Raw genomic sequence first — 60,988 nt, 5'->3', positions numbered from 1 at the left:
TGAGCAAAGGCAGATGCTTAACCGCCGGAGCCAGTCAGCCGCCTCTTAAGATTTTATTTTTGAGTAATCTCTATAACGCGGGGCTCGAACTCCGGTGCGGCGCTGCTGGAGTTTGAATCCCAGCGCTGGCGCTTTCTAGCCATGTGATCTTTGTAAAATGAGTGCTTAACGTTGCCTACTTTTTAAGGTGTCTTAAAGATTAAATCCACAGAAAACACTTGGAACAGTACCCAGCATGAAATAAACGCAATATTATTAATATTTAAGTGCACGGAGGTTTTACCTGTGTTCTGTTGGCCACATGCTTAAATCATGAAACGTACCGGTGTCTGCCGGAGAAATGGCACCGTCTAGGAAGCATTTACTTCCCCGGTTTGTTTTTCTGGGTGTGTTGGGAGCGAGTGCCAAAAAGCTTCAAGTAACCAACCCCTCTATCTCCAGGGTTTGGAGGGTTCTGGAAGCAAACGTCACAGTTCAGTGTTGCCAGGCGCTGTTGGATCGATGCCTTGTTCTTATCTAGGGGTCTAGGTGGCTTTCCCGCATCCCCCCTAGCTCAGAGTAGTTGTGGAGGTGGGGGGGGGGGGGCAGGCAAACGGGCTTAGAGGTTTGGGCGATTCCGGCAAGGAACGGAGCTTGCTTATCCACGTTCTCACAAAGATGAAACTTGAGGAAGATTGAGCCCAGTTCTTCCCCGTCACCCAAAGTTAATTTGGGCATCGGCAAACTACAGAAACCGGCTCGGGGACCAGAGCTCTGCGTGAAATGGCGCTTTTCCGTGACAAGCAGCACCCGTTGAAGTGATAGACCTGACTCCGGAAGCACTGCGGCTGTGGGCGCCAAAGTTGAGTTCCTAGCCGCGAAGTTTAAATTTGCCCCGTGACCATCCTGTGATAGGTGGGTACGGGGAGCATGAGAACACGTCAGTTCCTATCTCCCCCCCCGCGGAGCCCGGGCTCTATAAAAGGTCTTCCGCCGGGCGTCCCCTCGCAGTTGCTCAGGAGCTCCCACACCGTCCACCACCTGCTGGAGGTGAGCAGCGATCGGCCACGCTAGAGGCGGCCGGAGCAGGTAGGCAGGCGCTGGTGGGGCTGAAGTGGGTACTGAAGCGGGAACGATCTTGAAGCTCAGCCTAGTCGAGCGGACTTAATTAAAATCAGGACCGCCACATGCCCTGACTGACCATGAACCTTGGGACTGAGATTATGGCAAAATATTTTGCCGGCTTCCACTTTTAAAAAAGGCTTTTGGAAGAAACAATTTTTTTTTTTTTTTTTTTAGCGATATTAACTCCGCTAAAGCAAAGATGAGGAATGGGGGTGTGGAGATCCCCGTGGGGGCATGAGGGAGAAGGGGCCTAGGGGAGGTGGCGTGCGGTTGGGGGGGGTCGTCTAGGCCTGAGCAGTGGAAGGAGAACTAGCTGAGATTGCGGCGTGGGGGTGTTAGATGCCTGATCCTGGAAGGCCGGCGGGCCGATTGAGGTCAGAATAGGGGGTGGTAATGTGGGCAAATGGAGGGTGGGTAGGAGTGCATGTGGGGGGTGGGGGGTGTCTGATCTGCTAGCTGCGGTGAGAGGGTTGTAAGGGCCCAGTGAGTGGAGGTTTTGAGGCCGGATTGGTTGTACGACTGTGGGGGGAGGGGGCAGGCTGGCTGGGGGAGCTGGGAGGGGGGTCTGGGCCTGCGGGTCTAAGACTTCTGGGATTGTGAGGGAGGAGGGGGAGTGGAGGAGGGGAGCTGGTGGTGAGTGGCGGTGTCGAGGCCTGATTGGTGCAACACTGGCTGGGGGCGGGGTCTGGGCCTGCTGGTCTGACTTCCTGGGGTTGGAGGGAGGGGGGGAGTGGGGGGGGTGAGTGGCGCTGTCGAGGCCAGATTGGTGCAAGACTGGCTGGGGGCAGGTTGGTCTAAGACCTCGTGGGGTTGGTGGCGGTGTGGAGACCTGACTGTGCAAGATTGGTTGGTGTCGGCATTGTTGGAGGTGGGGTCTGGGCCTGCTGGTCTAAGACCTCGTGGGTTGGGGGAGGTGCAGGCGGGAGGGCGGGGGTGGCTAGTGGTGTTGAGACCTGATTGGCGCAAGATTGGTTGGCAGCAGAAGTGTTGGGGGTGGGGTCTGGGCCTGGCGGTGTGAGGCCTGGTGGGGTTGGGGGAGGTGCAAGTGGGAGGGTGGGGGTGGCGAGTGGAGGTGTCCAGACCTGATTGGTGCAAGATTGGCGGGCGGCGGAAGTGTTGGGGGCGGGGTCTGGGCCTGTTGGCGTAAGGCCTCCTGGGTACCAGAAGGGGGCGCAGGGGGGTGGGGGCGGGGTGAGTGGAGGTTTTGAGGCCTGATTGGTGCAAGATTGGCGGGCTGTGGACTTGTTGGGGGCGGGGTCTGGGCCTGTTGGCGTAAGGCCTCCTGGGGACCAGAAGGGGGTGCAGGGGGGTGGGGGCGGGAGTGGGGGTTTCGAGGCCGTATTCGTGCAAGACAGGCTGAGGCAGAAAGCGAGCACAGGGAGATAAAGGCGTTGGGGGAGGGTGGAGAATGGTTGGAGGTGGGGGTGACCTGATTCCCTGTAAGACCAGCGGGAGGTGGGTACAGTAGGGGGATGGGGAGAGTAGAGGTTGGATAGCGGTATTTAGTGGCCTGGTCTGTGTAAGACTGCCTGGGAATAGGAGTAGAGAGGGGGAGGGGTGGCAGAGTAGAGGGGTCAAAGCCTGATAGGTGGAAGACTTCTGGGGCTTAAGGCAGGAGTAGGGAGAGTGCAGGCGTGGGGTGAGTGGCGGGCCAGCAGGGATGTGGGGAGTGGGAATCCGTTTTGAGAGAAGCTATCCCTGGGCCAGGGACTGAATAGGAGTTAGTGCATTATAAATCCTTACAATGGGGAGAAAATTTCTCTGGGGGTTAATAAATGAATGATTGGATTGTCCTTGCACATCTCTATACTGTGGCGGTTGAGGTGACCACCATGTGCTTTGGGCTTTCTGATTGATCTGCAAAGAACCTTTGCAGGGTGTGGTGGGAGAGGGTGTCTCTCTAGTTTTCTCCATCCAGGAAAAGCCTGCAACAAACATTTTAATATGTCTCGTTTCGCAGAGCAAAGCTTTGGCCTGAAATTAGGGTGAATAAGCTGCTCAAAAGATAAAATGGCAGATTGTAGAAATGTTGGTTCTGGGGGCACCTGGGTGCCTCAGTTGGTTAAGTGCTGGACTCTTGATCTCAGCCCAGATCTTGATATCAGGGTCGTGAGTTCAAACCCCCCTGCATTGGGCTCCGTGCTGGGCATGGGGCCTACTAAAAAAAGAAAATAGAAAAGAAATGTTGGTTCTGGGTTTTGGTTTTCTTTAAAGAGTATATTTTTGTCTTGACTATAGACACGGACATGTCGGAAGAAACAGCTGGCCAGTCTAAGATCCAGGATGATGATTGGTGAGACTTGAAAAATTCTGTTTTCTTTTAGTTTAGTTCTTCTTGTGTTGGCAAAATGACTTTCGGCAAAAAGCGTATGTTTCTTTCATTTTGAGTTTGCAGAGTTAGTCATAAAATGAGAACTGTAAAAGGGATCTTAGAATCATATAGGAGTCCAGCCTCTTAGTGCACGAATCCTCTATATAACGTCTCTCTCAGTGGCCAGGAGCATACAACTCCATGAAGCAACACAGTGCATTGTTGAATATGCGTAATTTCTAGAAAGTTCTTCATTCTAATGAACTTAAAACTTAGGTTACTTCCATCCCATTGTTCACAGTACTGCCCTCTAGAGGTACACAGATGAAGTGTTTTTCTTCTCCACGATAAGGGGGTATTTTAAGATAGCCGTCTCATCTCTTAAGTCTTCTCTCTCCTGGAACACTGCCCTGATTGCCTCCTTCACAGATAAGCGTGTAAGCATATAACATGGGAGAAAGTAGAAACCATAGAACAGAGAGTCTGGAAACAGACCCAAATACCCAAATGTGAAAACTGAGTTCATGATTTAAAAAAATGACATTTCAAATCAGTGGGGAAAAGATGGATTCATCAACAAATAATTTGAAGATAACTGGCTAACCATTTGGAAAAAAATAAGAATTGGATTCTTACCTCCCCTCTCCTTACAACAAAAGAAATGACACATGGATAAAATATTTAAAAATAAAAAACAAAATCATTTAAAAATGTTAGAAAACAGGTAGATTTTGTTTCTAATAATTTTGGGGTGGGGGAAGCCTCAGTTTGATATCAAACAAAAGTATATTCACATTACTCGTGATAAAAGGCTGTTTTTCTCAGTCTACAAAGAACTTTTACAGGTCAGCAATTAAAGGTGACCCACACACATGAAAACTGGGCAAAAGATATCAGAAGGTAGTTCTTAGGAAAAAAATACAGGTGACCCATAGACATTAAAATTTATCCAACTTTACATTACTTATATATGAAGAAATGAAAAAATTTTCATGAGATACCATTTTTCATATATCAGATTGGCAAAGATTAAAAAAACTGGTAATAACTGGAGTTGGCAAATTTGTAGGAGAACAGGCAATTTCCTATAGCCATCGTGGGAATATAAATTGGTGCAACCTTTTTGGAGGGCAATCTGGAAATATCCCAAATTGTCAATGCCCATGTCCTTTGACCCAGTAATTACTAGGACTTTTTCTTTCCCTGTTAGAACAATTTTATTTAATGTCTGTGTGTGTATATATATATTCACGTATACTGAAGTGCATAAATGTGCTTATGTCATACATTCTTTCTGCGTATTCACTCTTAGTTGTTCTTGACTCCTTTGCCCCTTCTCCCATGTCCCTTTTCCCTATAACTCATATTTATTTAATCACATAGGGACATATACAGGCTGATTTGGTCTTTGTTCACTTCTGGGGAAGAAGGATGAATGACTTAATTACTAGTCCACAGAGAAATAAGTACAAGGATGTTCGTTGCAGCATTGTTTGTAATAGCACAAATTTGGAAAGAGTTTAAGTGTCCTAAGGGTGTAGTTGAATGGATTATGGTTCCTCCAAAAAAGTGTGGTAAGACATGTATGTTCTGGTAACAGAAAGACTAAGATACATAAAGTTAAAAACTACCAGGGGCTGAACAATCCATGTAGCACAATACTATTTATTTTAAAAATAAAATGTGTGCACTTGACTTGTGCTGGTATGTGCTTATGTTTAAGAGCTCTCTAGAAGAATAAATAAGACACATTGTTTATTCCTGGTGAGTGGGACTCTTGGAGGAACAGGGACAAAGTGTTCCTCTCCCTCACTCCTCTTTTCAGTGTTCTTTATCACTCAGAAAGCTATCTGGTAAACATAACATTGATAGTCATTAAAATGGAAGGGGGGATTAGCAAAAGAATGCAGCAAACAAACATGGGAAAATACATATCTTAAGTAATAAAAAGAAATGCAAATTTCAGTGTTATTTACTTACTAAATTAGCAAATGAAAAAAAATTGTCCTATTATAGTAATGTCAAACTGTACACCGCTCTAATCCTTTGGAAACGATTAAGCAAATGTACCAAGAGCTATAAAATTGGTCAGACCTTTGATGAATTTGACTTTTGGGAATTAACTTTGGGGAGATCCACTTTATAAAAGTAATTAAACGCACAAAGATGCTTGTTGCAGCATTCAACTGAAAAATTAATGTGTGTTATCACAGATGCACAGGGTAAAATTCCAAGCTCTCTCCCTGACCCTCAGTCACTTGCCCCAAATAGTGCCCTGGGCGGATGGTTGGCATTAGTTCTCCTGAGAAGTAAACAGGCAGTCTGCTTTATTAGTCAGCCCCTTGCAAATCTGGTTAACAGGAGTCCTTCCTCTAGCATTTGACGAAGCATTGAGAGACCCCAGTTCCGGAAGCTACAGCTGCGAAGACCAGATCCTAGAGTTCTGGGTGGAAGATGGCTCTTGAGGCTGGATAGTGACCGGCCAGGCTCTCCACCCACCCTCGCTGCAAGTCGGGACCATTACGTTTCAAGATCTGGGCACTGTGTTTTCATCAGTGCAGATGATGCTGTTTTTTTGTGTGTTCGTTTTTACGAACAGAGGCTCACTCTGTACCTCACGTAACCTTCACATAAGGTTCGCATAAACTGGTCATGTGTAATTTTTTAAATGGAGAACATTTAAACAGATCTTAAATGGTGAGATCTCGTAGGCAAAGTCTTTTACAAACAAGGTTCTATGGGGGTGTGGGTGGGAGGGTGGAAAATAATAAAAGGGGTCCTCGGAACCACTTTTTGAGATTCGTTCATTCTTTTACTCAGGCAGATAGTCAAGTATTGACTTTGCACCGAACAGTGTGAAACAGGGTATACTTCCAAATCCTTGTATGGTTTACCGTCTGGGATGGGAGATAGAAACATGTAAGCAAGCAATTACGGTATAGTGTGATAAATGCTGTGATGTGGGAGAGGTACGTGATCCTGTAGGAGGGCAGACATTATCTTATTTTTCACAGTAGCCCTATGAGATAAGTGGTTCTTTTTTTTTAAAGATATATTTATTTTAGAGACAGAGGGGGGGGGAGGAGCAGAGGGAGAGGGAGAGAGAAAGAATCTTGAGCAGACGCCCCACTGAGCGCAGAGCCCGACAGGGACTCGATCTCACGACCCCAAGATCATGACCTGAGCCGAAATTAAGAGCTTAACTGACGGAGCCACCCAGGCTCAGACCCCAATTCTGAGACTTCTTTCCCACAGTTTCGAAATTGGGATCCATCACACATTTGATAGCATGTCAAAAAAACACTACCTTGCTAGTGGTTTTTTTTTTTTTTTCTTTCCTGGAAGTACATATGTCTTAGATGAGATGGAATGTATTCTAGAAGTAGAGCCGACAGATCTTGCTGATGGATTGGATGTGGGAGGTGAGTGAAAAAGAGTGGAATCAAGGATGACTCTTCTAAGTTTTTGGTTTGTGTTACTGTGTGGATGGTGGATGGTGGTGCCATTGACCGAGATTGGTAAGTCTCCTCTAGGTATGGAACAGGCTTGAGGGAGGAATTCTGTACTGGCTGTGTGACGTTTCACATGCTTAGTAAATGTCCAAGAGGTCACGCAGACAGTTGGAGCTCAGTGAAGAGTTTGAGGCTGGATTTAGAAAATTGGGGGATTTGGGGTCTTAGGAAAGTAGAATGAATGATCCAGGAGAGAGGGGACAATAGTGCAATACAGAATGGAAAATTGCAGGAATAAAATCCTTGAGAAGGTGGGAGGGGGATGAGATCCAAAGGGCAGGGGAGGGTTTGGCCAGAGACAGGAGTAGGAACATTGTGTTCATTGTTAACTGTAAAGAAATAAGAGAATTGGGTGTTGTTGCAGATAGGACAGTAGATTCGCTCGCTGGTGGGAGGATGAGGCAGTTCCTGTCTGATGGCTTTATTTTCCCAGTGACTTATGAGACAAGGCCGTTAACAGAATGAAGGAGGTTTCCACAGTTTGAAGGCAGAAGGACGGCTGAAATGCACAATGCAAGGGGGAGGAGACTGGTTTTCATGGATCAACCAAAGCCCAGTTAGTACGCTTTGGTGGCCTGGCCACTGACTAGTCTTTTTTCAGCCCAAGATGCTTTGTTTTGTTAATACTACAAGATGGATGAGCAGAAATAGCGTATTTTAAAAATCACCAGGGGCGCCTGAGTGTCTCAGTCAGTTGAGCCTCTGACTCTTGGTTTCAGCTCAGGTTATGATCTCAGGGTCCTGGGATCAAGCCCCACGTTGGGCTCTGTGCTCAGTGTGGAGTCTGCTTAAGATTCTCTTCTCCCTCTGCCCCTCTACCCCCCCCACCATGCGCACACACTCTTTCTCAAATAAATAGATAAATAAAATCTTTAAAGAAAGAGAACCAAGGTCACGTTTTGACCCATACCTGGGAAACCTTACACCCAGCAAGAGTTTTCTTTGCTGATTAAGAAAAAATTTTGATGCTGAAACCTATAATATATTATATGTTAACCAATTAAATTTAAATTTTAAGTAATTGGAAAAAATTTGAGGTCTACTCCTGAGTAACTCCAGTGTACAGTGACAGGTACATGAACAGGAAATTGAACCAGGGGGGTGAGTTAGCATGTATCTTGAAAAACTGAGAAATATTATCGATCCAGTATTATAATCTGATATAAAAATATTATCCAATATATTATCAGTCTAATAACCAACCTCAAGGTTAAAATGAATGCCCTGAAGAAGTGGTGAAAGCTAACTTGATATATGTAAGACCTTATACATAAACCCTTATAACTATTAGGTTCACCTTTAGCACTTCTGGTTTCCTCTCTGAGCTCTGTGTCACGCTAACTAATGCTAAGGTAACCTGTGATGAGGTCCTAGATTGTAGCCCGGTGCATTATTGGGGGGCAGAGAAGCAAGAGGTCCCGGCATCATGGTTCACTGCAGGGAGCAGCTGTAGCTGGGCAATCACCCTTCGTTTGCCTCCCAAGAAATGGATTTCAGCATTTGCCCATTTAGCCAGACAGCAGTCCCAATAAGTAGGCCCTCTTCAAGCCCAGTCAAGTCCTAAAAGGTGTCCTTGCTCTTTTGTCCTTCTGATTTTTAGCTGTTTTAGAGAACAGAGATTAGTTTAGAGAACTAATCTCTTCATCCTCGAGTCCTTTCACGTGTGGCCCCTTTCACTTTCATATCTTTCTTTTCCTCTTTTTCTTAAAGATTTATTTAGTTATTTTAGAGACAGAGTGGGGGTGGGGAGGAGCAGAGGGAGAGAGAGAGAGAATCTCCGGCAGACGCCCCACTGAGCGTGGCGCCCGACTCGGGCCGGATCTCACGACCCTGAGATTGTGACCTGAGCCGAAATCCAAGAGTTGGATGCTTTTTTTTTTTTTTTTAAGATTTTATTTATTTATTTGACAGAGACACAGCGAGAGAGAGAACACAGCGAGAGAGGGAGAGGGAGAAGCAGGCTCCCCGCGGAGCAGGGAGCCTGAGGCTGGACTCCATCCCAGGACCCTGGGATCATGACCTGAGCCGAAGGCAGATGCTTAACTACTGAGCCACCCAGGCTCCCCCTCACTTTCACGTCTTTAAGTAGAAATAAATCACTTGGCACAAAACAGGCTTCTCAACTAACATTCTGCGGTAAAGACTGAGCAGCCTGTTGCTCGCAATTTTTCTTCACCTCCCTACTGTGATCTTAATTTCATAACTCTCTCAAACTTTTTATGCATAGCAGAAAGTCTGACGGGTGGTTGTCTCCGTGCGAGATTCTGCCTGTGGGCTTGCATATGCTACGTTTAGTGGCCTTCCTTTATAACAGTGTGTATCTCATTTTTTGCAGTTGCATTGTTACTTTGGACTCAAGCAGTGATGAAGAATTTGAGTCCTGTAAGTAGCATCCCCGCAAAGCAGTAATTTCCGTTTCAAGGCATAACTTAACCCTGTCTTTGTGGAGATGACTGAAATGTGGTTTGGGACAGCTGGTGTGAGCCGGTCCTGGGTTTGTCTCCACTAGGGACTCTCTCCAGATTGATGAGGCAAAGACCGTTTCCCTGCTGTTAGAAGCAGAGACAGTTCTTTGGGCTTGTTTTGCAGTTTGCTACCTTGAGCTTTTTCATTCTAGGCCTCCTGACTTTTATTTCCTCTCTAGCTCACATGGGGTGGGGTGGGGGGTATATAAGTCTCCCGAGGATTTTAACCGGCCCTAACTTCTGGACTTGGGCTTGAGGGAATTACAGATGTGGGTAGCCAGGTTTTTTATCCTCCTTCAGACGCTTCCTGACACCCTCTTTCTTTGTCTGATTTAGTTGGAACCAAAAAGAAGGAGCAGAAAGGGAACATTAGGTGAGTAGGAAAATTAGCGAAATTTGACATTTGTTGAAGAATGATGTTGTGGGTAAGAAGTTTTACGAATGAACCTCACATTTCCTCTCCGAGCACTATGTTCAGGGTCATAGTGGGTATCTGATCTCACAGCCAGATTCAAAGTATTAGATCTTTATGCCAGGCCCATTATCTAATTGGTCAGTTTCTTCCTCAGAACGTCTTTGTGTTTGATTCGTCCTCTAATTTGCACTCTCCACTCTTCAGGCCCTTATAGGCCCACGTGCCAGACTGTAGGAGGTGCTAAGAAAATTGACTGGAATAAATCCAAAATAGGATGTTAGTTAACTGATGTTTCCACACTGAATCCTTGAATTACCGTAGTGGGTTTGTTGAGGTATGATTTACATAATGGCAAAATTCACCCTTTTAGGTGTACGGTTTGAAATTTGACAAAGCTATACGGTAGTATAAACGTTACCAATCAGAGAGGTGATGCAGGATATTTTCCTCACTGTCACTTACATTTTATTTTATTCTTTAATTTTCAAAGAAAAAATTTTTTCTTTTGTGTTTTGACAGTATTTTTATTTTTATCTCTATTTATCTTTGTGAGTAAAGCAATAGAAGTTTATTAAGTGAAGACAGAAAAAGCTCTGAAGAGTGAGAGGGCTCCCCACAGGGTTGCCCTATGTTTTTATTTTTTATTTTTATTTATATTTTATTTTTATCTTTTTTAAGACTATTTTTTTAAGTGATCTCTACACACAACGTGGGGCTTGAACTTACAACCCCGAGATCAAGAGTCGCTCGCTCCTCCGACTGAGCCAGCCAGGTGCCTCTACAGTACTTTTTGTTTGTAATTTTTTAATTTTTATTTTTAATTCCAACATAGTTAACATATGGTGTAATACTAGTTTTAGGGGTACAGTGTAGTGAGTCGGACTTCCATATGTCACCCGGTGCTCATCATGTTCGTCGTTTACATTTCAAATGCTTTATCGTGGTTTCTTAGTGGTTTCTAGTGTTATACATAATAAAGGCCTTATTTGATAATACATTTAAATATCCAATTTTTACATAGAAAAATTGGTTTCTTCCTGCCTCCACTAGATAGATGTTGAACAAATACGTTGAGAAAATCTGTTTTAATGGGCCTGCTGGGAATGCCCACAGGTCTTGGTCCAGTCCCTGGAAGCTACTATAGTGGGATATTGGAGGAAGGGTGGAACTGGAGAGGAAGGGGAAGAGTTCAGTTTTGGGCGTGTGGAAGTGGAGGGGCCCGTAGGCAGGGCCGATACTCAAGACATTTAACGACCAGTAGAGTACAGATGGGGACAGTCAGGATGACTGCCCGACCCGTCAGAACAGACCCCATCAATAAACAGCAGCTAACGCTATTCCTGGGCGTGCAGACTGCCAGTCAGCCCTACCCACAGGATATCCAGGTAGGAAGTTGGAACTGTGGAGCTGGAAGTCAGGCGCATGGTCGGGCTGGATATAATGGCTTGTGCTGGTGGATAGGTGATGGCCACGCGGTCCTTAGGAATTGATTAGCTTGGTGTGAAGGCACTGTGGAGAAAGCCTGGGAGTGAGCTGAGGAGGAGCGGTGAGTGAGAAGGAGTGGATGGAGGGCGGGAAGAGAACCGAAACGGAACAGTAACTTGGAAATCCAGAAAAGAGTTTTCAGGAGGGAATGACCAACAGGAGAGCCAAGGCCCCTCAACCTGGCAGCTTAAACGTGGTGAAGATGAAAAATGGCAAATCAGGAACAATGACTGAGTAGTTCCGAAGAAGGGGAACAGAGTTGCTGTGGGGAATAAGCCAACAGAACTTTGCCAGGTGCTCATGTTCATGGGGGAGGAGTCAGGAAAGGCTGTGAACACAAGACCGTGGTGCTGACGTTTCTCTTGTTTTTCCCTGTCTCCTCACTCAGCTATGTGGTGATTGACTCTGACTCTGAAGACGAATACTTCAGCAATAAAGTCAGAGCTCACAAACCTGACATAATCATCCAAGGCAAGTATACTAGTAACCGAGGGAAGTAGCTGAGCTTGCAGCCCCGGCACATGGTGGCGTCGGGTTACGCGTCAGCAAACGTTTGATTCCGGTGCCCACTTCATAGCGGGTGTCGCCATTTCTTCCCTCGTGGGTGCTGGGTGTGGATATGGAGGGATTCCCCCCACACACCCCCTCCCTGGTGAACTTCCAAAGACAGCAGCAACTGTTCTCGGCGCTTTAGACCTTGACCATCCCCCTCCACAGAGTTCTGACCTACCTATATTATAGGGTCCCCCCCCCCCCACCTATACATAGGGACCAGGGGGGAAGAAAGTCAGGAACTGATACTACGAAGGTATGAAGGCTACTCTGCTACTCCACGCCACCCCCCTCCGTCCCCGCCACTCTTTTCCTCCTTCTCTGTGTGTGGGAATGACAAAGAGAGGGAAGGTGAGAGGCGTGGGCTCATTCTTCCCAGCCTGGTGGAGACTTAGGTGGATGATGGTGCTGAGTCAGCCCACAGTGACTTCTCGGGGGAAACCCTTGCTTTCTCCAGCTAGCTGTGAGTCTTTGCCTTTCACCATTCTCCGCATATTTTCTAGAGATTTCTGTTCTTCTCAGAGCCCATTTTCCACAGCTGATCTTTGCACCTTTGGCCTCAGAGGCTCTTTTAAAAACCTTTCCAGAGGCATGGAGCTATACTCGTAGTTCAGAACCTATTCAGTGGGGGTGAAACGTAGGAAGACTAGGAGCTTCCTTTTTTTTTTTTTTTTAAGATTTTATTTAATTATTTGAGAGAGAGCGAGAGCAGGGGAGGAGCAGAGGGAGAAGGACAAGCAGACTCCTCGCTGAGTGTGGAGCCTGATGCGGGGCTCGATCTCACAACCCCTGAGGTCATGACCTGAGCTGAAATCAAGAGTCAGATGCTTCACCCACTGAGCCACCCAGGCGCCCGAAGTCTAGGAGCTTTTTAACCCTCAGGGATGGTACTTTTTTGATCCTTGTTCGCTTAGTACCAGGTATAGGGCATGATACATAGGCCTTCCATTAAGGTATCGGCACCCTTAAGGTACTGGCCACTTCTTTAGTAACTACCAAAGAGCTACCATTGGCCAGATTCCTGGCTAACCTGGGTCATCAGAGCAGGGAAAGGAGTGGTGGCTTGGAACCCTAGTCTACTGTTTCACTACCTGTCCCCTCTCATTGAGTTTTCCTCTCCTCTCTAGCTCGGAGTGGATGTGCCTGAGTAGGACAGAGGTCCGGGTGCAGAGTAGGGGGCATGACATGACGAGCCACTGTAAGGGGCCAGAGGGAGCCCTAAGAGAGGTAGCTTTAGAGTAGGGCATGAGACGGGACACCTGGGTGGCTCAGTCGGTAAAGCCCGCATCGGGCTCCCTGCTCAGCGGGGAGCCTCCTTCTTTCTCTGCCTGCCACTCCCCCTGCTTGTGCTCTGTCTCTCTCTCTGACAAATAAATAAAATCTTAAAAAAAATAGAGTGGGGCATGAGAGACAGCCAGAAAGCAGTTCATCACCATAGGTGACCACTTGCTGACTCGTTTCATCGGAAAATCCTTATTTTTGTTTTTGAGGAGGAACTTTGAACTAAGGCTGCTCTTACTTTCTGACTGGTGGACTCTTACCGGTGGGCATTCATCCCCGTAAAGGAGAGCTGGAGAATGCTCCAGTAGGACTGTCTTTGTAGGTCTCTCTACTGTTCTCCACATGCCACTTCTTTCCTTCTTGTCATGAGCTGAGGTGATGTTACAGAAAAAGGGCTTGAACACAACACTTCTGAGGTCACTTCTAACCTTTGTCAATGTATAGTCATTGTTCTTTTGTAGATTATAAGCAGTGTGCCCCTCCCCCTCCCCCTCTCTTCAAAATTTCAACTTCAGTTGAGAAATCTTTAAAATTTCTAGGAAGGCTGACTTTTTACCATAGCAACACCCACTCCTTTCTCTTTCTTTATTGCATATCCGAAGTTCTTTGATGATGAAGTGATAGATGAGACTCACAAAGTATGTGATCCCAAATCTGCAAGTGCAGGAGAAAGACTTTTTGTACCGTAAATATATTGTCACATCTTGCCTGTGCCGTGGTTTATATTTTTTTAAAAAACTTTTATTTATTTGACAGAGAGAGAGCACAAGTAGGCAGAGAGGCAGGCAGAGGGAGAGGCAGGCTCCCTGCTGAGCAGGGATTCCCGATGTGGGGCTCGATCCCAGGACCCTGGGATCATGACCTGAGCCGAAGGCAGCGACTTACCTGACTGAGCCACCCAGGTGCCCCGGTTTATATTTTTTTTTACATCCAGAACCCGAGGAACCTGGAAGGTGAGCTCTGAACAGACTCCAGAGAGCGTGTGTGGTGTTAGATATGCCACGCCGCATTTCTAGGTGAGGGGACCCTTGGCGAACATTACAAATGTTCCCAAGGCTTCTCAGTGCTGGCAAGAGGAGTGACCTCCTCACGCTTACATCAGTGGCTCTGAGAGCTTTGCATTTGTGGGCTAGTTAGAAAATTAAATTTTGATGGCTAACATAGAGTTGCCACTTTTTCATTTGTCTAACAGTGGGAATAAATTCTAACTAACATCTGCTATTGCCATAATTTCATAAGGTAAAGAAACCAAAAGTTTAGGGAGGATATACTCTCAAAATAAAGGACAGTCCTTTATTTCTTTATTTTTTTTTAAAGATTTTATTTATTTATTAGAGAGAGAGAGAAACAGCATGAGAGGGGAGAAGGTCAGAGGGAGAAGCAGGCTCCCTGCTGAGCTGGGAGCCTGATGTGGGACTCGATCCCAGGGCTCCAGGATCATGACCTGAGCCGAAGGCAGTCGCTTAACCAACTGAGCCACCCAGGCGCCCGAGGACAGTCCTTTAAATGATAGAGATTGAACTTGATAGGGGAAAAAAAAACCCCACCTTGTTTTTCTGATTTCTCTTATTTTTCTGTGGACCAGAGAAAACATACAAGTCTACAGAGCTGTGTTTGGGAACTGCTGAGCACCTGCAGTGTGCAACTTAGAGAATGTGATTTGAAAATTGCCACTGGGCTTGGATTGCTATTTTACCTGATACTCCTCTCAGTAAAGTAAAAGAGTTATAGAGGGAAAATAATCTGAAATAATTGATTCTTCTTTTAATTTTGATTTTTAATTTAAAAAATTTTTTAAGAAGATTTTATTCATTTGAGAGAGAGTGAGCACGAGCAGGAGGGAGCGGCAGGCAGAGGGAGAGGGAGAAGCAGGCTCCCCGCTGAGCAGGGAGCCCGATGCAGGACTCAGTCCCAGGACCCTGGGATTGTGACCTGAGCTGAAGGCAGACTCGTAACTGACTAAGCCTCCCAGGCGCCCCTATTTTTATTTTCTTATTTTAAATTTTAGTTAGTTAACATACAGTGCAATATTGGTTTCCGAAGTAGAACTGAGTGATTCATCACTTAACGTACAGCACCCAGTGCTCATCCTAACAAATGCCCTCCGTAATACCCATCCCCCACCCACCTCCGTCCATCAACCCTCGGTTTGTTCTCTATCCTTAAGAGTCTCTTATGGTTTGTTTCCCTCTCTCCTTTTCTCTCTTTTTCCCCTTCCCATTTGTTCATCTGTGTTCTGTCTTTAATTCCTCATGTGAGTGAAATCATATGGTATATTTCTTTCTCTGACTGACTTGTTTCACTTAGCGTGGTACACTCTAACTCCATCCACATCAGAGGACAGTATGGAGGTTCCTCAAAAAGTTAAAAATAGACCTGCCCCATGACTCAGCAATGGTATTTACCCAAAGGGTACAAAAATACAGATTCGAAGGGGTATGTGCACCCCAATGTTTTCGTTTTTTGTTTTTTAAAGATTTTATTTATTTATTTGAGAGAGAGAATGAGAGAGAGAGAGAGAGCATGAGGGGGGGAGGGTCAGAGGGAGAAGCAGACTCCCCGCTGAGCAGGGAGCCCGATGCAGGACTCCATCTGGGGACTCCAGGATCATGACCTGAGCTGAAGGCAATCGCTCAACCAACTGAGCCACCCAGGCGCCCTGCACCCCAATGTTTATAGCAGCCTTCTCAACAATAAAATAACTGATTCTTAACTGTGATTCGTGATGTCACCATTTCCAGCTTGTTTAATTTGTGCTCAATAGTCTGAAGTTGAGTGTATGGGGTGGGTGGAGGGGGTATATATGTATGTGATTGTGTCTCTTGAATTTCAGATGAGATTCTGGATGTGTTATCCGATACTGAGGAGCAGCCGCCTACCAAGGAGCCTCCAATAGTTATCATTGATGATGATAGTGATTTTGAGGGCCCTGTGATCATAATAGACGAGGATTCGTGTGATCAGGGCCAAACTGCCTCAGAGGAAAAGGAGATGGAGGTCTTCGATGTCTCTCAATGCAATTCATCTCATTATGTTGGTGAGCCGAATCTGGGTGAAGATCTTGGCCAATCTCTGAGCGGTGCTGAGACTACAGTGGAGATTACAGATGATGAGGCTGCACCTGTGGTGGAGCAACCACGGAAGAGGAAGAGGAAGACCAAGAACATATGTGTGACACCCGGTAAGCCAGTCACATCAAGCAGGCCTGACCTACTGAATCGGCCCCGCCCACCCCGCGTGCCAGCCATGCCTGCCTCGCCCTTTGCCCTGGACATGTCTTGTCTGGTCAAGTCGGCCTGTCCTCCTAGGCCATTTCAGCAGCTTCCTAGTGGCTAAGGGAGACAGCCATCCCAGGGAAAACAATCTTTCTGGAAATGGGGGAGGAACGCCCATGTCTTACGAGTCGCATTTCCCTCGTCCTGGCACGCTTTGTCTCTGTGCTTTTTGTCCTGAGGAGACCCCATTCTTCCTGGGACCCAGCCCAATTGTCAGTTCCTGTGGGAAGCCAGACGTCAGAGATGCTCCTCCCTCCTGGGTCCTCATAATTCTCAGACCCTGTCTCTGCTAAAGCGCTTACCCAGCTGTCTGACGATAGGTTTCTGAATCTGTCCCCCCCCCCCCCCCGCCAAGTGGACAGTGAGCCTCTTGATGGGAGGACTGTTCATTTTTAAGTCTCTCCCAGGGTCTAGCCTGGTATTCGGCACATAGTAGATGTTTAATACTTTTTTTTTTTTTTCAATAAGTGAACGGATGACACTACCGTTACGGAAGTCTCCGACTAGAGCAGTTAGCAGTATATGGAGGCTAACCAAAGATGGATAGACTGGGCTTGTATATCGAGTGAAGGTCCTGCCTGGGATCTCAGCCACTTCCTTATTTTTTTTTTTTAAGATTTAATTGTTTGGGAGAGGGAGAGACCGTAGTAGCAGAGGGAGAGGGAGAAGCACACTCCCCGCTGAGCAGGGAGCCCGACACGGGGCTGGATCCCAGGACCCTGGGATCATGACCGGAGCCGAAGGCAGACGCTTAACCCACAGTCACCCATGTGCCCCTGAGCCACTTCCTTAGAGCAAGTGTGTGAGCTTTGCCACACCGTTCCTTATACTGCCCATGCTTCAGTTGCCCACACAATCTAACCTCATGCGGCAGGCTCACATAACCTCATTATATAGTCCTTGTACCTACGACAGCTTATTCTGCTGGCAGCTCTGGGATTCACGTAGGGAGACTCTGTCTCATGGACCGATGGAGAGTTTGCAGGCTTTAGACAGGCAGTTACCTTTTCTAGATGGTGCTCTGGGTGTGGCTGTGGGGGCTCCTCCTGGGTGCACCTTTCTGCCAGTTGCTGGGTGGGCCCAATTTTCAGGGTCCAAACGAACTGTTCTCTTTTCAGCTATGAGAGTCTCCAAAAAGCGTGTGTCTTCAAAGAAGAAGCTCAGTGCGGGGAAGACTAAAAAAGACAAGACCAGGTACGTGCTGTCCACGTTCAACTGCGCAGGAATTGATGGTACCGTTGTCCCGTCCGTGTTAAGCGGCCCACGGGGCATGTGGGAGGGTCTTCAAGGGGATGAAGGAGTCCGGTGGGCGAGGGGGACAAGGCTTCCACCCCCGACTTGGGAGGGCATAAGTTGGAGAGGGAGGAGGAGGAGGCACCCCACTGCTACCCACCTCCTTCTGCCTCAGCAGAGCCCCACGTGGGCACCCCACAGCAGCCCACAGCAATGCCCGCGCTTCCCTCGGCTGGCCGGAGCCCTTTAGCCCCCATGTCAGCTCTGGCCATTCCTTGGTCCTTAAGCTCAGATCTGCCTTGTTGCCACCAGTTGGCATGAAACCAAAGCAATCCCAGCGGAGATTGAGGGCGGGACAGACACGTCCCTATCCGTTGGAATTGGGGGGCGGGCAGTCAAGATGGCCTTCCAGGTTTTTGCGGTGCTTTGGCTGCATCCAGTTACTCCTACAGCTTGTGGATGTTTTTGAACATTTTGAAAGCTTAAACATTAGCGTGAAATAGATGGCTCGTGGTTCCTGTATTTTTATTAAGCTACGTGGAATTGATCCTGAGAACAGCAGGTCATTTAGACCAAAGACATGTCAATTCTTAAAAGGACGCCAAAAACTGACACTTGTTTTCATTCGGATTCCAGGAAGTTCTGACCTTTCCGCTTAAAAAAGACGATGTAGTAGAGCATAATTTTCTTCATTCTTCCTTGCATTCAGGAGTAATATATACTTATATCCGAATTATCTTCCAAGACAAGGAATGTGTTTGAAGGAGTGTCTGTTTGGGTTTGTTTGTTTGTTTGTTTGTTTTACCTGTACTTTGGAGCAATAAATGCATCTTAAGGGGAGCAGAAGAACGATGTGTCAGGCACCGGGGCAACAGAACCGCTCGAACCTGAGCTGAGGGGCCCTCTGCTTCTGCACTTCTTGCTCGGTGAGGTAGCTCTCGTAGTTCGGCGTGTTCTCTCGCAGGTGGATCCCCGGTCAGCCAAGGGTCTTCTCTGGGTTCCTAGATATATCCGTAAGCTGCTTTTGTCTCAGTGTCTTGGGTAGCTCCCAGGTTGCTTTGCTGTGGTGTGACAAAAGAAGGCCTATGAGCCGCCCCTGTGTGTCGTTGTCCTCCGCATCATCCAAAGGAGGCTAGTGTGTTTGGACTCCTCAACAGCTGCCTTGGCGCTTCCTGTGGCAGTCTGTAGGCTTCCTGTTGTGCTTTGCCTTGTTCCTGTGTAGGCTGCTTGCTGGTCATGGTGTCTGATGTACCCATTTGGGGTCTTGCTTGTTCCTGTGATGTGGAGATGCTCTGCCTGCAAGCAAAGTGGCACAGACATCGAGGGGAAGGTGGCCCAAGCCACAAGGCCTGCTTGACATAAGCGCAAACAAGCGGGGGGGGTCCCCCTTCTCTGCTGAGGTCTGCAGATGGTTTGGGTTTTCATCTGCTACCTTTTTGGATGCAAATTTGCTTTCAGAACGAGGTGATTTGAGGCAGACCGTGTTAGTCACCAGTCTGAGGCTCTGGGGGTGAGGACCCTAACTTTAGCTGCCTTGGCCTGGTTTTGTTCTGATTTCCTCTCCCCACCCAAGCCCCCTCACAGATGGCTTATTTTGTGACTTTGGGGTTCATGAGTGTCCCGGCAAAATCCCCATTTCAGGAGTTCTGTGAGGTCAGAAACTTAGCTTACGTGTGTTTGCTCCTGTTTTTATCTTTCCAGCTCGGTAGGCTCATCTCTTGGGACCTGTGGGTGGTTGTAGCCAGGATAAAAGGGTGAAATGAATTATTATTAACAAGTGTAAATCCTCGTGTGCTTAGCACTCTCCTTTGTGCAGTGGAATTAGGCCTTGAAAGATGGGGCAGCGGTAGGGGTCTAATGGGAAGACCCCGAGATTTGGGTCCAGAGATCCAGGGTCTCTCTGAACTTTGGGGAAGTCGCCTGACCTCGGACCTTTGGTTTCCTCATCTAGCCAAGTGGAGATCGTGAGAAGAGTAATCACTTCTTTGGAGGGGGGTTGTGAGGATTAAATAGGATAGTGCAACAAGAAGTTCTCTGCAAAGGAGAAAACGCTACACGGATGGTGGTTCTCAGGAGAGCTGGAGACGTGGTCATTCTAGGGCTCAGGGGCAAACCGGCTGTGCCCAGACATGAACGGACTGCGGAGAATCAGTTCTGTCCAGAGAACGTTTAACTTGCCCACCTTGGCCACAGTGGAAATGGTACCTGGAGACAGAGGTTGGGGCCCGACTGACCTGGGCCTTGAATGGCCTGGCCACACAGTGCCAAGCCGGGGAGGGACGGACTTGGGATGTGACCTAGGAAAATGAATCGGAAGTGTGGGGTGCGGGAGAAAGAAAGAAAAAGGGCCTGGAAGGAAGGAGCACAGGGGAATGCCGTAGCAGCAAGGCCCCGAGGGGAGGAGATGAACTTGAACCAGGCTGGTGACCGTGGGGTGCGAAGGAGGGCTGGCTGGAAGAGGTGTGAAGGGGATTGCCGTCTTTGAGCCTGTTTGAATATGGGGCAAGGGAGAAAATGGATTTTAAGATGTCTCTGAGGTTTTCAGCCCGGTATAACAGAAGTCCGATAACTAAACACACTAGAATGGGGGTCATACTCAGGTTAATCAGTTGGCAGCTCGGACCCGGATCCCCCAGGAGAGAGATCGAGACTGCGGATACAGGAGTGGGATCACTCCTGCTGAGGTTGAAGCCACAGGCTTCATATCTCTGAGAAGGCAAGTAGCGAGAAGAAAAAGGCTATGCGTGGAACTTTGGGGAATGCTCTTCTACAAGGAGCTGGAAGGAGGAGGGACCAGCACGTTTTCCGAGTCTCTCTGTATATGACCCGTGTGTGTGCCTTTCTCTTATCTCTTCCTCTAGTTACACATAACTCAGCTGAACTTGCCTTTGCAGGAAAGCGATGTGCAAAATACCTGGATGTTTCCTGCATGACCTGGAAAAGGAAAAGCAGTATTCTGGAAGGAAATTCAAGCAAAATAAGGACAGCCTGGTTCAGAAAATCTACGCCCTGTTTAATAGCTCGGTGTTTGATAAAAAGGTACCGTTGACGAATAAGCATTGGATGAGCGCCTGCTATATGTCTGGCACTCTCAGGGGCTGTGAGGTGTGCGGGATGTGTGAGCTGTGTATTTCCTGCTCTGGAGAAGTGTCAGTTTAGATGGAGAGGTGATGCATGCACAGGTGAAAGAAATAGAGCATGTTTGTGGGTAATCCTCTATGGTACAGACTGTTACCAGCACAGGAGATCAGCAGAGGCAGAAAAAAAAAATCACCGAGAGCCTGAGTGGTCAGGAAATAAGGTTGCCTGCAGGAAGTAAGACTTCTGGCTCTTGAGGGATGGTAGGCAGAGAGAGCAGCGATGGGCGGGGGTGGAGAGGGCATGTGTTGATCCTTGACGATCTGGAAAGAGAGGCTTTATGTTGAAGAATAATGGGAAGGAGCTCTGTGAGCCTGGACAAGTTACTTGACCCCTCTCTGCCTCAGTTTCCTCATCTACAAAATGGGAACGATAATAGTACCCACTACCTCATAGAATTATTGGTTTTTTTTTTTTTTAAAGATTTTATTTATTTGTCAGAAAGAGCACAAGCAGGGGGAGGGACAGAGGCAGAGGGAGAAGCAGGCCCCCAGCCCAGCAGGGAGCCCGACGCGGGGCTCGATCCCAGGACCCTGGGACCATGACCCGAGCCGAAAGCAGACGCTTAACTGACTGAGCCACCCAGGCGCCCCCAGAGAATTATTGTTAGACTTAGGGAGGGTAATACGCGTAAAGTGCCTAGAACAGAGCCTCAGCGGTTATTGGGGTTTTCAGACTTTATTATTTCCGCTGACACAACCTTTTGCAGGGAAAGTTCTTAGATCTTTCTGAGGTTCCCCAGCCTTTGGGGAAGTCACTCATGACAGTTGGTGTTACATCACATGGCTGATGAGGGGACTGAGGTGCACATGAAATTTCACCTCCGTGCTCTTTACGCTCGGGGGGAGCGGGAAGGAGGGGGCTCCAGCTCCTGCCTCAGCAGGTTTGCACCTCTCTCCTTGGCTGCCCCTGACTTGGGTCCTGCATGTGTGTGCCCTCATCCATCTCCCTTATATCCTGATGGTCTGTGTGTTGTTTTTGCCTGGGCTTCAGCCTGGCTTTTATTCTCCCCAGAATGTTTGGATTTGCAGAACTCTTTTCTTAAGATTTTATTTATTTATTTGAGAGAGAGAGAGCACGAGCAGGGGGAGGGGCTGAGGGAGAAGCAGGCTTTTCCCGCCGAGCAGGGAGCCCGATGCGGGGCTCGATCCCAGGACCCCGGGATCACGACCCGAGCCAAAGGCAGACGCCCAACAGATGGAGCCACCTGGGCGCCCCTGCAGAGCTCTTGAGTGAACAGTCTTTGGTCTGCTTGAAGCTGCTTGCTGACTCACTCTGCTGGCTGTTTTGTTCTCAGCTGCCGGAGAAAATAGATATTGGCTGGAATAAAAAGATGCTGAGAACTGCGGGCTTATGCACCACCGGTGAGACCCATTACCCGAAGAGGCAGCGTTATGCAAAGATAGAGATTTCTCTGAAAGTCTGCGACTCTGCAGGTGACGGCAGCTTCCCTCCTGCGCCCTTTCTTTGTGTAGTGACTCGTAGGGACTGGTATTTCCCAGCAGCCTATGCCACAGCTTTTCCTGTCCTTCCTGGGTAGATAGGCCTTCTGTGCCTTGCTCAGGGGACATGATCTTTTTTTATTTTTTAGAATTTTTGGAAAAGATTTATTTATTTCTTTTAGAGGGAGTGACTTATTTTAGAGAGAGAGAGAACGCACGAGCAGGGGGCGAGGGAGAGAGAGAATCTGAAGCAGACCAAGCCGAGCACAGAGCCCGACGCGGGGCTCGATCTCACGACCCCGAGATCGAGACCTGAGCCAAAATCAAGAGACGGACGCTTGACCGACTGAGCCACCCAGGCGCCTCTGCTCAGAGGACACGATTATCAGATGTCTCCCCAGCCCTGAGAATCCAGCTTGGCCGTCTTTCCATTAGGCTAACTGTCTCTCAGCAGGTAGCTCCCTGTTGCTGGCCAACCACCAAATCTTCAAAATGACCCTCCTGTCCTCGGTCCTTTGCCTCCGCCCAGGTGTGGGGCCCTGTCACCTCACTCTTCATCTCCATTCAGTCTCCAGCACACCACCACACCACTTCCTGCTAAGCCACCTGGGGCTGGTGTGTGGCAGGGGCGAGAGTCTAGGTAGGGGTGGTTGAGTGGCAGGCCAGAGGGAATTGGTTCAGGTGCTCACGATTTCTTTCCATCCCTCTTCCGAGACCGTCTCCGGGATACTTTGATCCATGAGATATGCCATGCAGCCTCCTGGCTTCTTGATGGCATCCGTGATTCTCATGGTGACGCATGGAAGTATTATGCCAGGAAATCGAATATAGTGCACCCGGAGCTGCCCATGGTCACTCGTTGCCATAACTACAAGATTAACTACAGGATCCATTATGAATGTACTCAGTGCAAAACCAGGTAAGACCCTCCGCCTCCGACTTTCTTCGGTTACTTTTCTGCTACAGCCTCCAGCCAACTGGCCCTTTGTGATTTTGTTAGTAAGTGCCTGGCTGGCCGACGTGAGAAGTAAACCTTCTCTGCTCCTTTCCACGTCTTCTTTCTCCATGCTCTCCGACTTGGAGCCGGCCTGAGAGTCTTGCTTTGAGCCCAAGGCCAGCAGCTCCGAGAGCACGCTGCGGTACAGTGACTGATCGATTTGTGGTGTCTCTTTCCTCATTAGGGTCGGCCGCTATACCAGATCCTTGAACACTGACCGCTTTATCTGTGCCAAGTGCAAGGGGCCCCTGGTCATGCTGCCGTTAACTCGCAAGGATGGAACCCCCATTGCACCCCATGTGAGGCCCTTTGCTAAGTATGTGAAGGAGAATTATAGAATGATTAAGAATGAGACGAAAGGGATGAGCCATGGGGATGTGATGAGGCGGCTGAGCAAGGATTATGGCGAAAAGCAAAGGCAGAATCGTTGAAGTTATCTGGGGGTGTATTTCTGTGGGCTGAGCCCCCCCCCCGCTAAGAAGTTTTAGGAAAATATCTGTTTCTGATAAGCAATAAATATTAGGAATAATAGGATTTAAACCGTTTCTTTATAGCCTCATACTGTTAATGATGATTGTTCTTCAAGGATTCCGTTGCTAAGCAATTTTGTGCCCTTGACGGTACTCACAAGCCGTTGGGATCCACTCTGGGTATCAGTTAGTTTTAACATAGTTCTAACACATAGAACACAATGCAGACACAAACTGCGTTTTCAAGAGGGGCAGGTGGAGAGAAGAAGGCTGCTGGGAGGCGAACCAGTTTTAAAAGAGGCAGCACTCCCGAGACCAGGGCTGCCGGCAGGTGGAAATTGTGAAACTTACCTAGACATAAAAGACAAGCATGTTTCATGAATTCAGTTGCTCTTGACATTGAATAAAGCCACGCTGAGCCAGTGTAGTTGTTACTAAGACAAAAAAAATAAATAAAATGTTTTCTGCAATTTGCTTGTTAATGGGGTCTGTTCATTGACAACCTGTGCCTCGTGCGGAACCAGCCCTCAGGTCTTTCGTCCAAGACGCCGGACCTCGGAAGTGCTCCAGAATGTGTCTGCAAGAGCACCCTCCAATCTGGGTTTGTCTAGGATTTTTGTGACTGCCCGTAAGCACTTTGGCAGCCTCCCCACTCCTGGGAGATAGCCGGGATGCAGACTGGGGTCAACGTTGTATTCATTTCCTACTGCCGCCCTAACAAACTACCACAAGCTTAGTGACTTAAAACGACACAGATGGGTCATCTTACAGCTCGGGAGGTCAGCAGTCAGGCGCGGACCACGCTGGACTGAAGTCAAGGTGTGGGCAGGGCTGTGTTTCTCTCTGGAGGCCCTGGGGTTTGGGGATCCGTTTCCTCGTCTTGTCCAACATCTAGAGGTCACCTGCATTCTTTGGTTTGTGGCCCCCTTCCATCCTTCAAGCCAGCAACATCTCTCTCTCTCTCTCTCTCTCTCTCTCTCTCTCTCTCACCCTCTCTCTCCCTCCTTTTCCCTTTCTGAATTTCACTTTTAAGGACCCTTGTGAGGCCATTGGGCCCACCTGGATAATCCAAGAGAATCTTATTTAAAGGTCAGCTCCTCAGCCACGTTTTTGCCATGTAAGGCAGCCTGTTCACCAGTTCTGGGGATTCGAGGGTGGACATCTTGGGGGACCCATTGCTCGGCCTGCCACAAACATCCATACTAATCTGGCATCACTGGACATCACTGATACCTTCTGTCCTTCCTTCCTTCCTTCCATCCTCCTGTTATTTAGCACATGCTTCGCTGAAGCCTAACCACAAGTCTAAGGGCTTGGGTGTGGGCCCAGGGCACTATGAGCTTCCCTAGCGAAATCCTCAGGTTCCTCCTTACCAGGACTGCCTCCAGCCACGTCTGCCGTCTTGGCCAAGGCCCAGCTGACCCACGAAACTGGATCGCGGCACGTTGGTGGCTTAATGAGGGGGGACTGACAGCACAGTGGTTCCCACTCCTGCAAAGGGAAGGTCTTAACCCACTAGCCCTGCCGCCTATCTTTCTGGGGAGCCCCGGTCATTTCCTCTACGTGCTTCCACCTCAGCTGTAGTGCCCCCCCAATGCCCCCAGGTGGCTTGTGTGCTAATGACTGTTAGCAAGCCATCCGATCTGGGTGCTTTGCTTCGATCCCAATGTGTCATTATCCCAGAGGGAGCCCGCACCCCCTCTCACGTGAACAGCTGGCTACGGCCTTCTAGCAGGATCCTCGGATACCACCACTTGATCCCAAACCAACTTGGAGTCTCATTATTTTCATCCCTTCCCTTACCTGAAGCCCTAAGTCTAGCCAGTTGGGAGCACTTCCCGGTCTGGTTAAGCTTTGCAGTTTGCAGCCTCCTCACGTTTTGCCAGTGCCTTCCCTCCTGCCCAGAAATACCGTCTTCCCTTCTCTTTGCCCTTGGCCCTACCACGTGTCCCTTCAGGTCTGCTCATTTCTGTCTTCAAGAAGCCTTCCTCAATGGCTCTGGCCACAGGGCTCTGAGCGCCCCGTTCATGGTCCGTGAGCCACTCTTTTGCCACGTGGCCTAGACTGCCCGCGTCGTCCCTGCTGGCCTAAGCTTCTGGAGTGCCGGGACTAGGTCTTCATGTCTGAAGGCCCTTCCCCAAATTATGCCTCTACAGTGGCCGGCCAGTCCGGGTAACAGCGCACACCCACGCACCCGGGTGCTTCCCCGTGAGGGGCGGGGGGCACCCAGGAGGGCCCAGAGGAGGCTCGACGTAGACGTTAACGCAAGCAGCGCAAGCTGGCACAGATCTGGGGCCGGGCGGGGAGGGCCGGAAACTCATCCCCGACGCCTGGGCCGGGCTGGCCATAATGATGCGCGACAAACACGCCCTGGGCCCAATTTACCTTGTTTATTGCAACCTTGGAAGCAGAATTTTAGACATTAAAAAAAAAAAAAAAACCAGGAACGAATACACAGGTCTTGGGGACCACAGCTACAGTTGCTGCTGAGTTGGAGGCCTTGGGCCAAGGCCCCATAGGGGCAGCCTCTACTATGCTTTCCGCTTCGTGCTCCCCGAACATGGGGAAGGCCAAGGTCTAGTTACCGGATAAGAAGGGCAGTGGGGCTCTGGGCAGCCGCCTCCGAAGTGGCAGTGGGGCGTGGCGGCTAAGGAGTAGCAGGGGCGGCGGCGGCGGCGGTGGGGAGGAGGGGGTGCCTCCCTGGGAGACCCCGGGGGTGCCGGGGCTGCCAGGGCATCCCCGGAGCGCGCGTGGGGCGTGAGGCTACGGGGCGAGGGAGGGAGGGAGGGAGGAGCCTGGGGTGTGGGGGTGGTCGGGGCCGCGGGGCGAAAGGAGAGCCCCTGTCCGGCCTCACAAGCCCGAGTAGGAGGCCTCCGTGGTCTCGGACCAGGACGACTCCCGGCGGGAGGACGACGGCGGCCGCTGGTGCCCTCTCTGGCCGGGCCGGCCCAGGCGCGCGAGCAGCCCCCACATGCGCTCTCGGAACTTGACGCCCACAAAGGCGTAGAGCAGCGGGTTGAGGCAGCAGTGCATGTAGCCCAGGCCGGCCGTGACCGACTTGGCCACGTCCACGCGGCTCTCCCGGCCACAGTTGCGGCTCAAGGCCCCCAGGTCCATGAGGGTGTCCAGCAGCACCACCAGGTGGTAGGGGGTCCAGCAGAGGGCAAAGGCCGCCACGACCGCCACGACCAGCCGCATGGCGCGCAGCCGTCGCTGGCCCCTGGAGACGAGCAGCACAGCCAGGATGCGGGCGTAGCAGTAGGCCATGACCAGCAAGGGCAGCAGGAAGCCGGCGACCAGCTGCAGGACGCGCAGGGCCGTGCGGCCCACCTGCGGGAAGTCGTACTGACAGTGGGTGGCGTTGAGGCGCTCGTCGCGGTGGGCCGACAGGAAGATGAAGTCGGGGATGGCGAAGAAGAGGCAGAGCCCCCAGACGACCACGCAGGTGACGGTCACGCGGCCCGGGGGCCCCCGGCGGTACAGCTGGGTGGCGTGCACGATGCTCAGGTAGCGGTCAAAGCTGATGCAGGCCAGCAGGAGGGCCCCGGCGTAGAAGTTGATGTTGAAGAGGGCCCCGGCCACCTTGCAGAGGCCAGACCCGAAGACCCACTGGATGGCGGCGTCCACCGCCCACAGGGGCAGGGTCAGCACGAGCAGTATGTCGGCCGCGGCCAGGTGGAGCAGGAAGGTGTCGGTGGTGCTCCGGGCTGCCCGCTGGCTCAGCAGCACGGCCGCCACAGCGCCGTTGCCCAGCAGCCCCAGCACGAAGAGGAGGCCGTACAGGGCCGGCTGGAAGGTGCGGTCGAAGCTCAAGCTGAAGTCCTGCGGGCACGGCGGGGACGGGCAGCAGGACTCGCTCTCGTTCTCCCCGTAGTCATAGGAGGAGCTGCAGTTTTCCAGGAGGAAGGCGAGCTCGGACGCTTGGATCACTTGGCGTTCGCTCATCTGCGGGCGGAGGCAGGGAACGGACCCCGTGAGGGCCTGGCACTCACCGTGGGAGCGTGGCTCTGAGTGGCCCCTCCGTCAGGCAGGCCCCAAGCTGGGGCCATCCCGCGCGTCACCGTTCCTGCCTTTCTTCCGAGGCCTCGCCCGCGGAACTCAGAGCTCGGTCTGCTGGGCCTTGGCCATCACCGCCCCCCCCGCCCCCCCATCCCCAACCCCAACCCCAACCCCAACCCCAACCACCGTGGGTGGTGGTGGGGGGGCGGGGTGGGGTAAAGGCTCATCTCAGAGCCAGCTTCTCTCTCACCCTTCTGGGCCACCCCATCAGCCCGGGGATTGTGGGCCCGAGGGAAAGCTGCCCTCCCATGCCAAGAGCCCTCCCTGCCCCCTCTCCCCTCTCCTGGCTCTTCCTTCACCACTCGCCCTTCTGTTTCCCCGGCCACGCCTAGTTCTACCACTTTCCTCCCCAGGCACCTCCCCACAGTCCCCTCTCTTAGTCAGTCGCTGGCCCTCTACTTCCCTCCTCAGCCCTCACCGAGGGACCCCAACTTCCTGCTCCCCATGGGGCCCCTCCACAAATCACTGAAGCCCCCCCAGCCCCCCATCACATGCTTTCGGCTCCTGTTCTTCCCTTCCCAAACGCGGAGGCCACCTGCCACCCACTGGGGGTTGCCCCAGCCCAACTCTAATAGAACTACTCCTTACCCCGTCACCTTGCAAACCACCCCGGAGCCACGAGCCTTCTCAGTGCCAATTCAGTCCCGCGTGGAAGAGTAAGTTCTAACTCAGAGCTGAAGGCAGCCTTGGAGGCCGTCGGAGGGTGAGCCTCTACGGCCCACATTTTGCAGATGAGGCGCCAAAGCCAGACAGGACAGGGGACTCGTCCGCGGTCCTGCACAAGGCGGGGGGCCACGGTGGGCTCCCAATTCCCCGGCCCAGGGCTCCTTCTACCACAACCCCTGCATTGTCTGTCTACTCACCCAACCCCCAGGTGGCCCCGGCTCGGGGTGGGGTGGGGGGAGGTGGGCAGCCCTGACTTTGCCCCAGTATCCTGGGCCCTCTGCTCTGAGCGGCGTACCTGTGTCCCTCCCGGCCTGCTGGAGCAGCGCTTACCTCAGGGACCGTCGCCGGACTGGTACTCTGGCTGCCGGGCTGTGTGCTGCCTGCCCCTCTGCTTTGGTGCTTGTGGTCGGCAACTTGCGCTACACAAAGGAAGTGAGGGTTTCACATGATTCTCGGCAGCAGCCTCTTCCATGGGGTTGTCTGTACCAGACCTCCCCAGACCCAAGGCCGCGGGAGTTTCTACTCCAGCCATTTCCCCCGAGGCCAGGGGAAGCTGCTCTGGAGGAACTGGCTGCCAGCCTGGGACCAGACAGCCTGGGGTCTGGGGAAGGGCAAGGCCTCTGAGGGGAGAGATCTGAAGGAGAAGCGGCGTGTCTGGGAAGTGGGGGGGGGCAGCCCCGCTGCCAGGGGCATGGACCGCTGCTCCCGCACTAGGATAGTCAATGCTCGATGCACCTGGACTCGCCTTCATCGGCCCCGGGCTGGAGCGGACTGTAGATTGCATGGCTAAACGTCTTCAGTCTGTAAAAGAGATGAACCTTCCCGATAAATGAAAATATTTACTTATTTTTAAAGGTTTTATTTATTTGAGAGAGGTAGAGAGAGAGAGAGAGAGAGAGAGCACGCACGGGGGGTGGGGCAGGGGCAGAGAGAGAGGAAGAAGCAGGTTTCCCACCAAGCCAGGGAGCCTGACGCGGGGCTCGATCCCAGGAACCCGGGATCACGACCCGAGCCGAAGGCAGACGCCCAACCGACTGAGCCACCCAGGTGTCCCCTAAAAATGAAAATATTTTAAAGCACTCCATCACATTGAATCTAGTCTTCCACTATTGCCCCTCCCTGCTAGTCAACAGGGGCCGAAGAAAGGGAACTACTAGTAATGAACTTGGTATGTGCTAGACAGGGCTTTAGGCGCTTTCTCCGACACTGCCTCATTCAAACCACACAATGCCCCTGTGGGGCGGGGGGTTATCTCCAAGGCTAATCCAGAACGGGAGGGGAAAGGCCCTCGGCAGACACAGCAAGTAAGGCTGGGTGCTGGGCATGAAACCACAGCTGTCTCTCTTTTTACCACTCATTCCATTGCCTTCAGTCTTTTTACAGGGATAAGCTAGGATACGGGTATGCAGTTAAAAACAAATGACCTGCTGGGACACCTGGGTGGCTCAGTCGTTAAGCGTCTGCCCTCAGCTCAGGTCATGATCCCAGGGTCCTGGGATTGAGCCCCGCATCGGGCTCCCTGCTCAGCGGGGAGCCTGCCTCTCCCTCTCCCTCTGCCTGCCGCTCCCCCTGCTCCTGCTTCTCTCTCTCTCTCTCTCTCAAATAAATAAACAAAATCTTTTAAAAAAATGACTCGAAGCTCTATATTTTGACATGGCTTTGGCTAGAAAAATCCAATGACCACATGGTGGAAAAGGCCAGTTATAGAGTACATCATGTAGAGTTGGACACCACCTATGTAAATTCTAGAAACCACACACAAGAAACAATACCATGTTGTTTTGGATGCAGCTATTTGTTCTAGAAGTTTAAAACGGGCTGGAGGGGCGCCTGGCTGGCTCAGTCGGTAGAACGCTCAACTCTTGATCTCGGGGGTGTGAGTCTGAGCCCCACATTGGGTGGAGAGATTGCTTCAAAAAAAAAATAAAATCTTAACAAAAAATTAAAAAAATAAGACAGGGACTGGACACGCTAACAAATTCATGAGAGTAGTCGCTTCGGGGGCGAGAGGAAGGAGGATAGGGTTGGGGAAGAATACACTGGGGCTGCACCAGTTTCTCTCCCCTCCTGGCCCTTGGCCCTCTGCCCCCTTCTCCCCTCCCTAGTGCCCTGTTCTCCTTATCTGCAGGGAAAGGCTGCCCCTACCTTGCGTCTTGCTAAGCAGTTTCCTCTTTCCCTCTCTGCCACCCAGATGAAAAGGAGAGGCAGGCACACACACACACACACACACACACACACACACACAGAGAGAGAGAGAGAGAGAGAGAGAGAGAGAGAGAGAGAGAGATTGAGGCAAAGCCAGTCCTTTGGGGGCTAGTTTTCAGTCAGAGTGCTCCTCCAGAGCCTCCAGGCTCAGGCCTGGAATTTGCCTCAAACTTCTTGACAAGACGCACGCTTGCCAGGCAGAGGGCCCCTTCGCCACCTTCTGTGGACAGAAGCTGTGACTCTTCTCGCTCTAAACAGCTTGTCGCCCGCAAGGTCCGGGCCAGCGGGAGCCGAGGGCCCGGGCGATGTCGGGAGGAGCAGTGCGGGGCGATGGCACTGGTGATTCCAGGACCCTCGGCAGTTAGGATGGGCTGGACTTGGCAGTTGACTGCCTGCAGAGTGAGGAAGAAGGGTAGGAGCTGGGAGCCCCGTTTCTGGCTGCCGGCCCGTGAGGTGTTTCCGTTGACGGGGCTTCTCTACACGTGCAAGAAGTGAGGCTAACAAAAATCTCGGGTCGACTGAAAGGAGGATCTCGTATTCTGCGATGAGGTCCTTCATCCCCCTCTTGGTATTGAAAGGGTCTTTTCGGCATGAAATGGTGGGGAAAAATAGCCGATAGATTCGGAAACAGCTTGTGTTGGCCAGAGTGGACCACCCGCTGTGGGGCCTCCAAACAGAGGTTAGGAAGTCACGGGGCCGCGTGCCATTTCAAAGTCTAGGCATCCCCTTCCTGTGCTCCCCAGGCCCCGGGGGTCACGTGGGGGCCATGCGCCCCACCTTCCCAGGCTGCTGGCGAGGAGAAATGACAGAAGGTCGGGCGCGAGGTTTGAAAAGGTGCGGAGAGCTTTTCTGAGTTGGGCCGTGGCCTCCCACGTGGCCATGATGGGGTGGGAAAAACCCCGAACTTGTCTGGCTCCAGCTCGGACTCGCCCCTGTTCCAGCTGGGTGACCTTGGACAAACGACACACCCATTTTCGCGCCGGCCCCTTCAGCAGGGCTGTTCATGGGATGAACCGAGCTCACCGGGGCTGGAAGGTCCCTTGCCAGGGCCCAGCACGCGCGTGGCAGGAGCACAGCGGAGAATGCTGAGCGACAGGGAGGTTGGCTACACCCTCGGAGGGACTGGGGGCCTCACTGGGTCGAGGGAGCCCCCCCTCCCGGGGTGGAGTGCGCCGCCCTGCGGGGCATGCGGTGCAGTGGTCTCCAGAAAGGGTGGCCCTCGCCTAACCCTCCGGCTTCCGTGCTGTGTCATGTCAGGCAAATCATGCCCCTTCTCTGCCTCAGGTTCCTCCTCTGAAAAGCAGGGACAAGGCCAGTTCGCGTGTGTGCTAGACAGGGCTGCCGTGTGGCCGGCTAGCCGTCCGTGCAGGTGCGCGGCCCCAGGTGAGGTCCCCGGTGAGCGGCGGGTCACTTCCCACAGCGGCCCCTCCCGGGCCTCCCAAGGGCAGGTGCGCGCTGGACGGCTGCTTGCTTTCACGGCTCAGACGCCTCGGGGGCCGGCCCTGTCCCAAGCAGCCTGCAGAGCGGGTCGGGGGGCCGGCCCAGCCCTCGGGAAGACCCACCTAGGCCGGGGGCCTGCGCCCAGAGTTCTGCTAGGTGTGCCTGTCCTGCCTCTGCTCTCCTGAGCAGCCAGCTTGTGGAGGAAGTTAGTCAGAGCGAAGCTGCTCTGGGCCCCACCTGTGGTCAAGGTGTGAAATGTGCACCTGTCTCTTCTCTGCCACCCATCCGCCTGTTTTTTTTCTTTCTTTCACACCTCTGGGCTGTGGTTTGGGGAGATGGGAGGCTCAGAGGTCTGAGCCCTGGGCCCAGGCCCTCACAGGAAGGAGGGCCTCTACAGCTCTCTGTCAGGCCGGCCAGGGAAGGGGGCCATTTCCTCTTCCTTCCCCTCAGTCTCTGCTGCCTCGCAGCCTCCCTCGTACAGCCTCGCCATGCCCCTTGGGACCCTGCTCCAAAAGCCCTGGGCTGGCGGGGGGGGGGGGGAAGCAGGCTCAGCGAGGCCCGAGCTTCTTGCGGGGCTCAGTCAGTGGCCTTGGCTGTGGTCGGGCCTTTCTCACATGCCGTTCACAGGAGTCCTAGCTAGCCCCAGGAAGGGGTGTGGGTCCGCCCCAGATGAGGCTGGGACTTGGGGATTCCTTCGGCTGGCCCTTCTCCCCAGAGAAGAAGAGCTCAAGTCACAAGGAGGCCCCGGGACTGGGGACCAGCCCCCCTCTCCGACCCTCTTCCTCGGCTGTCTCCTGCAGCTCTGAGCCCTACTGGGAGGCAAGAACATTCTGAGTGCTGGGGCCGTGGGCTGGGGTGAAGGCAGTCCAGGCCCATGAGGGGGACTTCCCAAGCTGCGGGGGCCCTCATCCTTTTTGGGATCAGGGCAAGGAGGATGTTGCCGTCATTTATCAAGGCAATTCAGGTGGTGGGAACAGCAGGCGTGGACAGGCAAGGACGTCAGGAAGAGGCTCTCAGACCAGGGGCAGTCAGTCTGGCTGGGAACGCGGGCATGTGTGAGAGCAGGAGGGTGGAGGGGGCTGGAGAACAGCTCAGGACCCAAGCACAATGACCTTCCCATCATCCCAGCCGCAGCAGTGCCTGGGAACTGGTACGTGAAAATATCTCCCATCCAGCAAGCCTTTACTTTCATACACACGATCTCTTTTATTTTTAGTTTTTAGAAGCAGGGGAGAGGGACAGAGGGAGAGGGAGGGGGAGCATCTTAAGCAGGCTCCACACTCAGCGCGCAGCCCAACGTGGGGCTCGACCTCACGACCCTGAGATCCCAGCCTGAGCTGAAACCAAGAGTCGGACGCTTCACCGACAGAGCCCCCCGGGTGCCCCCACATGATCTCCCCTGAGGAACGGAGATGGCAGTTCAGACAGGCGAAGTGATTTGTCCCAGGCTGGTTGGCCAGTAGGCTTTGTGGCGAGATTCCTATCCAGGCTGCTTTCTAATATGCTATTCTGCTTGTTGGGGCTGGAGACCCCTGCCTGCACCCCCCCACACACACACCCCCAGAAAGCACACTGCTGCCCAAGGACTGGTTCTTTTGTTTTTTTGTTTTGTTTTTCTTAAAATTTAGTGTATGACCCCATGAAATTTTTCTGTTTGTAGGCATGTCAGAAGAAAGCTGAATATTCTTCTAGCTTTAAATGCTTTCAGACTCTGGCTGATGCCTGATTTTTCAATGTGTTCCTTGGATTCTCTTTCTCTTCTTCTTCTTCTTTTTTTTTTTTTAGGATTTTACTTATTTATTTGTCAGAGAGAGAGACAGAGAGACAGAGAGCACAAGCAGGGGGAGCGGCAGGCAGAGGGAGAAACAGGCTCCCCGCCGAGCAGGGAGACCGATGCGGGGCTCGATCCCGGGACCCCCGAGATCATGACCTGACTTGAAGGCAGACGCTTAACCGACTGAGCCACCCAGGCGCCCTCAGGGACTGGTTCTCCTGAGAGCCATGCTTTCCTCACCGTACGTCCCAACCAGGCATCTTGTGTCCTAGAGTGAGCTTTGGCAAAGCTCACCACCTCCCCATTCTTCTCACCCTGTTCCTCCCCACTTACCAGGGAGAAGGAACGTCAGAATCTCCACGATGAGAGGCCCAGAGGACCAAGCAAACATCTGCCACGGGTCAGACACCTTTTGCAACGCCCGCAGGAGAGTCTGTGTGGCTCCCAGAACTCGCCATCCTATATTGCAGGCCAGCCCTGGAAGGCCTGGCTTGGAAACTTCCCCACGTGTGGGCTCAGCGTGCATCTGTCTCCATCCCGCCCTGTTCCCCGGGACACCCACCTCAGCAGAGGTACTGGCACTAACGTTGCTAATGCACACAAATCCGACTATGGAAGCCTGACCTTGAGGGGTTCTTGAGTCCCAGGTGCTCCCATCGTGAACAGTTGGGGGATGTCCCTCTGCACTGGAGAGCTGGGCTGCCCCTTGGAAACAAAGCCATTGGCAGGCCCAACATTTGGTGGTTGCGTTCCCCTGGGTTGCCCCACAGAGTGAGGTCAGACAGGAGGAGAAGAACAGCCGACATGTACTGATTACGTAACCACGTGCCAGGTGCTATTCTAGGAGCTTTGTTGGGGTGAATTACTTTGATCACCATAACCACGTAGTAGCTTTGACATGATTACTCTTTTCATCCCCATTTTACAGATGACAGAAGCACAAAGTTTAAGGAACTCGCTCAAAGCCGCAAAGCCAGTAAGTGGCAGAGACTTCATGCTCTTTTTTTTTTTTTAAGATTTTATTTATGGGGCGCCTGGTGGCTCAGTCGTTAAGTGTCTGCCTTCGGCTCAGGTCATGATCCCGGGGGGTCCTGGGATCGAGCCCTGCTGGGGCTCCCTGCTCAGCGGGGAGCCTGCTTCTTAAATCTTCAAAACAAAACAAAAGAAAACAAACGCCTAAAAAAGAAGATTTTATTTATTTATTTGAGAGAGAGAGCACACGAGCGGGGGGGGGGGGGGAGCGACAGGCAGAGGGAGAAGCAGGCTTCCGGCTGAGCAGGGAGCCCGATGCGGGACTCGATCCCAGGACCCCCCGGGATGATGACCTGAGCCGAAGGCAGACGCTTAGCCGACTGAGCCACCCGGGCGCCCAAGACCTCATGCTCTTACACATTACGACACTGTAATACCTTTTAAGGTTTTTTTTTTAAGATTTTATTTATTTATTTGAGAGAGAGAATGAGAGAGAGAGAGCACGAGAGGGAAGAGGGTCAGAGGGAGAAGCAGACTCCCCGCTGAGCAGGGAGCCCGATGCGGGACTCGATCCCGGGACTCCGGGATCATGACCTGAGCCGAAGGCAGTCGCTTAACCAACTGAGCCACCCAGGCGCCCCTCCTTTTAAGGTTTGAGGGACGGGGATCGAGGGCTTTATCTGTAAGGTTTTACACAGACACTCTTCACGTCTCAGCTGAGGGGTTAATTTCTTATTTCCAAAAGGAAACTAAAATTAAGCCAAAAAGAGGTCAGTGAAACTTGAATATGGCCCGGAGATGAGAGAAAAGCCTTATATCTGTGCTCTTTTGCTGATTTCGACAATGTAAAAAAAGAAAAAAAAAAGTCTGTTTGTAGGTAATACACGCTGCGATATTTAGGGGTAAAGGGCTATCACGTCTGCAACTTGGAAAAGGAATACACAGAGCGAGAGAAGGCGCACAAAGAATAAAGCAAACAAGGCAAGACGGAAATAATCACTGATATGGGTATCAGGGAGTTCTTTGTGCTCTCCTGGCAACTTTTCTCTCAGTGTGATATTCTATCGAAATAAAAGTTACTGAAGGAATCTCCCTCAAGCAGGCTGGGTTTGGCATCCGATGCTATTCCCACGAGCAGCTTAGAAATCTTGCGTGAAGACAGTGGGGGGCCAAGGCTGCCTGGGAAAAAAAGTTCCCTGGCTGTGGCCAGTGGCCTCCTTCCCAAACTGGGCGAGGCCACTGCCGGGAAGGAGGACTCCACTCTCCCTGGAGTCTGGGCTGGGGCTCTTGGCTGCTGCTGGGCCCCCACGGGGAAGAAAAGATGCACCCTGGGAACCCCGGTGCGCCCACCCCAAAGGTAGCCCACTGAACAAACACTACTGACTAGTGTCCCTCCTTGGCTGTACCCTTTTGGGCCTTGAAGCTGCCCTCCTCCTGGGAGCCTGCACCAGGCCCCTCGGTGATGGGCCCCACCTGGTCAGGACTCCACCGGCCCAGACTCTGGGGCCTTCTGGAAAATTCCTCAGCTAGCCAAAGAGATCTCCTAAAATCCCAACAATGTGTGGCATTGGCCTCAGGGGCTTTTCCCACATGTCCTGGGCAGGGCTGCTGCGGGTCTGGACGGACCCTGCCTCCCCTTAGTGTTGAGCCCACAGTTCTCCACCTGGGCACCGAGCCCGGTACGCAGGCGCAGGTATCCGTGTGGGATGGTCAGAGCTAAACTGGCCCTGCGTGAGGCAGTGTGGCGGAGCGGGTGAGCGCAGGGACGTGGGCACAGACTGGACTGGATTCCCGGCTCTGCCATTTGCTGGCCGTGTGAGCCTGGGCAGGTCATTTCCCTTCTCTGTGCTTCCGTCTCCTCTGGGGATGAAAGGAGGCTCAGACCCCTGCCTGGCACGCAGTGAGTGCTGGGTGTGACTCGTTAGCTCCCCGCCTCGCTGTGGCTCCCAGCCTCCCACACCCATGGGGGCAGGCTTCATATGCATGGAGGTACTGCACACCCCAAACTGGAAGGCCCGAGCCTTGGCCCTGCCTGAGTTGCAGAATTGGTCAAAAAGTGCTGATGTCTTTGACTGCGGGGCCTGGGAGCCAGTTTTGAACCCCGTGCCCAAGTCTTCATGGGTAATGGGGTGAGCGATCCCTTCCAGAAGAAGAGCCTGCCTGGGTGGGCTGTCTACTCGGAGCTGTGGGTGCGGCGTGTGCCGGGCCTACAAGTCCGGTCCGGCTTCCGGGGGTCAGGCCTTGAAAGGAGCTTGAGAGGGACACCAGATAGCCTCTGTGGTACCCACAGTTTCCTCGCTCACACAATACCACATTAACTGCTGACTTAGCCAAAATGCTTGTCAATGATGACACAGACGGGCACCAGCAACATTAAGCAGTCACTTAGGTAACAGGACGTGCCAGGTGCTGTTTTATTTTTATTTTTTAAATTTTTATTTATGTGACAGAGCAAGAGAGAGCGAACATGAGCAGGGGGAGCAGCAGAGGGAGAGGGAGAAGTAGACTCCTCGCTGAGCGGGGAGCCCGATGCGGGGCTCGATCCCAGGACCCCGAGATCATGACCCGAGCCAAAGGCAGACGCTTAACGACTGAGCCACCCAGGCACCCCGCCAGGCACTGTTCAAAGCACCATTACGCATACATATCCTCATAATAAGTCTTTCACATAGGTTCTATTTATATTCCTGTTTTAAAGATGAGGAAACAGACGTAACTAAGTTAAGTAACCGGCCCACGGTGTTCAACGACTAATAAGTGACGGAGCCTGGGTTTCAAACCAAGCAGTCTGGCTTCAAAGTCCACGCTTTCAACCACCCTCCTCTACGCCTCCGGTTTGAAGAGGCCATGATGTGAATTTAAGAGGAGTAGAGGAGCCTGAAGCTGACCCCCCCAGCTGGGGCCTGGCGGAAGGGGTGTGCTGCTCATGATGCAAATCCCCAGCAGAAGTTCCAGAGTGGCTGTGCCCCGGGCAGGGACTGGGGGGGTGGGGGTGGGGGAACCAAGGCAGGGCCCCTTCCTGGAACAAGGGAGCAAGCACCTCGGGCACACCACAGCTGGGTGCTAGCACAGAAAATGAAGGACAGGAGTCTGGAACCAGCGGTGGTTACCACGGAAACCAACTGTGTGGTAAACTCAAAGCTGAGCCTGTCTGGGTCTTAAAAAAAAAAAAAGAGGCAAATGATATTTAAAAAAAATTCTAGATTGTTTTGGAGGATGGCTTAGGACAAACCCTCTGCAGAATTCAGATGAATTTTTAGCATATTTGCTAGTGAATAGAGGTCTTTCACACAACTGCCTAGAGTATCTGTAAGTTACCGTGGCTTCTAGTGTAGCTGGAGAAGGACTTGCGTAGCAGGAGCCCCGGGATGGGACACGTGAGGAGGAGGGAGACGGTGGGGTTAGGTTAGGTAGGGCAAGGTTAGCTTGCCCTCTGCCCTCGTGTCAAGTTTGGGAAGTCCGGCATAGAAGAGGTCTGTGGAGGGGCGCCTGGGGGGGGGGGCGCAGTCGGTTAAGCGTCCACTCTTGATTTTGGCTCAGGTCGCGATCTCATGGGTCCTGGGATCGAGCCCCACGTCAGGCCCCATGCTCAGTATGGAGTCTGCTTGAGATTCTCTCTGTCCCTCTCCCTCTGCCCCATCCCCACCCCTGCTGCCCCCGCAAATAAATAAATAAGTAAATCTTTTTTAAAAAGGAGATCTGTTTAGTCTCTTTGAACTCCACCTTCCTGGCAAGGAACCTTTATTTTCTCACATAACGCCTCTTCCTGTCACTGCTATTGCTATCCCAAACCACGAGTTGTCTGCCGCACATGCTTTGGCAAACGCCAGCCCAGAGAACGACGCTGTTCCGTGATCTGGCCCCAGCCTTCTGCCCAGCCCGATTCTTCGCTCTACTTTGGGCATTCCGTATCCCAGCCAAACCGGGCCACATGCTGTTGCAAGCACACCCCAGGTTTCCAATGCTTGGCTGGTCTCTGCTGGCGTCCTACCCACCATCCAGGACCCAGAAGTGCAGCCCAGAGCCCCGAAGCCAGAAAAACTCAAAACTCCCTTTATCTGGGTCCCATGGCCCTGCCCCGAGGGCTACAGCTGATGGGGGCAGGACACAAAGGAGAGTTGAGAAGACCCAGGGGAGCCAGCAGGAAGTTTTAGTACTCCGTGCCTACCTTCCCAACACAGAAACAGACTGAAAGGGCACCTGGGTGGCTCAGTCGGTTAAAGCGACGGCCTTCGGCTCAGGTCATGATCCTGGAGTCCCGGGATCGAGTCCCGCATCGGGGTCCCTGCTCAGCGGGGTGTCTGCTTCTCCCTCTGACCCTCACCCTACTTGTGCTCTCTCTCATTCTCTCTCTCTCAAATAAATAAACAAAATCTTTATTTTGTTGAGAGACAGAGAGCACGAGAGGGAGGAGAGTCAGAGGGAGAAGCAGACTCCCCGCCGAGCAGGGAGCCCGATGCGGGACTCGATCCCGGGACTCCAGGATCATGACCTGAGCCGATGGCCATCGCTTAATGGACTGAGCCACCCAGGCGCCCTTTCAGTCTGTTTCTGTGTTGGGAAGGTAGGCATGGGGTACTAAAACTTCCTGCTTGCTCCCTTGGGTCGTCTCAACTCTCCTTTGTGTCCTGCCCCATCAGCTGTAGGATTCAACTTGCCACCCAGATGGATTCCAGGAAAGTTGGACATCAGGGAAGCATTCACAACAGGGCTATTCGCAATGCCAAACCAAGGGAACCCTCATTTCAGTCGCTTAACCGACTGAGCCACCCAGGCGCCCAAATAAATAAAATCTTAAAAAAAAAAAAACAAAAAACAAACAGTCTGAAGGAAGTCTGCAAGGCAAGTCTCTGACGAGAAGTACCCGTTGCCAATCCGGTCTCCAGCCTTCTCACCGTACTGGTATAGAAAGGTCCACACAGTGTCTGGAGGATATCAGTGGGAGTCCATCTGAGCACAGACCGCGGTGCAGCATGCTACTGGTAAGTGGACCTTAAAGGCAGTCATAGGTGTCTGTCAGGCCTGGGTTTCAAGCCCGTAGTAGTCACGTGACAACCGGATGCTCTGGGCAGGTCACTTCACTTCCCTGAGCCTCAGTTTCCTCATCGGCGAAATGGAGCTAATACCTACCACACCTGGGAAAGATGAAATGGTTCTTGAGAGGATCCATGAGATTAGTGAAATGCTTTACTCGCTCTAAAGGAGCCACCCCCATCCCTCTCTACCCTTTCAGCTCATTTTATGTTCTTTATAGCATTAGTCACTGCCTGTTACTTATTTGCTGCTTTGTTTATTGACTGATTGTTCCGTTAGAATATACTTTTCACAAGAGACATGATTTTCGCCTTTTATTTTTATTATTGTTTTTATTTTTGCTATTTCTTTATTTCTAAAGATTTATTTATTTGAGAGAGAGAGCGAGACTGTGAGTGGGGGAAGGGGCAGAGGGAGAGAATATCCAAGCAGACTTCTGCTGAGCTTGGAGCCCGACACGGGGCTCAGTCTCACGACCCTGAGATCATGACCTGAGCCGAAACCAAGAGTCAGACGCTTAACCGACTGAGCCACCCCGGTGCCCCTATTTTTGCTTTTTTTTTTTAAATCACTATATCCTTCGTGGCTTGAATAATTTCTGATATATTAGTAGGTGCTCATAAACATTTATTGAACGAGTTTATAAGCGAATGCATAGTAGGTTCTGAAAGGGTAGATGCATGATGTATCTGTGTGTGGCTATAACTCATGCATAAACATCTTGCACACACACGCAGTCTACCATGGCAGTGAGCTCCGTTCACCGCTGCTTGGCTAGCATGTGACCTAGCACAAGGCGCATTCTGGGGAGCACTCATCCAGGGCCTGTGTTTGGGAAACAATGCCTGTTAGCCTAGGAAACGTGTTTGTGAAGTGCAGCTCCAAAGGCAAGAGTTCCCACACTTATTCGGTTGCTGTATCAGCTTCCCAGGGCCACCATAACGAATGACCACACACTGTGGGGCTTAAAAACAACAGAAATTTATTCTCCCGCATTCTGAAGGCCAGAAGTCCAAAGTCAAGGTGTCGGCCGGGCTGCACTCCCTCCAGAGGCCCTAGGGGAGAATCCATTCTTTGCCTCTTCCGGCTTCTGGTGGTTGCTGGCCAACACGCCTTGGCTTGTGACCATATCACTCCAATCTCTGCCTCCATCTTCATATGGCCCTCTCTTCTGTGGGTCTAATCTCCCTCTGTCTCTCTCTTATACTGACACTTGTGATGGCATTTGATGCCCACCCAGATAATCCAGGAGAGTCTCCTCGTCTCAAAATTTCCTTTTTAAAATTAAAAAAATTTATATTTATTTATTTGAGAGACAGAGCGAGCGTGAGAAAGAGAGAGAAAGCATGAGCGGTGGGGAGGAGCAGAGGGAGAGGGAGCCAGATGTGGGGCTCGATCCCAGGATCCTGAGATCAGGGCCTGAGCCGAAGGCAGACGCTTCACCGACTGAGCCACCCAGGTCCCCCTCATCTCAAAATTTCGACCTTAATTACGTCATAAAGACCCCATTTCCAAGTAAGATAACTTTCACAAGTTCCAGGGTTTGGGACTGGACATTCGGTTTCCCACAACTCCCCTGCTATCACTATAGAGTATACTTTGAGAAATGATGACTTGTGAAGAATGCGCTTTTGGAAAGAATGGGGGTGGAGGTGGGAGTAGAGTACAGGAAGAAACAACTTGACGTTTTTTAAAGGATACTACAGCGTGTCAGACCCTCCTCAGCACGGGAGGGATGGGGCTGGATATCGAGACCGAGCTCTCCTGCTAATTCTTTTTGTGGGTCAAGGACTGGGACCCACTGCTTACAAAGACGTGGAGAGGTAATTACGCCTGATGGAGAGTAATGACTGCGTTGTGCTTCTCATGTAATTAGCCTGGGGAGGCTGTCTGGGTATGGGTGGCTTTCGAGAGCTCTCCAGGTAATTGTAATGCATAGCGAGAGTGGAAAACCACTAGACGATAGTGTTGAGGAGATGCGCATTTCAAACAACGCTGTTAATGAATATTATCTTGAAGAGTGGCAACAAAGTTCACAATGTTGACATCAATTATTAACCCTCTTGACCTTCTCAGTGAGATAATAACAGATGTGAAAAGTGCCAGGAACACTAGCCGCCTGGAGGAAGTGGGGGCCATGGGGGGGGGATGGGTTGCGGGGGGGGGGGGGCGGGCGGCATGCTCAGCAAGGGGAAGGTGCGGAGAGAAAGCAGAAAGCAAGGCTGGAGCCACCAATGGTCAAGAACCTCAGCCCCCAGATAGAGACTACAGGGCCAAGGCTGGCGGGTGGAAATAGGGAACCAGCAGAGAGCTGCCAGGACTTGCGAGGAAGAAAGAGGAGGTGTTGTTTATTAAAAAAAAAATTTTGGGGGCGCCTGGGTGGCTCCGTTGGTTAAGCGTCTGCCTTCGGCTCAGGTCATAATCCTGGAGTCCGGGGATTGAACCCCGCATTGGGCTCCCTGCTCAGCAGGGAGCCTGCTTCTCCCTCTGACCCTCCCCCCTCTCATGTGCTCTCTCTCTCTCATTCTCTCTCTCTCAAATAAATAAATAAAACCTTAAAAAAATAAAAAAATTAAAAAAAATTTTTTTAAAAGACAAAGCCCTTGGGCTGGGCCCAGTGCTCAGTGGCCTCTATTCCTTCCTGGCCCAGTAGGATAGGGCAACCCGGCCATGGCTGCTGAGGTCGGAGTAGGGGGTGGTCAGCAACTCTGCTGGCTCTCAGAGAGAGAAGCCGGCCTTTAGGAGAGGCCAAATGCTTTTGGTGCCCACGTATTTTTTTCAAGTATTAAATGTGAGGTTCAAGCCAACTGATCTGAGGCCTTACAAAGGATACCCGAGCCCTTTTTGAGGTTGGAGCTGCCAAAAAGGAATACTCTTCCCTTTCTCGATGGGGTCTCTCTCCAGGGCTATCTCCCTAAACTCCCCAGCTCCCTGGGGAGATAAACCAGGTAGGTAATATTGTTATTTTTTTTCTCATTTTAAAATTTACAGAAAACTTGCCATTTTAACCAGTTTAACAAAGAATCTCAGATACCTTTTCATGCTAGGCAATGCATTCCTCACATAGAGGAATAATAATGTGATATTTCACATTAACCTCAACATCTCCAATCATTTCGGTATGTTGGAAGAATAAAAGGGGATGATGGCTTTGAAGCTAGTTTGTGTAAACTTTAAAGTTCTAGAATATGTTGAATACTTATAAATACCAAGAAGAATGCACTGTTACCTGTCATGTCCCTCATCCTTCTTCCCCCACAATGTTGGGGTGGAGCAAGACCTGTATGTCAACGTGGAATCAGGCTTTGAGTCCTTGAGTTGAGACACTTAGGATTTTAATGTGAGTGCTTTTACTTTAGTAGCCGGCATGCAACTTTTTTAAAAACTATGGCAAAATATCCATCACTTAAAGTTTACCATCGTAACCATTTTTTTCTAAAGATTTTAAGTAATCTCCACACCCGACGTGGGGATCAAACTCACAACCCCGAGATCAAGAGTCGCACGCTCCACCGACCAAGCCGGCGGGGAGCCCCTCATTTGAACCATTATTTTTTTTTAAAGATTTTATTTATTTATTTGACAGAGAGAGACACAGCGAGAGAGGGAACACAAGCAGGGGGAGTGGGAGAGGGAGAAGCAGGCTTCCCGCGGAGCAGGGAGCCCGATGCGGGGCTCGATCCCAGGACCCTGGGACCATGACCTGAGCCGAAGGCAGATGCTCAACCGCCTGAGCCGCCCAGGCGCCCCCATCTGAACCATTTTTAAGAGCGCAGCTCAGCGGCCTTAAGTATATTCACAATTTTGTGGAACCATCGCCGCATCCATCTCTAGAGTCCTGAGACTCTGCACCCATTAAACACACATTCCCATTCCTGTCTCCTCCCAGCCCCTGGCGAACGTCATTCTACTTTGTCTCTATGAATTAGACTGTCTAGGTGCCTCATGTAAGTGGAATCATATAGTCTTTGTCCTTTCGTGACGGCTTTATTTCACTTAGCAGGTCTTCGAGGTTCATTCATGTTGTTGTAGCATGTGATAGGACCTCCTTCTCTTTTATGGTTGAATAACAGTCCCTTGTGTGGGTAGACCACGTTTTCGTTATCCATTGATCCATCGATGGACACGTGAGTTGTTTCTACCTTTTGGTTGGTATGAATACTGCTGCTGGCAGCAGGGATTATTAGTTTTCAGGAGACTAGAGTGAGGTTCGGAATGATCACCCAGCAAATAAAGGGCAGGGCTAGGATTCAAATGCAAATCCTCCTCCTTGGCTGGGTAGATGGCTCCCAAAGACACAGTTGCCCTGCTCTCCACCCTTCCACACCCAACAGCCCGAGCGAACTTGCTTTCTTTTGAGCTGGCCGTTTATACCCCCTGGGAGGTTGGAATGGGTCCCCCCCCTGGTAAGACTCTCCTGGGAAAATCCTTCTCTTTAATCTTGCAGAAGCCCCGGGGCCAGATAGCTGGGTTCCTCTGTGTGGGTGACATTTGTGCCTGTTTCCAGCCAAAAGGAAGATGTTGGGGTCTCCTTGCCTAGTCTGTGTCCTGCATCCTAAGGCTTCCTAACACTCTGGTCTCCCGCAGGGCCCGTTTATTCTTGAACAAGCATCACCGCAACAGCCCCCAGGAGGTGCTGGAGAGAGAAAGAGCCTGGCCAGTGCCTGCCTGGAATTTTCTGTCCAGTCTAGGTCTGAGAAGCAAATCTCTTACAAGCCTTATAGTCCTCCTTCCACCCGCCCTCTCTGCTGCTGCCCGACAGCTAGAAAGCACAACTTTGCAGGACGCTTTTGAAAGCTCCGTCGCATTTAACGTTCGGGCAAACTCCCTACCTTTCTTGGCTGCCTCTAAGGAATGCCAGACTCCCCAACAAGCTCAGAAGTTAGAAGCATGAACATTCTCTAAGGCTTGGCATTAAACCTTCATTCGAGTGGCGTTTCAGCCACGCTCCGTTGTGTGTTGCGGCTCTACCATAACCCAGGGGGTCATCTGACCAGGAGTGTGGGAAGGAGGGAAAGACCCACAACTCCGAGTGAATCCAAGTGTCACAGCTGGTGCGGGAGGAAGCAAGATATTCAGCTCAAGATGCTCTCGTGGAGCGGCAGGGCTAAAGCTTGGGCAGACGGTGGCTCTGGCACACTGTTCGTTGTCTGCCTGACAGCCATGCCCCTCTCCTTCTTTTCCACTAGAAAACCCTTTCCCCCACAATGGAGGTTGACAATGTCAGGTACTCACTTTCCCAGACTCTCTTGTAGGCAGGAGTAACCACTCAGTATGACGACTGAGTTCTGGGTCATGCTATGTAAGGAGAAATCAGCTGGATGGCTTTGGGGAAAGGGTTCCCCTGTCTTAAAAAAGAGAAATAGGTAGAGTACCATTTCCCCTTAGCTTGTTGTCTTTGGACATGGCTGGAAGGAGGGCCTGTTTGCAGATCCAACAGCTGTCAGCATTCCTCTTTGGTCAAGACTTGGCTTCTAGATGGCTTGGAGGGCAAAGAGAGGACATTGATTTCTTTTAAAAAATTTTTTCTTAAAAAGACATTTATTTATTTGAGAGAGAGAGAGAGAGCAATAGTGAGAAAGACAGCATGAGCAGGGTGGAGAGGGAGAAGCAGGCTCCCCGCTGAGCAAGGAGCCCCATGGGGGCTCGATTCCAGGACCCCGGGATCATGCCCTGAGCCGAAGGCAGATGCCTAACCAACTGAGCCACCCAGGCGCCCCTAAAACGACACAATTTTATCTTACACTTTTGGAAGCCGAAAGTCCGAAATGCATCCCACTGGACTAAAATCAAGGTGTTGGCAGGAGGCCCTTCTGGAGGCTCTAAGGAAGAATCTGTTTCCAGCTTCTAGAACCACCCACATTCCTTGGTTCATGCTCCCTTCCTCTACCTTCAAAGCTGGCAATGTCAGGCTGAGTCCTTTTCAGGCGGCAATCTCTCTGGTTCCTTCACTCTAGCTCCCTCTTACCCTTAGAAAAATCAATGTGAGGGGCGCCTGGGTGGCTCATTCGGTTACACATCTGCTTTCCGCTCAGGCCATGATCCCGGGGGCCTGGGATCGAGCCCCGCGTCGGGTTCCCTGCTCAGCGGACAGCCTGCTTCTCCCTCTCCCTCTGCCACTCCCCCTGCTTGTGCTCTCACTCGCTCTCTCTCTATCAAATAAATAAATAAAATCTTCAAAAAAAGAGAAAAATCCATGTGATTGTATTGGCCCACGCAGATAATCCAAGAGAATCTCCCCATCTCAAAGTCAGCTAATCAGCAGCCTTAATTCCATCTGCAAACCTTAATTACCCTTTGACATGTAATATAACATATTCACAAAATCTGGGGAGTAAGACGTGGTCATCTTACTTCATCCACCACACAGGCCTAGGAAGAAAAGTGTCTGCCTCCTAGGAGCTAAAGTGGATGTCCCATGAGTACATGATATGGGGCTAGAAGCCACTTTAAATGTTTTAAAGTTAGATTGGATGCTGGAATTTTCAAACTATTTTTTAAATCCTAAGCTCCTATATCACTTCTCTCTGATATTGTATCAGTTTTCATAAACCCACTCAGCAGCGAATCGGTTCATCTCTGTAGGCACCTGAGGCTCAAGGGTGGATTTTTCCTTCTTGTATTTTTCCCCTCTCTCCCCACACCCCACCAAAGTGAAGCCAGCTCTGCTTCTCGCTGCCTCACTACTTCGATACCTCAGGGAAGGTATTTAGCCTGGCAGGCGAGGAGAGAGAGCACTGTGGGTCCCTGGACCCTGCTTCCTAGCAGGGCTCTGAGGAGCTGGTGATTCCCCAAAGTGTAGTGCCTGCCCCCGCCCCGTTCACACAGAAACACAAGGGCTCCCGGCTGTCTGGCAAATTTCCTTAGCTGTCCGCAGAAGCAGCCACAGACAGGGACAATGAAAGGCTCAGTGGTAATTTACAGACTACAGATAATCGATGACTAGATGGGGCTCCCTCAGATGTCAGGCACTGTGGAAGTTTCCAAGACCTAGTCTTGATCTCAGGGAGGCAGGAACTGCAAGAATGACTCAGGTAGAATTTCCCAACACTCCGCTGAGATGGGGTGCTGAATCGAAATTGAGTTGATTTAGAAAAACAAGAGAGAGGGGCGCCCGGGTAGCTCAGTCGGTTGAGTGGCTGCCTTCGGCTCAGGTCGTGATCCCAGGAGCCCCGCGTCGGGCTCCCTGCTCAGGGGGGAGTCTGCTTCTCCCTCTCCCTCTGCCTCCTCCCCCCTGCTCGTGCTCTCTTTCTCTCTCTCAAATAAATAAAATCTTAAAAAAAAAAGAAAGAAAAACAGGAGAGAGGGGTAATATTTATTGCATACCTAAATTTATGGACCGGGACTAATAACAAGCAAGAAACATGCCTTTCAATCTGCCGAAGAGCTTGGGCACACAGTTACATGGGAAATCACACACTTAAAATACAGCTTTTGAGTTTCTTCATCCACATTCAGAGAATACGATCTCCCTCATGGAGCAGTGTATACGAACAAGCATTCTAGGAAGACTGAGGGAGAATGGAAGAGCATTGGGGTGCTCTAAAGAACTCGCCTGCATACACTGGCCAGTATTTTTGGAGAGCAGTTGGGCCGTATCCGCTAAACAGGTGCATCTTCTGTGATTCCGCAACCCAGACAGCACGAGCGCTCAGAAGTACGTGTACAAGATGTTCTCAGATCAGTTTCCTCCTCTCTAGCCTTCCTCACATGGCTCAAGCCAGCATCTCTCACCTGGCCCACTGTGGACAGCCTCCTCTCTGATTTTCCTGGGTCCAGACTTGCCTCTCCATGGAAAAGATTGTTGAGAATACAAACCTAATCCTATCACCTCCCTGTTCAACACTCTACAGTACTCTTCTCTACAGCCCTCCGTAAATAGGCTGATGTTCTGAGCTTGCCACACAAGGCCCTGTGACCTGGCTTCTTTTTTCTTTTTTTAGGCTTATCTATTTATTTGAGAGAGAGAGAGATTGGGAGAAGCAGACTCCCCGCTGAGCAGGGAGCCCGACGCGAGACTCGATCTCATAACCCCAGGATCATGACCTGAGCCGAAGGCAGATGCTTAACCGACTGAGCCACCCAGGAGCCCCTGTGTCCTGGCTTCTTAACAGTGACCCAGTTTTGCAAGCATGCTGCAAGGTTTGTTCACCAAACGCGTCTACAGGCTCCTGTCTGTGTCTCTGGGCGCACTGTTCCCATCTGTTATGCCCGAACTCAGTTGCCTTCTTACGCATCAGGAGGCTCTTCCTGCCAGAAGCTGGCCTTCAAAGCCCAGCTCGGGAGTGGTTGTTTCTCCTTGGGGCTCCCATAGTACAGCGTCTACCAGGATGGAATAGAAGTTAGCATCCTGGATTGCAATTTTAAAAACAATCCCTTCTCCACCTCTATGCTGATGAGTTCTTTGAAGGTACAGGTCATGCTGTTATGTCTGTAGTTCTGCCATTTTAGAAGATTCTCAATAGTTCTCTCCAAGGATATGGTCTCAGACATGGAGGCCTCCTCATTTTCCTAGACCACCCCCTTCTTGTCCCAGACAATTCAGGCTGAAGTTGCTAGAGCTAGATTTTTCGTCAACACTGAAGGGATGGTGTGGGGGCGGGGGGCAGTAAATCCTACTTTCAACACAGTGTCTGGACTGCACGCCTTCATCTGTCACTTCCTGTGTGATCATGGGCAAATCACAGTCTTTGAGCTTCTGTTTCTCCCCAGGAAAGCGAGCATAGTAATGCTAGCTACCCTCAGAGACTGTCGTGAAGGTGCCGAGTGGCCAAGTGAAAGTGCTCTGCAACTGTCATGTTCTACACGCCGATAACCTCCAAAGAACCGCTTTTGTTAAAAGTGGCCCAGAAAAAAAAAAAAAGCTATAAAAAAATGAAGTCCCAAGTTTAGGAATCTGGTTCATACAGACGAAATCTTTCTTTTTCTTTTTAATTTAATTTATTTATTTATTTATTTATTTATTTATTTATTTATTTATTTATTTGAGAGAGAGAGAGAGAGCACAAGAGGGGGTGGGGGGGAGGAGCAGAGAGAGAGAGAGAGAGAGAGAGAGAGAAGCAGACTCCCCTGCTGAGCAAGGAGCCCGACGTGGGACTCGATCCCAGGACCCCGAGATCATGACCTTAACCGACTGAGCCACCCAGGCGCCCCCAGGTGAAACCTTCCTTATTCTTTTTCCATTGTCTGAACTAACTTTGCGCTTAATTCTGTCTTCACCTGCCCTCACCCATGGGACATCGTCCTCCCTCCATGCCATCTGTTTTATTCCAAGTCCCGGTTGGTGACAGAAGAGCACCGGGTCCCTTTCATGACGGCAAGTCACAGAGTCACTGATCTGGGTTCAAGTCTCAACCCCGCCATTTCTTTGCTGCAGGACTCTGGACCGGCCCGCCTCACCTCTTCGGGCCCGAGTTTTGTCACCTTCTGCGTCCTAAGTATGTGATGGGCAGTAAATGACACCGTATAACTGTTCCTTTCAATTTCAGTAATTTCCACCTCTACTCTTATTTAGCCTCCCACGGGTTTAATTACACCTAGGATGCCTTCTTCACTCAAGTTTCAGGTTTCATTTTCAAATATTTAAACTTGGAAATCCTCTTTTCAGAGTACCACCTCTGGTTTTTTTGTTTTTCAGTTCTCTTCCTTCTGCCGAAGTCACTCTGCCTTCAGCTTGGCTTCCAGCCCCCTCAAGCCAACCTCGTTTTCCCAGACAGCCTCAGGCTGGCCTCAGTCCCCTCTCTGCCCGGCCAGAACCTGAAGGCTTAGCCACATCACCATGCCCTCAAGGGCCGCCTCGCATTTCCACACTCCCTTTCCCTGGATGTCTTCCGGGCCCAGATAACTTTCTGCTTACTGTTTCAGCTTCCAAATGTTCAAGTTTGCAACAAACAGGTTTTTTCCTCCTCTGCTGGGGGAGCACCCTCGTCAGCAGAAAGCCCGTCTGCCTCTCCCTGACCTCCTCTTGCCACCGCTGAGGAAGAGTCGCCCCCCCCCAATCCCGGCCAACAGTCTCCTCTGACAGCACCCTGGCTCCCACCCCGAGGCACCTCCTCCAGGTCTTGATCCAGAATGATCCCCTCTATCACTTGCCTCTCCAGTTCTTCTCTCTCCCTCTCCTCTCCTTCAGCATATAGCAAACCCAGATCTCCCCCATTCCAAGATGACCTTCTCGGCCTTCCACTCCAGATACCACCTTATATGCACCCAAAGTACCATAGTACAGGGTCTTCTATGTGGCCATGGATTTACCTCCACCAGAGAGGCTTCCATTTTGACATGGCTTCACGTAGCTGTTTACCATCCCTTGGTTTCATCTTGAAGGACTCCCTTTTAGCACATCTTATACAGCAGGTCTCATGGTAAGAAACTCCCTCAGCTTTTGCTTATTGGGGAAAGTCTTCCAGCCTTGTCGACGTGGGGGCCAGGACCTGAGATGACTGTGCAAGGGCAGTAATGGCCACCGTAGGGGCGAGGGTAGCTTCCTTTTGTCTCGCTCTCTCTCTCCAGTATCTGCTTGGATGATTGACCCTTCCGTGTAGACAGGTTAAAAAACACATACACTTTTTTATTTATTTTTTTAAGATATATTTATTTGAGAGAGAGGAGAGAGAGAGAGAACACGAGCAGGGGGAGGAGCAGAGGCAGAGGGAGAAGCAGGCTCTCCGCTGAGCCGGGAGCCAGACGCGGGGCTCGATCCCAGGACCCCGGGATCATGGCCTGAGCCGAAGGCAGACGCTTAACTGACTGAGCCACCCAGGCACCCCCACATACACCTTTTTATTTTTTATTTTTATTATTTTTAAAGATTTTATTTATTTATTTGACACAGAGAGAGAGAGAGAGACAGTGAGAGAGGGAATACTAGCAGGGGGAGTGGGAGAGGGAGAAGCAGGCTTCCCCGCGGAGCAGGGAGCCTGATGCGGGGCTCGATCCCAGGACCCCGGGATCATGACCTGAGCCGAAGGCAGACACTTAACCGACTGAGCCACCCAGGCACCACCCCACATACATCTTTTTAAAAAAGATTTATTTATTTGTTTGAGAGAGAGCGAGAGAGCAGGGGCGGGGGGAGGCGGGGGCGGGGATGGGGCAGAGGGAGAGGGAGAGAGAATCTCAAGCAGACTCCACGCTGAGCATGGAGCCTGATGTGGGGCTGGCTCTCACAACCCTCAGATCATGACCTGAGCCAAAATCAAGAGTCAGACACCCAACCAACTAAGCCACTCAGGCGCCCTACATACAGCTTTAAAAATAACCTAACTGCCCTATCCTACAGCTTTGGGTGGTACAGAGCCCACTTTCTGAAATACCACAGGCAACGTTATTTGACCAAATGTTTCACCACCAAATAACTAAGTGTGACAACTTTCTAGTCTGTCATAGTTTTACCATTATGGCTCCAAGCTTAACCCTATTTATTTATTTATTTGTTTGTTTATTTATTTATTTATATATTTTTTCCTTTTTATTAACATATAATGTATTATTTGTTTCAGGGGTACGGGTCTGTGATTCATCAGTCTTACACAATTCACAGCGCGCCCCATAGCACATACCCTCCCCAGTGTCCATCACCCAGCCGCCCCATCCCTCCCAACCCCCCTCCACTCCAGCAACCCTCGGTTTGCTTCCTGAGATTAAGAGTCTCTTATCTAGCCCTCCTCATTGAGCCAATTCTAAAACTTTCGATTTTGTACTGTGCAGCTCCTACTTTGAGGTACTATATTCCAAATCAAATAGAATCTGAACTTAGCTCCAATAACTGGAACTCCATAAACTGGCTCAAATTACATAAAAAAATATTTTCCCATCTAAGGAAAAGTCCCAAGATGGGTAATCAAAGGCTGAAATGGCGTCTTCGTGATGTTTTCAGAAATTCAGACTCCTTTTGTATTTCTGCTCAGACAATGTTAGGTCATTTAACCTTCACAATATGGCTGCCTGACAGCCAGCCTTCACATCTGCCTTCAAAGCAGCAGAGAAGAAGAGAAGTTAATGACACAAGGAGATGGGTCAACTGATTCAGCTCTCCCACCCATGTTTCTTTGCTACAAAATATATTTGTGCAAGCATTCAGTCACTGTTAGGTGGGAAAGATGATACTCAGATTTCACTGCTAGGTTCAGCGGAATATAATGTCAAAGAATGACATATCCAATGTGACACATTGAAAAGAATGTTGAATAAAGAGCACTTAATCTTAAAAAAATTTATAAAAATAAAGCTTCATGAATTGGGTGGCTCAGTCGTTAGGCGTCTGCCTTCGGCTTGGATCATGATCCCAGGGTCCTGGGATTGAGCCCCACATCGGGCTCCCTGCTCGGCAGGAAGCCTGCTTCTCCCTCTCCCGCTCCCCCTGCTTGTGTTCCCTCTCTCGCTAATATGTGCCCTATGGTCACACTTAACAACAAGAAGAAAACAGAACTCCAGCTTTGAGGAGCTGACGCACAGCACCCCAGCTGCAGGACATTACTTTGTGGGACATACTGAGGTCACCTTGCTTCCTGAGGAATTTTCCCAAAAGCTCTATGCACCAACTTCTACTTCCACTTCCAAATGTTCGCTGTGTCTCTCTCTGTCAAATAAATAAATGAAATCTTAAAAAAAATAAAGCTTCCTGAATTAGGATTATGCCAATTTAAAACACTAAGAAATAGGACTATCATGAGAAACAAAATCAACCTCTGAGGGTATGAAAAGGGATGTAGGGCAAACAAGAAGAAAATTAGCATTTGTTGAGTTATGAATATGGGCTGTTCATATGATGAATATTAATTATTATTCAATGGTAAACCTTGCAAATACAAAATAAAATCCAAATTAGTGGTTACACAGCAAACAAATCTACTTGCAATAAAAGCAAGGTTATAGATTCAGGTTCTGGCTTGTCAGACATTTCTTGCACTAACGTTGTCTCCAGAAGCATCTGGCCAATTTGTACCCAGCGACTCCTTTTTTTTTTTTAATATTTTATTTGTTTGAGAGAGAGAGAACTTGAGAGTGAGGGAGAGAGCACAAGCAGGCGTGGAGCAGAGGGAGAGGGAGAAGCAGACTTCCTGCTGACCAGGCAGCCTGATACGGTGCTCAATGCGGGGCTCGATGCGGGGCTCAATGAGGGGCTCAATCCCAGGACCCTGGGATCATGACCTGAGCCGAAGGCAGACCCTTAACTGACTGAGCCACCCAGGCGTCCCTGTACCTAGTGACTCCTTATGCACGCTGAATGGGATTCAGGTAAAATGCCACTATGTACAAAGCCGTGTACAGAGCTGAAAGAGTGTTTTCCATTCCCTGGGGGAATTATCAGTATATAGCCAGAGGTCTAAGGGGTCATATCTTTGTTGCCTTATCATAATTCAAATGCATTTTAGGGTGTGATTTTCATTTTGCCCAAATGAGTATGTGCCTTGAATATGTGCCCTATGGTCACACTTAACAACAAGAAGAAAACAGAACTCCAGCTTTGAGGAGCTGACGCACAGCACCCCAGCTGCAGGACATTACTTTGTGGGACATACTGAGGTCACCTTGCTTCCTGAGGAATTTTCCCAAAAGCTCTATGCACCAACTTCTACTTCCACTTCCAAATGTTCAAGTTTGCATCAGACAGGTTTTTTCCTCCTCTGGCCAGAATTTAGTCATGTGGTTATTTCTCTTTGAGGGAGCTTGGGCAATGTAGCTTTCTAGCTGGCACGTGTTGCTGCCCCAAACAAAATCAGGGTTTGCTAACGAGGAAGGAGGAAAGAAAAGATCTCAGGTGGACTCTAACTAGTTGGGACAGAAAGAAATTTATCCCCTGCAGAAATGTGAGAAGAGCTATAGAAGCAGGTCTAGGCAAAGCTCTCAGAAACAACACTGCTTAATTAGTCTGATTGACCTCAGAAACACTGCCTCTCCTGCCTTCCATGCCCGCAAGGCCAGTGACCTCTGCCCAGCCGTGTCCCCATGTCAATTCCGAATCAAAACCTTCCATGGGGGCATCTTATTGGTAAGAACTACATCACAGGCCCGCAAGGGATGTTGGGGAATGTAGTTCTATCTGAAGAAGTGGTATTCGCAGTAGTGGTGAGTGGCATATTTCATTGATTCTAAGACACGCATTTTTCCACGTTTTTATGCTTCTGAAATTAGCATACGTTTGACAGGTCAGTGATGTCTGTTGGTCATCTGGCAGTTTTGTGACGTGGCTGTTATTGTTTGTATGCACATGACACCCCCTTATAAGAATGAGAAAGCATCGCCATCGAAAGGGTACAAATGGCGGGTCTCAAGTAGCTTGGAAGGAAATCCTGGACCCAAGAGCGAAGCGTTTGGTTTAAATGTTGTCCCGCCAAAGAATCCCATAGGGTACAAAATCAGCAACACAGACAACTCTGAGTTCATAAGAGTTCTACACTAACTATAAAGCACTTCTAGAAATAAGTTAACTGATTTCTTTTGCTTTTTAATGTATTCACAAGAGATTGACACCTAAACAAAATAAAAATTCTAAATGATAAGAAAAAAATAGACTATTGACCCAGTTACACCACTCTCAGGAATTTAGCCTGAGAAAATCATTTAAAAGAAAAAAATTCTCGGGGCACCTGCGTGGCTCAGTCAGTTAAGTGTCTGCCTTTGGCTCAGGTCATGACCCCAGGGGTCTGGAATCAAGCCCTGTGTTAGGCTCCCTGCTTAGTGTGGAGTCTGCTTGTCTCGCTCTCCCTCTGCCCTTCCCCACCACTCATGCTCTCTCTCTCAAATAAATAAAAAAATCTTAAAAAAGGAAAAAAATTCTCTATGTACAAGGAAGTTTGTTCACAGCCGTGTGACTTATAAGGGCAAAGCGACTGATAACAACTTAAATGTTCAACAATGACAACAATAAGACCTACTAATATCTGTTGATATACTCTGCACCAGCCCCTCGACATACATTATTTCATCTGATTCTCATCACAGCCATTATGAGGTAGACTCTAACCTTATCCCCATTGTGTAGACAAGGCACAAACTCACGATAACTTGTCCAAGGTCAAACAGCTAGTAGGTGGTAGAATCAGGATTTAAACTCTGGTCTGTGGATTTATATAGATTCAAACCTGTGCCATGTAATGATTAGAAAATGAGGCACGCTGTTGCACCGTTCTGAGCAGATAAAAGGAAAACAACTTTGTAAACACACTATAATCACAACTCTGTAAAATATGTGTATGAAAGGTTAAAAACTCAAGAAGCCTGAGAAATATCTAGAGCATGTTGCAGTAAAACATGAATGTCCAGGATGGGTTTCTGGTGACCAGTGGGTCTATTGGCTCTGAATCTTTTTTGTGCTATGAGACCTCTATTAGTCTCTTCAGGCCACCAAAACAAAATACCATAGGCCAGGTGGCTTAAATAATTTATTTTCTCATAATTCCAGCAAATTCCATTCCTGGTTAGGCTCTCTTCTTGGCTTGCAGATGGCCACCTGCTTTGCTGTGTCATCACATGGCATTTTCTCTGTATGTTATGGAGAGAGAGATCTCTGGTATCTCTTTGTCTTCTTATAAAGATACCAGTCCCATCAGATTGGGGCCCCACCCATATGACCTCATTTAACTTTCTATTTCTTTTTAAAGATTTTATTCATTTATTTGAGAGAGAGAGAGCAAGAGAGAGTGCATGAGCTGAGGGAGAAGCAGATGGAGAAGGAGGGGCAGACACCCCGCTGAGCAGGGAGCCTGATGCGGGGCTCGATCCCAGGACCCCGAGATCATGACCTGAGCCGAAGGCAGATGCTTAACCGACTGAACCACCCAGGAGCCCCCTCATTTAACTTTCTGAAGGCCCTGTCTCCAAATACACTCACAATGAGGGTTAGGGCTTCAACACAGGAATTTTTGAGGCAACATGATTCAGTCCATAACAGGACCCCTTTGAGAACCTGATGAAAAGCTCTGTGTACTCTCTCCGGAGCCTGCATACATCACCTCCCACAACGTTGCACACCATTTCAGGAAGTTCATGGACCCCATATTGAGAATTGCTGTTCCAGGCCAACTTCCTCTTTCCACAGATGGCGAAACGGTGGTTCAGAAAAGGGAAGTGATTTTCCACAGATTTGGAGAGAGCCAAGTCTCATGATTCCTCATCTAGTGCTTGCCCAAGTTTACTCTCCCTTCTTCTAAGCCTGTTAGATCAACCATCCAGGGTGACCCCAGCACACCACAGGTCCTCTGGACAGTAACTTAGAAGGAAAGCCTGGACCCAAGAGTGAAACGCTCGGTTTAAATGTTGTCCCGCCAAAGAATCCCATAGGGTACAAAATCAGTAACAAAATGTGCAGCCACTTCTTCACCTGGGATGCTCACATGGGTTAACAAGGCTCTAGCTGTAACCAACAGCAAGGGGGATGGATTTCAGTGCCTCAAACTAGTCAGGAGGTTGTGAAGAAGCTGCGCCAACTTCAATATCCATCTGCAAGAGACCTGAGGGTGAGGAGATGGAGGGGCTCCTGTCTTGCTGAAGGACAAAGTGGAGACTGAAGAGGCACAGCCTTGAACTATCTGGTGGCCATGACGCGGCATTGTCCCTCTAGCTCTGATTCCTCACTTGCACACTGCCCAGGAGTTGGGCTATTTGATTTCTCCAAGAGTTCTTCTAGCTCTCATATTCTATACTTCTATGATACTGGGCCAGGAAGCATGGGGAAAAATGAGTTGAGGCATTTGGGTCCTAGAATTATGGGCAAAATAATTTTTTTTCAAAATGTCTTCTAATGGTATCATAGAATTAGAATAAAGAAAATGTTGTTTGGGGGCGCTTGGATGGCACAGTTTGTTAGGCATCCGACTCTTGATTTCGGCTCAGGTCCTGATCTCAGGGTCGGGAGATTGAGCCACCTGTCGGGCTCCATGCTTAGTGGAGAGTCTGCCTAAGACTCTCTCTCCCTCTGCCCCTCGCCCCCCTCTCTAAAATACATAAATCTTTAAAAAGAAAAAGAAAAAGAAAATGTCATTTAAAGAGATGAAAACACCCTAAGGAGATTCTGAAAAGACCCTTTAAATACTTAGTCACTTAAGGTAAAGTTTTGACATAAATGTTTCCTTTATTTCTGCTTCAGGCCCATCCTGAAGTAAGAGAGGTGAATTAGCATAGCTGGACTTCTAAGTAAAGGTGTCAAGAGAATGGAGCAGTATTTAGAATGGGAAATGCTATTTATCTTTAGGCAGAGGTGGTGACCTCAGTGAATCATTTCATTTCATTTCATCGGTCAGTGAAATAAATAACCACGACATTCTTCCTACTGACCCTCTCAATGACACAAGGCAGTGTAGAGCCTAAACTTGGGCCACTTTGGGGGGACACAAGACTAGAAACAAAAGCAGGGGAAGCTCATGGGATGAGGTCTAACTTTTTAGGAAAATTCTTCTAGCTTTGCTCCCTACCAACAATAAGGCCCTGAAGGGCTACACACACCCATTTGCTGTTTCTTCTGCCTGTCAGTGCCCCACGCCCAGTCGTCTAACACATCAGTTTCTGTCTAGGGCGAAGAAAGAGGAAGAAAAGAGCTGCTGATGCTGGGGACCTGGGGTGAAGGCTGGTGTTAAGAGGGAAGTGTCAAACAGGCAAGGGAGATGCAGTGCACCAAAACCACCACCACCATCACCATCACCACCACCATCACCACCACCACCACCACCACCACCACCACCACCACCACCACCACCACCTCCATCACCACCACCACCACCACCACCACCTTTATTGGCACGAATAACCCCTTCAGTCCCAGGGGCCAATTGGCTAATTACAAAGAACAGGAGGAACTCCAAAGGCGTGGCATCCACCCCTTACTTCCCAACAGCCTTGAACGGCACTGCCCTCAGCTGGACATATCGGCGTATTACAACGCACGTCCTTTTGCTGTGGTTTTGGCCTTCGTTTCTTTTCTCTTAGGTTCTTGGTCCTCCACCTCTGAGAGGAAGTGGATCGGGAAGGTAGAAATCTCTGAAAAGCTGTAACCATAGTGCAACACCTTTGTGGGTTTTCAGCACAAATTCACAATTAGATTCTGAATGAAAACATACCACTCAAATATGGAATACTTGTAAAAAACTGAGATTGATATTATAATTATGTAAACACCATTCCCATCATTTTTAGTAAAATCTATGAAATTTTGAACATAAGGCTATTAATAGAAATGAAATGAGATTACTAATCTTAATGAGGCCCGTTGTAAATAAAGGAAATAATTTCAGTTTTACTTCTGGTTATAACAGAATTACAATATGTTTATACTACTATGTTATTTCTCTTAGCGTTATTTTTTTCCCCATTTATAGTGAAAGGTAACATAGATAGGGAAAATGTCACAATTGTATGCATATTTTAATAAATGATTATCAAGGGAATGTCTATGTAAACTCCCCAGGTCACAGAAGAGAACGCTGTCAATATCCTCCAAGGCTCCTGAGGTTGTCGCATCTGGTCTCAGCCCCATTTCCTCCACCAAAGAGGAAATCCACAACCTTACTTTTGTGGCCACCCTTTCCTCACGTTTCCTCATGGTTTTACACACAATACATGCATCTTTATTTTGTTTTATTTCTCGGGAGTGGGGTAAGAGGGAGAGAGAGAGAGAATCTTAAGACAGCTCCACGCTCAGCATGGAGCCTGACACGGGCCTCAATCTCACAACCCTGAGATCATGTCCTGAGCAGAAATCAAGAGTTGGACCCTTAACCAACTGAGCCACCCAGGTGCCCCTATATATGCATCTTTATATGATACATTAGTGCTGCCTGTTATTTACAGTTATATAAATGGAATCATTAAATATGTCAGTATTGGAGCAGTTGTGGAGAAAGGGGAACCCTCTTACACTGTTGGTGGGAATGCAGGTTGGTACAACCACTTTGGGAAACAGTGTGGAGGTGCCTCAAAAAATTAAAAATAGAGCTACCCTATGACCCAGCAATTGCACTCCTGGGTATTTACCCCAAAGACACAGATGTAGTAAAAAGAAGGGCCATGTGCACCCCAATGTTCATAGCAGCAATGTCCACAAAAGCCAAACTGTGGAAAGAGCCGAGATGCCCTTCAACAAATGAATGGATAAAGATGTGGTCCATATATACAATGGAATATTACTCAGCCATCAGAAAGGATGACTACCCAACTTTTATATCAACATGGATGGGACTGGATGAGATTATGCTAAGTGAAATAAGTCAAGCAGAGAAAGTCAATTATCGTATGGTTTCACTTATTTGTGGAACATTAGGAATAACATGGAGGACATTAGGAGAAGGAAGGGAACAATGAAGGGGGGGAATCGGAGGGGGAGACGAACCATGAGAGAGTATGGACTCTGAGAAACAAACTGAGGGTTTTAGAGGGGAGGAGGGTGGGGGGATGGGTTAGCCCGGTGATGGGTATTTAGGAGGGCACATACTGCATGGAGCACTGGGTGTTCTACAAAAACAATGAATCATGGATCACTACATCAGAAACAAATGATGTACTGTATGGTGACTAACATAATATAATAAAATAAAATTTTAAAAAATATGTCAGTATTTTCTTGATTTTTTTAATTCACTCTTATATTTGTAAGATTCATTCTTATCCTGTGTAGTGGTACTCTGTGCATTTTTGCTGATGAAAAAGTATTCCCTCATATAAATGTGCCACAAATCATTGATCCTGCCCACAAAAGTGGAAATTTGTGTAGTTCCCCTATTTGTAACAAAATGATAACAAAAATACTACTCATAAAACTTTCTGTGATGCCATTAAAGGGGTATTTATAATGCATATATTTAAAAGAGGATAGTTGAAACTTAATGAGAATAGTTAGAAAAAAACAAGCTCAAGAAAAGATGAAGGAAGTAATAAAGGTAAAAGAAATTAGTGAAAGAGGAAACAAGTATACAAGAGACAGGATCACAAAGGCAGGAATTGGTTCTTTGGAAAAAGAATAAAATTGGTGAAACTCTAATGAGATTGGTCAAGGAAACAAGGGAGCAAAACACCGACATTGGAAAAGAGAGGGTAGAAATAACCACAAAACCAAATGATCAAAATTAAGTTGTGGGACAACTGACATCAAGACTATCCTGATGTCATGCATCGAGAAGGACCGAATATCACCTGTGTAGTATTCCTGCCAAACATGTTTAACCTGAAATTAAACAGGAGAAAGCAATCAGGCAAATCCAACCTGAGAAGCTTTCTGAACACTTGGACCGGATCTTCAAAAGGCAATGTCATGCAAAACCAAAAAAAAAAAAAAGTCTGGGAAAATATGTTAGTTTAAATACTAAAGAGACTTGACAACTGAAATGCAATGCATAATCTTTACTTGGAAAGATGAGGGTATTGTTTTTGTTTTAGAGATCAGGTACAAAGAACAATATTGGGACAATAGGAAATTTTGAGTGAGGATCTATACTAGGTATTGTATGTCTCGAAATTAAATTTTCAGAGTGTGATAACTGCATTAAGATTTTGTAGCAGACCATGATTTTTCTTAAGAAATATGCGCTGAAGTATTTAGGGACGATATACTGTAATTTCTTCAAGTAACTTAAATGGCTCAATGAAACATTTAAAACACACACACACACAGGGAAGGGACAGAAAATGACATATGTGACAAATAATAATGGGTGAATCCAGATGAAGGATATATGAGTGTTCCTTACAATTTTCTTGCTACTATCTGTAGGAGAGACACTTTCAAAAGTAAAATTTTTGAGGAAAAAGAAGATATTATACACCATTTTATGCCTATCGGCTTGAAAACTCAGAAAAAGGTGACCAATTTCTAGAAAAAAATAACTCGCCAAAAGTCACTCAAGAAGGAAAAGCCAAAGTCAATTGTTCTATAACCATACAGAAATATATCACACGTCAAAAACCTTTAAAAAAAAAAATCCAGGCTCCTCCAAAGACTTTGGACAAACACCTTAGGCAAAAACATTTTTAATGTGACATGAATTCATAGAAAAACTGGAAAAAGAAGGACACTCCCCAAAACATTTTGTGAGGATACAATAACCTGGATACTAAATCCTGTCAAGGACAAGTTGAGAAAGGAAAATCACGGGTCAATCACACACTCATGACAAAGAAGCAAGAATCAGAAACAGAATATTAGCAAACCAAATCCTACAGGATATAAGAAG

The 60,988-nt window shown here is 49.5% G+C and overlaps 2 protein-coding genes across 2 annotated transcripts; one reads left to right on the top strand and one right to left on the bottom strand.

The window, feature by feature from the left end:
* Nucleotides 1-939: 939 nt before the first annotated feature.
* GCNA (germ cell nuclear acidic peptidase) lies at nucleotides 940-24,150 on the top strand. The gene is made up of 11 exons (XM_035725630.1): nucleotides 940-1,068; nucleotides 3,343-3,397; nucleotides 9,263-9,309; nucleotides 9,729-9,765; nucleotides 11,681-11,763; nucleotides 15,959-16,306; nucleotides 17,519-17,594; nucleotides 20,528-20,672; nucleotides 22,069-22,207; nucleotides 22,928-23,132; nucleotides 23,395-24,150. Exons 2-11 carry the CDS (start codon nucleotides 3,351-3,353, stop codon nucleotides 23,639-23,641), a joined length of 1,374 nt encoding a protein of 457 aa, XP_035581523.1. The 5' UTR covers nucleotides 940-1,068; nucleotides 3,343-3,350; the 3' UTR covers nucleotides 23,642-24,150.
* A 2,277-nt stretch (nucleotides 24,151-26,427) lies between these two features.
* On the bottom strand, nucleotides 26,428-28,819 carry CXCR3 (C-X-C motif chemokine receptor 3). The gene is made up of 2 exons (XM_027608808.1): nucleotides 28,736-28,819; nucleotides 26,428-27,625 (listed from the first exon to the last, which is right to left on the bottom strand). The coding sequence occupies exon 2, from the start codon at nucleotides 27,623-27,625 to the stop codon at nucleotides 26,531-26,533; it is 1,095 nt and encodes a 364-aa protein (XP_027464609.1). The 5' UTR covers nucleotides 28,736-28,819; the 3' UTR covers nucleotides 26,428-26,530.
* Between the last annotated feature and the right edge of the window lie 32,169 nt (nucleotides 28,820-60,988).

The sequence above is a fragment of the Zalophus californianus genome, chromosome X (assembly GCF_009762305.2).
Source record: "Zalophus californianus isolate mZalCal1 chromosome X, mZalCal1.pri.v2, whole genome shotgun sequence".
Classification (NCBI taxonomy): Eukaryota; Metazoa; Chordata; class Mammalia; order Carnivora; family Otariidae; genus Zalophus; species Zalophus californianus.
Note: the sequence above shows the minus strand (reverse complement) of the source record. Positions and strands in the feature narration are given on the sequence as shown.

What these genes read in the sequence shown, in the direction of transcription:
- CXCR3 (XM_027608808.1), bottom strand. Translation starts at nt 27,625, where the DNA reads ATGAGCGAACGCCAAGTGATCCAAGCGTCCGAGCTCGCCTTCCTCCTG.
- GCNA (XM_035725630.1), top strand. Translation starts at nt 3,351, where the DNA reads ATGTCGGAAGAAACAGCTGGCCAGTCTAAGATCCAGGATGATGATTG. An exon ending in GCTCGGTGTTTGATAAAAAG is followed by an intron (nt 20,673 to 22,068) that starts GTACCGTTGACG and finishes TTTTGTTCTCAG; the next exon opens with CTGCCGGAGAAAATAGATAT. An exon ending in TGTACTCAGTGCAAAACCAG is followed by an intron (nt 23,133 to 23,394) that starts GTAAGACCCTCC and finishes TTTCCTCATTAG; the next exon opens with GGTCGGCCGCTATACCAGAT.